Source organism: Lissotriton helveticus, chromosome 4_2 (genome assembly GCF_964261635.1).
Source record: "Lissotriton helveticus chromosome 4_2, aLisHel1.1, whole genome shotgun sequence".
NCBI classification, from domain to species: Eukaryota; Metazoa; Chordata; class Amphibia; order Caudata; family Salamandridae; genus Lissotriton; species Lissotriton helveticus.
The window spans coordinates 122,926,724-122,998,812 of record NC_136064.1 but is presented as its reverse complement, the minus strand read 5'-3'; positions in this window follow the sequence as shown (position 1 = coordinate 122,998,812).

The following is a 72,089-nucleotide window of genomic DNA, read 5'->3' as shown; positions in this document are numbered from 1 at the left end:
CAGTGTGTTTACCATTTCTTTGCTCTAAGCACCATCTATGTGGGATGAAAATGGCATCCATCAGATTGATAAAGGTCGTTGAACAGCAAAAAACGTTCTCTCTTTCATCTGCATGGGTGCAAGGGACCCTTTTCATTAAAAGAAGCCGTAATCTTATAAGCTTCATGTACGTGCCTTTTTTCCTGCTGGAGCAAAAAGGTTTGTTGTGTATTTCTACTGAACAACGGTGGTTGTTGTTCTTCAAGTACCACCAGTTGTCTCGGGCGGCCGGATTAACCGCAACTTAGAGGAACAGTATGGTAGTGCTTTCCAACTGCTCCCAGAGAAAGTCAAGGGATGAACAATATGAAGCGGATGTATGTCAGTACAACGCGATCTTTTAGATCGCGGTACATGACAACGCTGCCATTACAACGCAAGTCGTTACAACGACTTGCATCGTAGGGCGTGGATTGTGGAATATTATAATTTGATATTCCAACACCAGTCCACCTAACAGTAGGGAAGGTGTTGGAATATAAAATTACAATATTCCTTATACAACAGCGCCATCCAGCGCAAGTCGTAGTAACGACTTGAGTTGTAATGGCATCATTGTAAAGGCAACGCGGTGTTTTCACCGCGTTGTAAACGATGTTCCCCATATGAAGCACAGGCACAGTGGGAGACGGAGACTCAGCATGGGGAAACCTACTCCGCGGAGACGGAGTTTCTTCACGTACCCTACAGTTTCCCTCAGTAGTCCGTGGTCTTTCTGGTAACTGGACACCGCATGGGCATTTTCCCAATTGTGGTGAGGCTTGTGGTGCTTATCATTCTTGATATGGGGATGCCCCCGATCTTGCTGTAACATGTACATGGGTTGCTCTACAGTGAGATTATCTGGATTGGGCCACTTGTAGTGCCTGGGATCTGCCTTCACTTTAGCAGAATATGCTTAACGGCGGAACATTCATTTTTTGTCTACCATGGAACAATGCAATAGCTTGGTGACATTAATGTTTATTTAACCTGTGCAGTAAGCCCATACCGCTATACTATTTAGAAACACCTATGTTTTCTATTATCCTTATTTTTGGACATCTGGTATAGAGTGCCAACTATGGCATTATGGGATAGTAGTCTCTGTTAGTCCTCTCAGAAAATACAGTACTGTTGATACGCAAGTTTGGTGTTAAACGTTATTGGGAAAACGTATATCATTGCACTTGGACTAAATCGATGTTTTTTATTCATTTAAGTGGTTTCTGCATTACGTAATTCTGACTACATTTAGTAGTCACTGTTTAAGACATAAGCACATGATCATCTCACTCGGCAGACATGAAGTGAGCAGAATTCTATTGATTTAACTTGCCATTTCAAGTCGACAGTATGACCCATATGTACTTACCCTCAGAGAATTTTTTTAATTATTGGTTGACACCATGTGATATTTAGTAGTAATGGATGTATTGTATTAAGAGCTGCTTTATGATTTTATTGTTTTCATTTATTTTCAAGATCTGCACAATTGCACACTTTGCAAGTTATTCATATTTATTTGAACAGTTATTTAAATGTATAATCTGATTTTAAAGTGTCTGCAGCTCGTACAGTATTTTTACCATTTCTTTGCACTAAGCACCATATATGTGGAAAGAAAATGGCATCCATAAGATTGATAAAGGATGTTGAACAGCTAAAATCGTTCTCTCTTTCAACTGCATGGTCGCGAGGGAGCCTTTTCATTAAAACAAGCCGTAATCTGACAAGCTTTGTGTACATGGCTTTTTTACTTCCGGAGCCAAAAGGGTTTTTGTGTGTATATATATATATACCCCCACACGCCCCGGGACCGCCACCTCCCCGGGGCACTAAGATGCAAATGTGGGGGTCCCCACAGGGGCATTTGTATACTTGTCACATCAGGCCCCGCTCCCTCCCTGCACCACTGTGCAAACGCACCCTGTGGCCTGTTTTAAGTTTGGGGATTAAGTCCCCTTGAATCCTGAGGGTCCTTTGGGGCCAACTAGCCCACCTGCAATATGCGCCAGGGAGCAGTGTTGCAGAGAGGTGTTCAGAGCCCACGTCCATTTTACACCTCTCTGCAACTCAGCTCTGTGGTGTTTACTGGAGCTAGTTGGCCACCAGGAACCCTCAGGACTCAAGGGGACTTAATTCCCCAATTTAAAACGCACCAGGGGGTTTGTTTGCATAGTGGTGCAGGGAGGGGGCGTGGCCTGATGTGACCAGTGTGCAAATGCGCCCTGTGGTGTGTTTTAATTTGGGGAATTAAGTCCCCTTGATCCTGAGGGTCCCTGGGGGCCAAATAGCCCACAGAACCATGCAGTCCAGCCATTGCCCTGTAACTACTAATGCACTCCTCCAATCACCCAGTGAGCACTATGTACTTATCCAATCACTCCACCAAAACACAGGCGCTTATATTTTCACCATGCACTCTCCTTGCAGTACTCCAATCTTCCACTCAGTTCCCATGTACTCATGGAGTGACCCTGGCACTAACACATGCACTGTTACAATCCCCTGTGCGCTACCCATACCCCTCTAACCGCCTACATAGTATTGATTCACTCCTCCAATTACCCAGGTTGTACCAATGCACTCCAGAAACCTCTCTGTCACTACCCATGCACTACTTCAATCACCCATCCAGCATCATGTACTTAACAAATAACTCCACCAAAACCCAAGCACTTATAAAATCACCTTGCACTGTCCTTGCAGCACTCTAATCATTCAGTCACTGCCCATGTACTCATGCAATGACCCATCACTAACTCATGGCAAATGCAGAGGAGGTCATGCTCATTACAGGGGTACCCCAACGCATAGTGTTTGTATGTGTTTTCACTATATTCTAAGTGTCTTTTAGCATAGCACTGGCTCCGGTCCCAGTTAGTCTGAGTGAGTTACCACCAGTACCCATCACTAAAAAGTTGGGGGCACAGGAGGACCTTATGCTCCTCTGTTGGTTCTTTCTGCACATCTCTTGCTTCTTCCTGCACTTTTCTTCATCTTTCTGGACTGCTGTTGTCTTTTTCTGCATTTGTCTTGCTTCTTGCTGCGCTTTTCTTCCTCTTTCTTCACATGTCCTAACTTTATAGGCATAATTAGACATGAGTATTTAAAAAAACATTGATATTCACTGAAAAACCATAAATTTCAGGCACGTTATAATTAGAAATCAGCATTTAAAAATCTTAGAAATTCACTAAAAAAACAATAGGGTTCGGGGACGTTGTAGTTAGTTAGACATTTCACTCGTATAAAACCATAGAAATTCCCCCATTATAGTTAGTTCAGCTAACTATAACTCGCACCCTGGCAATGCACTGCTGATGACGTCACACATTACATATTTATTTATAATTCTTTTCAAGGACAACAGTGCTCATGGAGACAAGAGCAGTAAAACACCGGGAGTCTGCAGAAACAATGTTCCAAAAGTGACTAACTTCACACAAAGAGACCCCATTTGGGGAGAAAGCATGGAACACAGGTTTAAAGAACATCAAGTAATTATTCCTGCAATTAGAATGATTACAAAGGAAGGAAATATCAAGGAGCTGGGAAATAACACTGGAGAAATACGTGGAATGGGGAAGAGTCCTCAGAGAGTTACGCATTTTCACGTTACCTAATCATCCAGATACCAGACTGAAATGTTGGAAGATTGGCGGAGGAAGAATATAGGTTGTTCAAGAACAATGATGCTAATAATCATGAAATATTGAAGATTTACATGTGGAAATATCAGAAGTAGAATCACAGATATTATTACTAAATCATGAGGAAGAAGATTTGAAGAAATTAAGATCAGAGATCAGAGATGAAACTGAAGTGCAGGAACATAAACAGCGCAAGTTCAGGTGGGGCAAATGTGATTATGAGCAAGGAACCATTTTCACCTGTGCAAAGCGCTGTGACAACTTAAGAGAATAACTAGACTAAAATGACCAATTTAGGAATCCCCAAATACTACCCAGAGTGAGTCCGAATCTGACTTTAGTGAGAGCGAAACCAGACAAATCTTTCCACGTCAACTTTCTTTTTTAGACAAAATGAAGATTCTATACCAGGACCAACAAAACCCGAGGGGAAGAGGAAGATGTCAGAGAATAAGAAGAATAAGAGCAAGGGGGAGAGGGACACCAATCCGGACAGAAAATGACGGAAGACAAGACGAAGCCTCAGAAAGAACAAGAGTATACTAGCTTCGCAATCGTACTATGATAAGGAAGTGATAAAATGCAAGAAACAAACATCCGTTGATAGTGATCAGAAATTAATGGTTAACTTATGAAGGTATACTTTAACATTCAGTCCAGAAAGGCATCAAGACTCAGTAGCGACTTAGATAGACATGCATAAATATGTCCGCAAAATGAAATTAAAAAAAATTCTTCACCAAACTACTGACTATTCCTGAAATGAATGAAACTACGTCTGCAATGCCAACATCAGAGGGAGATCCACCACATACAATTGCCAAAATTAAAGCTCTGAGAACCGCATATGAATTGGCCAATAACATTCAGGAAATAACTAATTCAGATATTGAAGTCTTGGAAGAGATGGAGATCACTATGAACAAATGTTGTAAGACTACTTTCAAGAGTCAATCAAAATTATGTCCCATACTCCATCCAGGAAATAAAGTGGACACTTTCCATGATATGGTGGCAGAACTGGAAACCTTGGAAAACGTTAAACACACTCAACGAAAGGAGAATCTATCTTACAACGAATGTCTATCCCTGAGATCACTACAAAATAACAATCAAATTGAAATAAAGCCAGCAGACAAAGGCGGTCACACTGTCATCTTAAATAAACAGGATTATATCGATGACGCTCACCGCCAATTGAAGAACACAGAGAATTATAGTGTGCTAAACAGAATCCGACCAAGGATCTCGCCATTGAGCTAGGTCATAAAATCAAACAATTGGCATGATGATGGGTTAACAAATGATGAAGAAACAAAATTCCTAGTGGTAGAGAATCAGGTAGTACCAACAATCTATTTCCTACCAAAAGTACACAAGACTTTAAACAAACCTCCAGGCCGACCAATAATTTCTAGTTGCGGTGCCTTATATGAGAATGTTGCATCATATGGCACCCATTGATTTCTTATATCAAGGACACTGGGGACTTTTTGAGGATTTTAATGGGCACCACCTGGCAACCTGACTATTTATTAGCGACAATTGATGTAGTAAGTCCTAAAATGGGAGGAACTCATATATCTTGTCTGTTATATGCAGACGACTTAGTGATAATGGACATGGCAGAGCTGAGCTTGCAAGAAAAACTTGATATTTTTCACGAATATTGCCTAAAGAAACGCCTCACAGTCAACTTATAAAAGACCAAAATAAAGGTATTGGGAAAAAAGAAATTAGAAGAGGTTAGAGTGGAAGAAGTGGATAGATATAAATATTTGGGCATGTGGTTCGACACTAAGTTAAATTGGAAGTATCACATACAGGCACTCAAATCAAAGACGCTCTCTTTAGTATGGGGCCTTAACCGATTTAAGCAAAAATATGGAGGCCCCTCCCTGCAGCCAATTTTATCGGCTTTTAATGCATTGGTACGCCACAGTTCCAATATGGTGTAGAGGTCATATATATGGGAGGTAAATTGCATTGGAAATAAGAAGAGGGTAAATGCGTCAAACAGCTGCTAGCACTCCCCACAGCAAGAATAATACAGGCTGTATGAGTGAAATGCCACCTTACAGCCTGGAATTTCCGGGGTATGCAAGCAGTATTGAATTTTTGGCAGAGAATAAATGGGGAGAGGCCTGCCAAAATAGCAAAACTCAGCAAAAAAGAAATAGAGACTAGTGAACTAAATTGGGCATCCCAAGATAGAATCAGGCTAGATATCAAACTATCCTTAGAACCAGACCAATGGAGGTCAAGGCAGCAAATTCCCAAGTCGGCGTTGCGTGCTATTATTAACTCGAAGGACCGAGAGGAAGGTTTGGGTTATTTGAGGAGTAAATCGTCCTCCCGGTTCTTGATAAATGGGTGGACCAAAGACCAAATATTGAGGTTATGCCTAATCCAAAACTTAGAAATGTAATCTTGAAATTTAGCGTGGGCCTGAACCCATGGCACTCGGATCAGATGATAAAATCTGCTACGATGAATGAACAATGTGAATGAACAAGGTTAGTGTACATGTGGACTGCAAGTAAAATGCATTGGCCCACATATAGTGTTGGACTGCTTGAGGTTCTTAGAAGAACGGAAAACATTTTTTAAACCCCTTTTTACTGCCTATAACATTTTTAGTAGGGATCAAGCGCTTAGCTTGCTGATAAATATGAGATTTTCAAATGTGACAAGTGCAATGGGAAGATTTTTATTTGCTATACAGGAGTCATTGAAGGAACTGGTTATATAATATATAAGGGGTGGGGCAGAAATGTGATGTTATCCATGCTTGGGGATTCCCCAGGCCCCTTTTATTTACAGTGGATGTACAAATGTATACCTAATATATAAGTGACCCCTTCCCCTCGCTGATGATGAATTAGGCACTTCCTATGGTCTGCTAGAGTTTCTTTGTTCGATTTTATCAGTATTTTATTGTGGTTCATATTGTTTTAACGTTGTAGGGCTTGTACAAATCAGATTTTAATTAAATGTATTGTAGCTCTTTATTTTAATGGCTATATATGCCAAACAAAATAAATATATAATAAAACTAATTGATGGTGTCGCTTTATACAAAGACCATGACATAGGAATGAAAGCCACAATACATTTCCTCAAATAGAGACCAATAAGGGAGTACAAACACACTGCCATGCTAATGAAGCTGATCAAACTTTGTCTCAAAAATAATATTTTTTTTAATTTGTTTATTTAATCTTTTTTTTTGTCTCAACGCTGTGGTACTGCGATAGTAGTTTCCTTCTCTCCAAGGTATACCAATCTCATGATGGGTTGGTGGGAGAGGGACATAGCTTGGAGAGAGGAAAACAACCATTACACTTCCAAAATAGCACTTTGCTTAAGATTCATCGATGATCATTTTTTGTTATGGAGAGTAACTGAATCAGAATTTTTGGAGTATATGGAGATTCTGAACAACAATGAGGGGAGATTGAAATTCGCCCACAACATCAACCGTAAAGAGATTGACTTTTGGATACAAAGGTGTACATCAGTAAGAACAATATACACACAACAGTCTACAGGAAAAGGACTGCTACCAACAGTGTGCTACATGGTTCCAGCTCCCATCCTCAATCACTCAGAAAGAGCATCCCCTACGGGGAATTTATATGAATGAAAGTAAACTGTTCAGAACCAAGTAAGATGGAAAGTCCCCAACACCAACAATGACCAATAACCATGACAAAAAGTCTGGGCCACGTAGCCAACGGCGAGCCCCTGTGCACCACCAACGAACATCGCTTGCGCAAATAAACGCAGGGGTTTTGGCTGAAACAAAACAGGAACAAAGCGGAGGCGATAGACGAACGGCACAGAAAACTGCATGGGGAAAGCTACACAGACAATTGCCGTACAGGAATGTAGGACGTGCAGAATAGAACTCCTCAAACTCGGACCACTCCATGTGTGCCATACACAAGCAAAATCGAGGCAAGCGCATGTGGGGACAAAGAAGACACAACCGGCGAGAGCAAAGACAAAGTAAGGAAAGCAGGCCGACCGGAGAGGGGACAATTGAGAGTGCAATACTCAACACACAATGCCCTGAGCTGCCCCTGGTCAACCCACAACACCACCAACTTCAACCGGGTCAAGGAGTGTCTAGCAATGTTTTTAAACATAGGGGCGAAAACCAACTAGAGGCAGGCCATCCGCCTGAAACGGGGGCAACAAGAACTGCGCAGAGAATACCCACAGTGTAGGAAGAAGTGAAGAACTGCAGTCCTCCTCGAAACAAACCAACAACGTTAGGGGAGTAGAGGCGAAGAAGTCTTAAGAAGAATAAAGACCATCTAGCCAGGCTGCACAGGAAAACGGTACCTACTCCATCAGACCCCATTTAGGCGACATGAACACAGTAAGAACAAAGGCAGACAGAGAATCCAGACTACAAGCACAACTACAGAATAAGAGCAAGGGGGACCCACAAATATTGGACTCCCCAATCAAGCAGAAGCCGGACATAAACAGCACGTTAGACACTATCCTGAAGAAACTGTCAGAAGTACACGACCTAGCGAAGTCTACGAAACTCACCACTGAATCTATATAACTGGAATTAGCTGCAGTTAGGGCAGATCTGAACACAGTAAATACCAGACTCACAACGGCAGAATAACGCATCAGTGATACAAAGACTATAACCCAACTAACTAAAAAAGGGGTAAAAGAACACAAAAACGGACTCTTTACAAAGATTAACGGCTGAGATGGAAGACAAGAGCCGCAGAGGAAACATTCAGATACTGGGAATTCCTGAAGGGGCTGAGGAAGAGTCGGGATCATGTACCATCTTCCTGGATGATCTTATCCCGAAGATCACAAACCTAAAGTTCGACCGCCAATTCAAACTGGAAAAAGCATTCAGAGTTCCAGCTTCAAGACAACTCACAACGCAATTCACCAGACCCATTATCTGCAGGCCCCTGAGAGCTCAACATATGGAGGACATCTTCAACTATGCCAGAAAGAACCACCAAATGATTTGGAAAGGACACAAAATCATACTGACACAAGACTGCTCAAAGACAACCGTAGACACCAGGAAAGGATTGCTCGCCCAACGCCAACTGCACAAAAATAGAGATATCATATTCACCTTTGTCGCTCCCGCCAAATTTAAAATAACAGACATGGGCACAAGTCACTACTTCATGGATCCACAGGAGCTACACCAATACCTGACCTCCTACCCAAGAGATGGACTTCTCAACAACGAGGGAGAAAATAACTGAGAGCAACCTAACCCGCCTCAACACATACAGCCTAAACCTACCTCATCGGCACAATGCTACCTCAAAAATGACCAAAGTAACCGTGTCTACCTCAAAGAAGGAAAAGTGAACTGATGACGCCGACAATGAACAACCACTACCCATCCCAAAATCCCAGTTAATCAAACGCCCCACCAGAAGACTACCAAGGGGGGAGAGAAAGACAAGCAACTACTGCCCGATGCATTGATGGGACAAACCTCAAAGTGCAAAGTACAATGTGTTAACATAGACTCTTATGTAATTTTTACATCTGTGGCTGTCACGCTCAATACGAGAGGAGGGCAGTCACCCACAGATGTGTAACGTCTTAATCTGACAATCAATGGTTAAAATAATACATTGAAAATATCTACTGCAAGGACTCGCAGCAGACTTAGCTTCGGGAGGCGCATTGGTGATCCTGCCGTCACACCTTCCACGGGGGGAAGGGGGAGGCTAGGGACAGCGGAGGGAGAGGAATGGTAGGATATTTTTCTAAATTTATCTCTATATCATCTTTGCTTTACTTATTTGAACTAAAGTATCTCATGAACCAGGCAGTAGAACAGTGTGATGATTCCTTGAGGGTCGGGCACAAAAAACAGCCTATCTACCACCTAGACAATGGCTAGCAACAACTTCGTCATGCTCGCGGCAGACCTCAAAATAACCTTGCTAAATGTTAAGGGCCTGAACCACCCCATTAAGCGCCGGAAGATAGTTGACTACTTAGCCAAATCCAAGAGTGACATAATCCTGTTACAGGAAACAAAGCTCGACAAAGAGAGCTACAAACTAGTTAGGGCAAATTGGATAGCACAATTGGTGTGCTCCCCGGCGACCAAAAAAAGAGGAAGTGACGCTCATCTTCAAAAAATCCAAACTCTCGATTAACTCACACTCGCACGACAAAGAAGGTAGACTACTGCTAACCAGCATCTCAAGAGGGAATGACCAGCTGCACGTGACAAATCTGTATGGCCCCAACTCAGATGGTCTCCCTTACTGGAAAGAAATAGCAGAGACGCTAGCCAAAGTGCCAGAAAAGTAGCAGGATACATCAACATGCCATTAGACCCACTGTTAGACAGACAATCCCTATGCCAATACCACCCCACCAACTCCCATGGTGCCCTCCATAACATGTGCACGAAATTCAACCTCAAAAGCGCATGGAGACTGCTGCACCCAACCACGAGGGACTACACCTTCTATTCAAACCCACACAAATCACACACAAGAATAGACATCCTTAACTCAGGGGCTCATACGCACATGATAGAAGAGCCTTAATAGAAACGAGACTAGTTTCAGACCCAGTAGCAATCAGCCTCAAACTGGCTAGCACCCACTACGAGGTAAGGTCCCGTAGATGGAGATTCAGAAGTAGCCCCACACAAAAGAGATCATAGACGCCCTATCCGAGTGCATGACCAATATTGATAATGACGAGGTTAACTTAGACACATTGTGGGACGCTCTGAAAGCCACATTCAGGGGGAAACTAATTGACATATTGGCTAGACTACATAGGAAGGCAAATTTAAGGCTAGCAGAACTGGAGGCAGAAATCAAAAAATAGAACTTGAGTTCATAAGAGACAATCAAGATGACACAACCCTTCACAGATTAACGACCAGCAAAAACAAGTATAACAAAATCATTAGTGAAATGGCTGGCCTCTGTTTCAACAGATGTAAATGCAAGCCAAGGGAGAATCCCTGGAAACACTCAATTCTATTGTATAAGTATATACCGTCACACTCATACACACCCGAAGAATATGGGACGTACACAGTATCGATTTCCATACTAAAATGAACGTTCACAGACTTTTAATTTTTTTTAAATTAATACAATAAGAACACAAATTTATGCACAAATCAACAAAATTTCAGAAAAGATTTCCTGAAAAATGTGTTACATAAAATACAATGAAATTCAATGAAATTCAATACAATGCAATTTACAATTTCTAAAAGAAGGCAAAAAAGATACTACAATACATCAAAAAAACATATTCAATACATGAAAGAGAAGACTCAACTGATTACATTCATTATTTACATAATATCTAAACAGTAGAAACCCCCAACTAGTAGTGGCCTACACGTTATCTCGCCACTCCTTTTCAAATATCCAAAGGCCTCCTTACGTTCTTTTTCTGGGCTACTAACAGTATCATAGATGTATGGATATCTGTTGTTCCCTGGGCTTAACTTGGATTCGAATTACAGAACTGTGTCGACGCGTTTCGGTGTCATAACTCTGGATACTTGTACACCTTCTTCAGGACTTTCCAACTCTCTGGGGTCACCGGCTTCACAAATTATTTGGGACACCCTTTAAAATACATAGAAAAGAGTGTCATTGCACATAAATTGCAGGCTGGTCTTATTCCCACTCTACGCATTAGCTTCACTATTTCGTTTCATATTACAGCATCTTTGGTATCTCACATCTTTTTCAGAGAATGGCGCATTGTATTTAGCCACTATCTTGCAGTGTGTTATGTGCCAACAAGGTTAAAGGATTCCTTATCACCCTTTTCAATTTGACAGATATGCAAATTACAGAATACATCTTATCTTCATGATCTCAGTATGATTGTCCATTCAGGGCTGCCTTTTACACAGTATACTCAGTTTATGTTATTAGTGCCCTCCGTCTCATTATAGTGTAGAAAGCGTGGGGATTATATAGTGTCAGGGAGGGGACCATACTCTCTCACGCATGCATCTCACATCACCATTCAACTCTATGTTCACTTGCCTTGCTCTTTATATGCAAGGTAGGGTATGGTACATCCACCAACACGGGTCCTTAGAATATCCGCCTGGGTATGTTCCGGCCCTTATGTGTCTCTCTAATAAGGATAGAAAGCAAGAGTTTGTTCTATCTGTTCCCTCTTCATACACCAGAGATAGAGGCATCATACTTTAATATGTTACCTTCTTTAAATCTAGAGTTGTCCTTTTATTAAGGTCCTTATTCCTTTTGTGGGTTTTCTAATTTGGTAACTGGAACACCATAGAAGTCTCTTCCAACAATCTAGATAAAACAAGGATATCCCAAAGATATTGCTTTATTTCCTTTATTGTATCCTTTGACTGTTTAATATATAGCTTATGTTACTACCTGTCAGTACAATTCAGTTTGTGATTGGTTACACCTTACCTTACAAATGATAAAATTCTACTTGAGCGAGGCATACATTGCTTCCTCAGGAACTTGATATGTCCTAGGAATTTAAATGAAGATTATTTTAGAACTCATTATTAGATTCTATTCTTAAAAAATCTTGTTGGTACCGATTACTTATTTGTTCCTACCCTCCCCCTTAGGCTGGGTCGCATTTGTCCATTAGGTCATATATGATATTTTCGTGGCATGTTGTCTTTTTCTACCCCTACTGAGAGGTCCGATTCACCTTGGTACTAACACTAGTATTGTTGTCTACCACTGCTCCAATCGGGGGAGCCTATTAGTTTCTCCGCACGTCTGGTGGTAAGGGTCCTCCACTCCTCCATGTTACGAACAAGGTGCGTTATTAGATTGCACTGTATTATGCTTGGACCTCCATGTGTTAAGAGTTCAAGGTCCTTACGATAGTGCCGGTTACTTCACCTCCCACCGGACCTTTACTTCGATATTGTCCCAGGTGATAAGAAGATGTTACTCCACCCGCATTCTACATCCCCCTTGGTTATAGGTCCTACACTCCTACAAATTACAGACAAGGTGCATTATTAGGTTGGTCGCGCTGTGTTATACTTGTTATGCTTGGCCACGCTATACTATGCTTGTTATACTTAAACTTCCGCGTATTAACCGCTTGAGGTCCTTGTGGTAGAACCAGTTACTTTACCTACCACCGGACCTTTACTTCGATATTGTTCCAGGTGTTCAAGAGATGTTACTCCACCCGCATTCTACATCACCCTTGATCATGGCTTCTGACAGAGCCCCATCTATAACTGCCGAATTCCCTTCTTACCTTCTTTTCCTAGTAACAGCGCTTCTGCCTCGCTCCTTTCCTCTTGTGTTTCGTGTCCTACCCGCGCACCTTATATTCATGTGTTAACTACAAACAAGGGTCTACAGCTGGTCTTACTTCCTTGCGCTAAAACGCGCATGCGCACAAGTAATCTTTTTTGTTTGCATACGGGGCCGCCATTTTAACATGGTGTTACATTGACGTATTATACTATGGGGAGCCCGATAAAACTCACTTTTAACTCAATAGCCTACCTCTTACTGTTCTTATGTACGATTAATCTACAGCTTATTCTTCGATTATCTTTTCATTTTTTTAACTTAATTTGATTCGTTTTATCTATTTTCAAACTCATAAATTGTTCACGAGGGTCACTTTCCTCTGGCTATGTTTTACTTCAGATCCCCTTTCCCCTCTAGAGTTCGCTTGTCCTGCTCCTGTGTACAAAGGATACCCGTGTTTTATATGTACAAAAAGAGATTCATATTAGGTTCTATACTATCTAAGCATATTACAATTGTGTCATTCAATCAGATTTTCTTTGTATGGAAACATCAGGAAAGTGACCCTCGTGAACAATTTATGAGTTTTATCGGGCTCCCCATAGTATAATTACGTCAATGTAACACCATGTTAAAATGCCGGCCACGTATGCAAACAAAAAAGATTACTTGTGCGCATGCGCGTTTTAGCGCAAGGAAGTAAGACCTGCTGTAGACCCTTGTTAGTAGTTAATACACGCATGTAAGGTGCGCGGGTAGGACACGAAACACAAGAGGAAAGGAGCGAGGCAGAAGCCCTGTTACTAGAAAAAGAAGGTAAGAAGGGAATTCGGAAGTTATACGTGGGGCTCTGTCAGAAGCCATGATCAAGGGTGATGTAGAATGCGGGTGGAGTAACATCTCTTGAACACCTGGAACAATATCGAAGTAAAGGTCCGGTGGTAGGTAAAGTAACTGGTTCTACCACAAGGACCTCAAGCGGTTAATACGCGGAAGTTTAAGTATAACAAGCATGGTATAGCGTGGCCAAGCATAACAAGTATTACACAGCACGGCCAACCTAATAATGCACCTTGTCTGTAATTTCTAGGAGTGTAGGACCTATAACCAAGGGGGATGTAGAATGCAGGTGGAGTAACATCTTCTTATCACCTGGGACAATATCGAAGTAAAGGTCCGGTGGGAGGAGAAGTAACCGGCACTAATTGTAAGGACCTTGAGCTCTTAACACGCGGAAGTCCAAGCATAATACAGTGCAATCTATTAACGCACCTTGTTCGTAACAAGGAGGAGTGGAGGACCCTTACCACCAGACGTGCGGAGAAACTAATAGGCTCCCCCGGTTGGAGCAGTGGTAGACAACAATACTAGTGTTAGTACCAAGGCGAATCGGACCTCTCAGTAGGGGTAGAAAAAGACAACATGCCACGAAAATATCATATATGACCTAATCAACGAATGCGACCCAGCCTAAGGGGGAGGGTCAGAACAAATAAGTAATCAGTACCAACAAGATTTTTTAAGAATAGAATCTAATAATGAGTTATAAAATAATCTTAATTTAAATTCCTAGGACATATCAAGTTCCTGAGGAAGCAATGTATGCCTCGCTCAAGTAGAATTTTATCATTTGTAAGGTAAGGTGTAACCAATCACAAACTGAATTGTACTGACAGGGAGTAACATAAGCTATATATTAAACAGTCAAAGGATACGATAAAGGAAATAAAGCAATATCTTTGGGATATCCTTGTTTTATCTAGATTGTTGGAAGAGACTTCTATGATGTTCCAGTTACCGAATTAGAATACCCACAAAAGGAATAAGGACCTTAATAAAAGGACAACTCTAGATTTAAAGAAGGTAACATATTAAAGTATGATGCCTCTATCTCTGGTGTATGAAGAGGGAACAGATAGAACAAACTCTTGCTTTCTATCCTTATTAGAGAGACACATAAGGGCCGGAACATACCCAGGCGGATATTCTAAGGACCCGTGTTGGTGGATGTACCATACCCTACCTTGCATATAAAGAGCAAGGCAAGTGAACATAGAGTTGAATGGTGATGTGAGATGCATGCGTGAGAGAGTATGGTCCCCTCCCAGACACTATATAATCCCCACGCTTTCTACACTATAATGAGATGGAGGGCACTAATAACATAAACTGAGTATACTGTGTAAAAGGCAGCCCTGAATGGACAATCATACTGAGATCATGAAGATAAGATGTATTCTGTAATTTGCATATCTGTCAAATTGAAAAGGGTGATAAGGAATCCTTTAACCTTGTTGGCACATAACACACTGCAAGATAGTGGCTAAATACAATGCGCCATTCCCTGAAAAAGATGTGAGATACCAAAGATGCTGTAATATGAAATGAAATAGTGAAGCTAATGCGTAGAGTGGGAATAAGACCAGCCTACAATTTATGAGCAATGACACTCTTTTCTATGTATTTTAAAGGGTGTCCCAAATAATTTGTGAAGCCGGTGACCCCAGAGAGTTGGAAAGTCCTGAAGAAGGTGTTCAAGTATCTAGAGTTATGACACCGAAACGCGTCGACGCAGTTCTGTAATTAGAATCCAAGTTTAGCCCAGGGAACAACAGATATCCATACATCTATGATACTGTTAGTAGCCCAGAAAAAGAACGTAAGGAGGCCTTTGGATATTTGAAAAAGAGTGGCGAGATAACGTGTAGGCCACTACTAGTTGGGGGTTTCTATTGTTTAGATATTATGTAAATAATGAATGTAATCAGTTGAGTCTTCTCTTTCATGTATTGAATATGTTTTTTTGATGTATTGTAGTATCTTTTTTGCCTTCTTTTAGAAATTGTAAATTGCATTGTATTGAATTTCATTGAATTTCATTGTATTTTATGTAACACATTTTTCAGGAAATCTTTTCTGAAATTGTATTGATTTGTGCAGAAATTTGTGTTCTTATTGTATTAATTTTAAAAAAATTAAATGTCTGTAAACGTTCATTTTAGTGTGGAAATCGATACTGTGTACATCCCATATTCTTCGGGTGTGTATGAGTGTGAAGGTATATACTTATACAATAGAATTGAGTGTTTCCAGGGATTCTCCCTTGACTTGCATTGTCATAGTCCCCTGTTCCCTGGTGAAAGTGGGGTCTTCTCTCCCTTTAGAACTCAACAGATGTAAAGCCCTAAACGTGTGCTAAGCCAGTAGAACAGGGAAACTCCTGGCATCATACCTGAAATATAAAAACAATCAGAGTGCAATCACATTGATCACCACCACGGACAACAAAACATACACCAAACACAAAGACATCCTCAGAATCTTCAGACAATTTTACTCAGACCTTTATAAGAATGACAAGAAGCTAGACAAAGATGCATGCCAAAAATATCTAGAAAGACTAGGTTTACCGAGACTCGACAGTACGGACAGCACCAATCTGAGATTAGACATCAATGTTACAGAGATAGAAATGGCAGTCAGGTCCCTAAAAAAGAACAAAGCCCCCGGCCCAGACGGATACACGGCAGACTTTTGCAAATCCTTCCTCCGGCAACTCACTCCACTCATGTAAAGAGTCTTTAATCACGCTGCGGACACAGGGAAAATACCAGCATCCATGACAGGAGCTACCATAACAGTAATACCCCAAAAAAACAAGGATCACCAATTACCGAAGAACTATAGGCCAATCTCCCTTATCAATGTAGATTGCAAAATCTATGCAAAGTTTCTAGTGGTGAGACTGAATAAGATAATGCCCAAATTGATAAGCAACACGCAGGTGGGCTTCATGAAAGGCAGAATGGCCAGTGACAATACACGCCTCCTATGCCATGTTCTAGAACAAGCCTCGAAGAGCCCACTCCAAGTGGTCACCATTGCACTAGACGTGGAGAAAGCCTTCAATAAAGTTTCATGGGCGTTCCTAGAACAATGCATGCAAAATTATGACCTAGGCGAAGGATACATTAAGATGACAATAGCCCTGTATCAATAAACAACTGCATGCATCACAATAAACGGGGGCCAGTCAGAACCATTTACCCTTCAACAAGGAACAAGACAGGGATGCCCGCTGTCATCTGCGCTCTTCCTCTTAGCCCTAGAACCCCTAATCCAAGATATACAAATAAATGAGAAAGTAAAGAGGATGTGCATCGGGCAGGCTACTGTAAAAGTAGCAGCCTACGCAGACGATATACTAATAATGACACAGCAACCAAAGACATCGATAGAAGCTCTCATGTCCACAATCAATGAATATGCTGAGTTATCAGGGTACAAACTCAACAACGATAAGTCAGAATGCAAACCGCTAATCATACACTGCACTAAAGAGGTTCTGGGAACATCAGGAATCAAGTGGCAGACAGGCCACATCAAATGCCTGGGTATTTACTTTAGTACAGACTTGTTCTCCACCCTTAGACACAATGAGAAACTCATACTAAACAAAATCAGAAAGCAGCTGGAGGCATGGTCCCCCAAATTCATGACCTGGTGGGGGAGAATCGAAACAATAAAAATGATGATCAACCCCCTAGTAAACTACCTTACAAGCATGCTTCCAATCTTCCTATCAGACGAATTCCACCAAAAACTAGATAAAATGTGCACCATATTTCTTTGGTGTTAAAAAAGGCTAGGATAAACCTTGAAGAAACTAAGAAGACCCAAAAACCATGGAAGGGTAAATATCGCTGATTCCAAAATATTTCAACTGGCATTCCTAGCCAAGCAGGGCACACACTGGATAGAGCAATCGACAGAGTACCCACCGGTTTGGCTACAGCTAGAAAGACCAATACTAAAAAATCTGAAACCACTAGCCCTTCTCACTGCCAACACGTACCCCTTTGCAAGCAACTTAATAATGAAAAACACTTAGATAGCATTACTAAGGCTAGACAAAAAGATGGAGGTTAGCATTAAGGGCTCCAAAGCCTTTGGGCAAATAGCACAATAAAATACAAGGGAAAAAACTCTACTTCGATAACTGGATAGAGAAGGGCAACACACACCTATATCAGCTGGAAGCAGACTCCGTGCCACTGACTTTTGCCAAACTAAAAACCTTCCCACCAACTCGAAGACTCAGACCTCTACAGATTCCTAAAGATCAAAACAGCCATGACAAAATCCAGAATAGCAAATACAAAGCCATCAATATTCCAATATGTAAATAACATAAATAAACTATGGCATTAGGTCTCACGCCTATATAAAACCCTCACCACCCAAAAATCGAATATCAACGAAAAAAATGAAAAATACTGGAATGGTCACATACACCCACCACTGGACGACTGGGAGTGGAACACTCTATGGTCATCAGCCACACGGACTAAGATCACCCCAGCCCTGGCGCAAACCAAACTATGGCTCTTACATAAAACATTCTGTACCCTAGAACGTCTATATAAACTAGGATTTAGGGACAGCCCCACATGCTGGAACCGCAACACTGTCAAAGGTGACCTAGTAAACCTGATTTATCTGTGCCCGACTCTCAAGGGGTTTTGGGGGAAGGTAGTTGACTTCATATACAAGGTGTTCAAATGGAAACTAATAAGCGGCTTTGCCTCAATCACCACGGCCTTTATCCAAACTGACCTCCCCACAGAGGGAGAAAGAGAACTCCTGGACCTTCTCCTAATCGCCGGAGCCAAGCTAGTACTCACGAACTGGAGAAACACTTCTAAAGCTTCTTACAGCGGATGGCTCAGCTGGATCACCTAACTACCTAAGGGGAGCCGACTCCCTAGCTATAAAATACTCACCCTGGAAAACTACCTCCAGAAGCCTATGGGAATCACTGGACAAGTGCTTGACCACTTTTGAACCACCTTAAAACATGAACAATCTGAATGATCTAGTAAATGGGACAGAACTGTGTGGCCCTGCATGTAAAAAATCATTTGAGGTGAAAGAAAACATATTCTACAGATCCCCCCTAAAGATACCCGTGCGTACTCCCACAATCCCGATGATGCTAGATCTCAAGATGAGGCACACTGATCATCACGCAATACTTAGACCACTAATGTTTTGGGTACGGTTATGAACCACACCGGCACTCCTCCATTATAGAACAGAGTTAGAGGAGCTAAAAGATCTGGATATCTCTAACCGTATCACATGGTTCTCACACATAAGAGTATGGTTTGAGAGGGTAGGCCTGTCACATTTTTGGAATAGCCCTAATGTATTAACCACTAACTCAAGAAGGACATTAAAAGCTATTTTTTGGGTCTATATGAACGAACACAGAATTAATGGTATATCTAATGGCTCTCTAACCAGAGCATTTCTGTTGTTCAAAGTAGACCCTTACCATGAATCCTTCCCGAATGAAGTAAACCCTCCACTAGCTAAAACTCTATACCTCAAATGTAGGTATAGAATACTCTTGTTAAAAGGTTGTGCTGCAAGGTGGAACAAAAACAGCGATGACAAATGCACCATGTGTAATGGAGGTGGGAGGGAGGACATCACGCATGTTCTGTTCTTCTGTCCTGCCTATAAGACTCAAAGGATAAAGTGGATTAAACCTCTTTGTATGAATCTAGGAGTGCGGAGGTGTAGAGACGCAGAAAGAATTCTACTAACAGATACGCGTCAGGTTCTTGTATTTGGCATTAGTAGGTATCTGCTTGCAGTTTATTATATAAGGAAAAAAGCGGGAGAAAAAATATGATTTGTAATAAGATCACTGTTTACATCTGGCACCGATCATGTCTATTGGAAATGTTTACATAGTGTTTTTCTTAAAAAAACTTTTAAATTCTTAATTTTTTTTAACAACAAACACATTTTAGATTCTATATTGTGATAATTTGATTAACTAAGACATATGCGATACCTGTATCTAGTGTAGTATTATGTATATAATGGTTTTACAAATATTTTATGACTGTATTTATTGTATCCTTTATGAACTTTTATGATACTTTTTATCGAAATAAAGTTAATTGAATTGAATTGAATGAGCTAGTATTTAGCACAAATGTACTCCACTGCCACGATGCTAGCTGATGATGTCTGATCTATCCTGTAATCTCTCTCTCTCTTTACTTATTCACACCTTTCTCCTATAAAACTCCCAGCCTACCACTACTGTATAATCAGCAATAAGGGGCCATCCGAAACACTTACCATGTACCACTTATGGTGTACCACACATGATGTTTACCCATATCCTGTTCACTGAATGTATATGTATTAATACCATAAATACATTTTTTAAAAATTACAAAAACATGGGCTGTGATCCTGATAGTGAATAGCAACAAAAAAGATAAAAACAAACAAGCAGTCATGGAACCTGGGAATATCCCAAGATTAAACTTGATCTACAGCAGAGGGAGTTTCAAAATCAAACAGATTGTAACTAAGTACTGGAGTGTCCTTAAAAAAGGTCTGGAAATTGGTCACCTAGTTGGAGATCGCCCATTGATTTCATATCGGAAAGCGCCATCACTATCCGATACACTTGTAAATAGTCACTTTGTAATGAAAAAAGGAATCATGGTTGCAATTGAGTACTAAAAGGATTTGTGAAGTGCATGGTTTGCAAGGCCTGCAAAATAGGACAACATTTAAAATCTATCACAGATTCGAATGGGCAAAAGTTTGAGATCAAAGATACCATTACGTGTGATACCACCTACATTGTATACCTGATTGAGTGCTATTGTTGGAAAATATACATTGGCAGCACGATCTGCCCACTCAAGAAGAGGATACTAGAGCGCATACGAGCCACTGTAAATCAAGACATGTCATATGCAGTGGCAAAACATATGACCACTCACAGAGGAAAAACAAGGCTCGTTATGAAATACTCTTACTTGGCAACAATTCAGCCACAGGAGGGGGTTGGAAACAGAACACTCAAGCTAAGACTCCTCGAATCCAAACGAATTATCAAGCTAAAAAACAAGATCACTACAGGCCTCAATGGTGATGAGAAAATGTATATCCATTTATGGATAACAAAATGCAATCAACGTGGAGATGTGGATAACTCAGTTATATCTGAAGAGATATAGTCAAATGCAAACTGCAGAATCATGACGTTTTTTACATTGAAAATGTAATTGTATTGTTCAGTATCAGTAGCTTTCTTTTCCATGCGTTTTATGGTTATCATGTTTACTTTTGTTCATGACAGAGATATTTTATTCACCTAGCATATATTTGTAACATGTACTTAGCAGCTCTTCATTGGGACACTCAGTCCATATATTATGCATGGGTAAACTGCCATATTGCTCTATTTTTTGATAATTACGTGCAAGAGTTTGTTCATTGATTCACAAGGCAACTGGGTTTGTAATAGAAAAATTGTGATCTGAAGTTACTTAGCCCTGATTACCAACCATGAATACACAGCATGTAGTAACATCACATGCTCAGATATTTAATTGTGATGTGCTGTATAACAATGGATGACAGCAAGCAACAATTAGTTTTGTCTCCTTCCTTGTTCAATATCAAATAAATGGAACATGGCTGTAGGAAATGTGACTTGCATAGATCTGAGTGATAAAAGCAAAAATATTGATAATAATAAAAAAATTATGAAGGGTAACAAATAATGTATAAGATGGTCAAACATTGCCTCCAAATATTTGAATCCCATTACTTATACTCGCAAGAAGCCTGGAAAATGTGAACAATAAAGTTGTATTGTGATTGAGCACTACTAGTAACACAATGCCTCATTAAGGGCATTGGTGGATACATACTATATAAACAGAAACAGATAACAGTGAACAAGACCATGAAGATTGGAATGCGTAGGGGGAGGAGAGCTCTCCGAACTAATAAAAGAGCTGAAAATCATCGTGTGTGCCGTGATTTTGTTCCTTGTTGAGAGAGTTACAGCGAGGATTAGTCCAATTCTTGCCACAAGCACCAGCTATCCAGTGCTCCCCCCTTTAAGGACTAAATTATTGGAGTATATATACATATATTCACTGAAACAACCATAGGTTTCACACATGTTATATATATAAAAGAAAGAAATATAATAATTAATACATTTAAAAATTATCATTTAAAAAACCTTTGAAATTCACAGAAAAAAACATAGGTTTCACACACGTTATAGTTAGGAATTAACATTTAAATAACCTTAGAACTTCACACAAAAAAACATGAGTTTCAGAGATGTTATAGTTAACTGGACATTTCACTCATACAAAACCATGTAAATTCCCCCGTTATAGTTAGTTCAGCTAACTATAACTCGTGCGCCTGCAATGCACTGCTGATGACGTCACATATTACATCACTCATGACATCACTGATACTATCTCAAGTGACATCACTGATGACATCACTGATTACATCATCCAGTGAATGTGTGTCTTTCTGAAAAATAAATATTTTTTATATATGTATGTCTAAAGGTCGATGGAAGAATAAATGGGTAAATAAGTGTCTAAATCGATTCTTTTTGTAAAATTGATTGTATAACTGACTTATTAAGTGTATCTTAGTGAATACATGTATTAGCCAGTAATGTTCAAATATGTTAAATATCTGTATCAGTGTCTCACTTTGTGTATAAGTGGCTGCATGGGTTGGTGAGTAGTTGGTTTTTTGAGGATCAGTATGAGTTTCTGTATGAGTTGGTGGGGGTATTACTTAGCGCATAGATGCATGAATGACTGACTCACTGTTTGTATGTGTTTTAAAGACAGCATGAGTGCAGGACTGCATGGGTGACCCCAGGGGGTAATTAGCCCCCGGGATTTGGCCCCACGGGGGCTAATTACCAATAAAGCAGCTGTGGTTTTTTTTTTGCGAGATACGAGTACCCTACTCATAACCTGCATTTCTTTTGAAAAAAACCTATTTTTTTTGGGCCTTTGGGGTCCTATTGGGACCCGCTGAGCAGGTCTAGGGGGTCAGGGTGTTTCTACCCTGCTCCCTTTTGGTGGTTTTCACATTTCTTTTTCAATTTTCTTGTGCCTCGGTTCTACCGAGGCAAAAGATGGCTGCCAACACTTCCTGGTTTGGAGTGTTGACATCCAATTAGCATTAAGCTCATGCTCGAGAATGTACACGTACCATACGCGTACCGTACTTTGTCTATAGATATATCTATGATTTTACTTTTGATGATCTCAGGAACTACTGAACGATTTACACCATTTAACAAAAAGTGGAATCTGCTAACCAAACTCTACCTTTTTGCCAAATTTGGTGTAATTCCGTTCAGCAGTTTGGGCTGTAGCCGTGTCTAAACATCCCTATGGAAAATTGCATGGGGAAAACATGTTTTGGGACCCCCATATTTTCTCGGCGATACGCGTAGGGTACGTGTACCGCGTGAAAATTTAAAAAAAAACTGGAAGACCGCTTTATTGTTAATTAGCCCCCGGGGGGACAAAACCCAGGGGCAATGTATTTATGTATAAAGGGGGCCCGGAGGGACCCCCAGCCCTGGGGACCGCCACCCCCCTATGCCTATACCTATGCGTGGGGGCTGATGGCCCCCCTGCAGCCCCGGGGATTGCCACCCCCCCCAGGGCTAGTTTAAAAAAAAAATCCCGTGTTGGAGGGCTCAATTCCCCCCACATAACCCGGGGACCGCCACCAGAGGCTCTTTTATTTGAAATAGGGTGTCTGTGATGGACCCCCTAAACCCGGGGACCACCACCCCTGGTGCTTTTAAATGTTTGGAGGGGGGCCATCCGTCCCCCTCCTGGAGCCTTGTGGTGGCCCTGGGGACCGCCACCCCCCAGGGCCTGCTCCTGCAGTGTCCCGGGGTGCCTACTCCCGTGACACTGTAGTTTGCTATGGTAGGGCGGGAGCCCTCTGTTTCAAATAGGAAAGCAGATTACTTTTCATCAGGGGGAGCAGTATGTTAGCTGCTCTCCCTGACGAAAAGCAATGCCAACTCCCAAAGGACACCGGGAGCCGGCTGGGACCGTGGGGACATTGGGGCTCCCCCCATGGTCCCCAACATTTTATTTGATCCCCGGGGGACGGGGTCCTACGGGATAATAAGAATTAGTGATGGGGGCTATTTTTTTAATGGTAAAATTCCAGTACGCGTACCATGAACGTCCATACGCCGTATGCGGCGAGGTTCCTAAGTCATCCCGTGCGCGTACATAAGCAAGAAAAAAAAAAGAAAAAAATATGTTTTACAGATATCTATCAAGCTAATGTGTTTAGATGTTGGGTGGCTCTAAAAAGAGCCCTTGTGTTTATTGGAATATTTTCGTACCTACAAGTAAGTACCAATGCAGAGTCTAAAGTTCAAGAGGAAGACTCTGTTCCCCTCATCTGTAAAATGTACACCATGTCTCCTATAGATACCATGCATATTGAAACGCTGTGGTAAATGGACCCCATTCTATAGTCTCGGAGAAAAGCAGAAACAGATTTATTCACATGTTTCCTATATTTCTCTGACTGTGGACAAAATTGATCGGACACGTTCCATTTCTGCATTTGGCATATATTAGAATAGACAAAGGTAGTTTGGGGGGAAAGTGACATCAGTTCTGTAAAGGTGTCCTTCATAAACATTTTCAGACCTACCCCAGTCAAAGTGCCTTGGTCATTGTCACCACAGTGCACAATTATGAGGTCAGGGTGTTGGAGATGCAAAAAGGATTTCACCAATGGCATCAATTGGTGCCACGTTAACCTCTCTGTCCAATCCATTTAATGTCTACATTTGGTAAACCTAGGTCTTTGTGAATTCCTTTCTGTTCTGCGTACCTTTGGCTCCAGAAAATATAGCTGTGTCCCACAATCCACACTCTAAGCATCTTGAAGAGAGGTTTGGATGCACTCAGATGGTCTCTGTGCATGAAGTGGCAGTTTGAAAAGTAAGATTTTTCTAAAATGGTGGATAACATGCAGTATTGAAAAAAGGAAAGAAATGATTGGTTGTTTGAGAACACTGTACACTGAAAACTAGGGTGCATATTTCTGTTTTTTAAAAACCTGATTTGTATTGGCTAACAACTGATAGAAAAGAACGTTACATAGGATAAGCTGGTACATTGACAAGTCAAGCACACTTGATTTTTTGATTTGCAACAATGTATGATGAACTTTTGACCTGTGTGCTCAGTTAGGTGTTTCATGAAGTGTTTCTATGGTAACAGGTAGAAGTCAGAATGGGGGTAGGGTTGAAAGTGTTGTCAGTTGGAAAGGGTTCAAATGTTCAAGCAATAGAAATGTGTGTTTGCTTTTGAGTTAATATGAGAAGAATTATGATTTGTTAATTATATGTATATGTGTGTAGATTGAGTGTGTAGTTTGACAGGAAAAAATTGCTATTTGCCATAGGACTTCCCTACCCCCTAGGCCTGCTCTGGGGGTCCAACAAGGACCCTCAAGGCCTAAAAATATATATGTATTATTTTTAAAAAAAGTCATGTGATGCGCGTATGGTATGCGTACGACGTGAAAAAGAAAAAAAAACAAAGCCCGCTTTATTGTTAATAAGCCACCAGGGGGGCCAAATCCCGGGGGCAATATATTTTTTTATAATGGGGGCCCAGAGGGGCCCCCCAGCCCCAGGGACCGCCACCCCCCGGGGCTTTAACATTACGTATGCGGGGGGCTCACGGTCCCCACCCAGCCGAGGCTTTTAAATGATGGCCCACCTCATGGAGGATTGTTGTAGCCCTGGGGACTGCCACCCCCAAGGGCCAGCTCTTGAAATGTCCCGGGGTGCCTACCATAGCAAACTGCTTTCCTATTTGAAAGAGAGAGGAGGTTCATCAGGGGGAGCAGCATGTTAGCTGCTCTCCCTGTCGAAAAGCAATGCGCGTCCTTCGGGAGCGGGCTGCGACCTTGGGGTCATTTGGGCTCCCCCCATGGTCTCCAATGTTTTACTTGAGCCCCGGGGGATGTGGTCCCCGGGGATAATAAAAATTAGTGATAGGGGCTATTTTGTTTTTTACAGTAAAATTATAGTGCGCGTACCAAGCACGGACATACCACGTATGATGTGTGGTTCCTAAGTTGTCCCGTACGCATACCCAAGCAAGAAAAAAAACAATAAAAAATATATATTTTAGAGATATCTATCAAGCTTACGTGTTTAGATGTTGGTTAGGTCTAACAAGAGCTTTTCTCTTCATTGGTACTTATAAGTAAGTACCTATGCAGAGTCTAAACTTGTTGAAGAAGAGTGTTTTACAGTGTGCTGAACTTTTGACCTCTGTGGTCAGTTGACTTTTGCATGATGTGTTGGGGGTGGGGTTGAAAGTTATGTCAGTTGGAAAGGGTTCAAATGTTCAACCAATAGAAATGTGTGTTTGGTTTTGAATTAGTGTGTGAAGGAATTGAATTTGTTTTTAACATATATATATATGTGTAAATTGAGAGGGAAAGTGTGCTATTTTATGGTTTTGCTAAGAACACTGATGTAAAGACATTCTGTATACAAATATCTGTTGTGTGACTGGCAGTCTTCTTAATCTACAAATCAATTTGAAAGGTGAGTTCATAACTTGTAAGGGAATGTATGTGGTGCATTTTGTTTTTAGTAAGAGTAATGTGTTTATCATTTTAAAGTGTGTAGTCTCACATTCTGAGTTTGTCTGCATTTGGATAACCATTGTGATAAAACTATTTGGTAAGTTAATATGTTTGGTGCGTCATCTTTCTGCAGTAAAGTGTAGTACTAAAAAATGTATAATGTGTGCAGTCACTTTTTCAGTTCTAGAGTAGTTAATAGTGTTGCTTCTTTGGAATTAGGCTTGTGTTTCAAATCTACAATTTTCCAGTCAGTGTACATACTCTACTGCAAACTCTCTGGGGCAGATTTACAAGCCTCTTGCGCTTGTTTGTGCTGCCATTGTGTCACTTTTCTGATGCAATGTTGGCACAAATAATGCAGCAAATTGTTTATGAATTTCCAAAATGAGTCAGGGTTGTGCACTGAAATGTAGTAGTTATATATATTGAATGTGTGCAGTCACTTTACCGTTTCTAGATTAGTAAATGTGTTTTGGTAAAATGCAAGGTCTAATATTTCTGTGTCTAGAATCATACTGTGCGTCTGTGTGCATTTAGGAATTATTCTCAGTGAAGCATTTTTGTATGTTTTGTGTTTGCAGAGACATAAGTGCTTAAATATCTATCCTTTTTTGAAGTTTTGATAGAATTAGAAACTAGTTATTGTTTTTGTATTTGCAAAATGACTCATGATTGTACAGTAAAATGCAGTATTTATATTTCTGGAATGTGTGCAGTCTTATTAGCTCTTCAAGAGTAATTAATAGTGTTGCTTGTCTAGAATCATACTTGTGTCTTAAATCTACAATTTCCCAGTCAGCATATATACAGTGCTGCATACACTCTGGGGCAGATTTACAAGCCTATTGTACCTCTTTGTTGTTGTATTGTGTCACTTTTTTTGATGTGAGTTTGGCGCCAATAATGCAATACATTGCTTATGTATTTGCAAAATGAGTCAGGGTTGTACACTGAAATGTAGTAGTTATATACATGGAATGTGTGCAGTCACTTTACTTTTTCTAGACTAGTAAATGTGTTTTGATAAAATGCAAGGTCTAATGTGTTTTGCCTAGAATCAAATTTTGTGTTTGTTTGCATTTACAAATTATTCTGAGTGAAGTATTTTTGTGTGTTTTGTGTTTGCAGACACATAAGTGCTTATATGTATATTTGTTTGTCTTCCACAGATTTTAAATTTATAATATATACTTTTTTTCATTTTTTATTATTTTTAAGGTATGTATAAGTAACTATAAAAAATGGGGAATATGCTGTAGTACACACCTGAAGAAACAAGAAATGGATGGAGTACATATCTATGCAAAGATGGTTTGTATCTTTTAAAGATATGTGAAAAAGTGAATATACCTACTAAGTGTCCCTTGGGGCCTACTATCTTTGAACATATTTTAAAAAGTGCCACAGAGTTTTATTACAGAGATGTATAAAATGGAACATGGCTTCAGAACAACTCTCTGCAACGCACCAGTATGGTATTGAATAGAAAGATATGTTTGGCTAGTAGATACTAGGGAGTTTTGAGATTAAAAGAAACTAAATTGTTCAACATAAGATATGTCACAGAGAGTGTTTTGAAATACTCTTTTATGTTTAGAAGGACAGGATAAGTTACTGTGTGTAGCTTTTTTGTCTATGTAAATATGTCCTCATCATACACAATAGTTTGTGTTGAAGCAGTGTTCTATACATGTTGCTGTGAGTATTTGTGACTTATATAAGCAATGACTACTTTATAATTATGTTAAATGGTGAGTGCTGGATAGGTCTTTAACCACTTGGATGCTAAGCCCTTTTCCATCCTTCCCATGTAATTTCCATTGAAATGAATGGCAACTTCATGACGAGCTGAGCTCCTCATGAGCGTCGAAGGAGTTAAGGATTGATGTGTGTGAAAACACATGAAGTATTCAAAACTAGTGTGATAATGGTACCTAAATACAAACAGATACATAGTGTTATTCTGGACAAGCAACAGTATCCCTTGCATTTTACTAAAACACAGTTACTAGTTTGGAACGGGTAAGGTGAATAGACATATTCTATATTTTTTAGTACTGGATTTTATTATTACAGCCTGAGTCTTTTTCTATAGTCATGAGGAGTGACTGGTTACAAATGTTATGAAAACTTAAGAACAGGATATCTTTATAAGTAATTATATTTAAATAACCTTATAAAGTACTAAAACTGTACTGTCAGAATGTTATTAGACAATGGTATTTATATAATATTTTTTGAGGCCTAAATAGTTGGTAAATCTAGTTTTGTATTATATATTAAGAAGACTGATACAGTGAAATGTTTATGTTTTTGTGCAAGGACCTACAACATAGGAGATTAGTTATGGAAAGAGAGCAGAATAATACTGAAGACACATTGGAAATGATGAACAGTTTAATTAATGAACTAAACCTACCTCTAACAGGCAGCCACACTGAAGTACTAGAAATCAGTACTGCAGATATCAGCTGTGATTTCGAAGATGATAGCTTTGATGCTGATTTTGTAGAAGCACTGGATAATGTCGAATTTTTGGAAGACATAAATTCTGAAACTGCTAACCAGGAATATGATGTCAAAGAATTAGCAGATGAATTAGTTTTAGAAGTTCTGTTAAAATATGAGATGACAGACGAATATATTTATTGTTTAATAATAATAAAGCATTGAGCACTGTGTACCAATGCATTCATTGTACTAAAAGTCAAGCACTTATAGATTCACTCTTTACAATATTATATTGATTTAAAGTATGCAAAGTAGGTCTCAGGGCATGGACTGCTTGAAATCTCTTTGCACTATGCATGAAGTCTTATATCTACCTGCACACTTGTGTTTTATACCTTCAATTCCCCAGTCTGTATCCTTACACTTCCACTAAACACTCTGTCTCTGCTGTTGCAGTATTGTAGTAAGCCATTCAGCAGTATGTGCTTATCTATGCACTGTAGTAAAACTGAAGCTGTTTTAAATTAAGTCAGGCACTTTCCTTGCAGAACTGTAATTATCCACTCAGTACCTAAGTACTCATGCATTAAAGTAGGAGTTAGGGCATGGACTGCTTCAAACCCCTATACACTATGCATGCAGGCTTCTATGTACCTGCAAACTTGTGTTTCATACCTTCAATTCCCCAGTCTGTATCCTTATACTTGTACCAAACACTCTGACACTGGTGTTTCAGTACTGTATTGAGCTATTCAGCAGTATGTGCTTGTCTATGCACTGCTGTAAAACTAAAGCTGTAATAAATTCAGTCAGGCACTCTTCTTGCAGAACTGTAACTATCCAGTCAGTACCTAAGTACTCATGCAGCAAAGTAGGCCTTAGGGCATGGACTGCTTCAAACCCTATATACTATGCATGCAGTCTTCTATGCACCTGCAAACTTGTCTTTTATACCTTCAATTCCCCAGTCTGTATCCTTCCACTTCCACCAAACACTCTGTCACTGCTGTTTTATGTTTCTAGTGACTCATTCATCAGTGTGTAGTAAACCATTCACTTCATTAAAACACTAATGGGCAGATATACAATAACTGGCATATCCCTAGGGATATGCCAGTTATTGTGCACCGTTACACCACCACCATGAATGCACCATATTTACAATGCGGTGCACCATCGGGCAAAAACGGCACAGATATGTGATGCATCTGTGCCGTAAAGGCGGCGCATTGCTTGAGTTGCGTTGCAAGTGCAACGCATCTCCAGCAATGCTCTGGGGGCCCTATGCTCAGAATGCTGTGTCAATCCTTACGCCTGCTTCAAGGAGGTGCAGGGTTTTGACGCAGCATGAGCCCAAAAGTGACAAAGAGAAATCTTGTAGATTTCACTAGGCCACTTTTAGGAGGTGTTCCTGTGCCGGAACCCCCCCCCCAACCCCTGCGCAGGAATGCCTTCTTCTGGTACAGGGACTTACAATGTGCCGCACCTTCCAGATGCGTCACACTGTAAATACGACACACCACAACACATCTTTTGCACCACCGCTGCGTCACAAAAGTGATGCAACGGCGGTGTAAAAGAGGCACAAGGGGGTTGTAAATCTGCCCCTAACACTTACAAATTCACCCAGGCAGTTTCAACAGCAGTGCAAAGGGAAGAATAGACTTGTAACATATGTATGTACATATGTTACATTCAAGTGCTTCGGAAGTACTACAGTGTACTATAAGTAAACACCTCATAGATTTATCCTGTAGCACTTCCTTATAGTTCTGCACTTTCACATTCACCATACACTACTAATGTATTATTTCAGTCAATTATGCACTACACATACATACATCCAAACTTTCACTCACTAGCATGCAAGTTTAGCTCTTTTTTAACTAGAGTAGGTAGTTCTGAAAATAAGTGTTTTGTTTTGTAGTTTGTTTGTGTTTTTTTAACAGTTTTTTTTTTGTTATATAAAAAGGAACTGCAAACAAAAAAGTCTCCAACAGGAACAAATAAACAAAAAAAAACAACGCTGAGAGCAATTGTGCTGCTGTTTCTTCCTGCAAATTAAATCAATCAACTGCTCGCCGTAGCATAATATTTCTTTACAAAATTTGTATGGAATTAATAAATCGGTGAAATTCGGATGGATGTCCGGATGTGGACTTGCAGATCCTGTTGAAGTGCTTAGTTCAGCATGTGGAATGTCCTCCCTGACTCTGGTGCATGCAGCACGGGCATAATTTACAGGGTGCTGGTTCTTGACATGCCTCACCATGCTTGCAGTCCCGAAGGAATAATGTTTCTTCGGATTCCCTCTAGATAGCACAACAGAGCAGATTTTGCAGGTTACTTTTGCTGCATTTACTTTTTTTTTCACCTGCTGGAATTTTTTTTTTTTCCATATCAGTCCTTCTTTTCTTTTTGTGGGTGGATTTTCTGCCACAAATTCTTATTGGGCAGCCATAATAAAGTAATGAAGACACAGCTACTTCAGAAAAAGGTATTCCTTCAATGAAAGTCAAAGAATAAAGATTGAAATGTGTGGGGTCTTTCAACAGTTTGAATAGGAAGTTTTATGAACCAATCAAATCTCTTGTTTTGAAGTCACATGATGTACGCGTAGGGTGCGCTTACCGTGCGCGTACGGACGACGTACGCCGCGATTTGCGTGATTATTTTTAAAAGTAATATACGCCTATTAAAACTCAATTAATGCTATTTTCATGATTATCCCAGATAATGTCTTCCCTTAATATTTACATTAAATACATAAATATATCTTTTTAAACAATTAGAAACTTTTGCGGAGTACGTGTACGTGCGCCATACAAACGTACATGATGTCATGCGGAAGTGCTGATGCGACGCGAAACATCAAGACGTATTTATAATGTATGCGTGCGAACGCGCACAGTACGATTACAGTTGTGAAGGATGGTGCGAGGACCGAACGTGTACCATACATTTACAACAAAAAAATGCAAAAACAAAATATATAGAATTTAATTTTTATATATTGAACAAAATTGGAAATAAAATATGTTTTGGAATTTTCTTTTTTTATTATTTTAAATAAAAAATATGTAATGTAATTTAAAAAATAACATAAATAAAAATAATTATTACAAACATGTAGGAAATTAGTATAAAAAGAAATAAATCTAATAATTAATACATTTAAAAATTGGCATTTACAAAACCTATGAAATTCACAGAAAAAACCATATGTTTCAGCTATGTTATAGTTAGGAATCAGCATTTAAAAAACCTTAGAAATTCACAGAAAAAAATGTAGGTTTCAGCCACGTTATTTTTAGGAATTAGCATTTAAAAAACCTTAGAAAATCACAAAAAAACATAGGTTTCACACATATTATAGTTAGCTGGACATTTCGCTCATACAAAACCATTGACATTCCCCCGTTATAGTTAGTTCAGCTCGCTATAACTCGCGTGCCCGCAATACACTGCTGATGACGTCACATATTACATCCCTCATGGCATGGTCAGTGACATCACTCACCAGTAGGTTGTTATAGTTAGGACCTAGTTTCCATAGGAAATCCGCAACATTCTATGTGGAATAACTTTGGCGCCGGTTGACGAATCTTCATGAAATTCTCCAAGAAAATGGCCTGCTCCGCTCCTTCCTTGAAAGTTCCGGGGTGATTCGTGAATAAGGGACCGAGAGAAAAGGGGGTCCCAAAAGATGTTTTCCCCATGCAATTTTCCATAGGGTTTTTAAGTGAGGCTACAGCCCGAACTGCTAAACGGAATTACACCAAATTTGGCAAAATGGTAGAGTTTCGTTCGCAGATTACACCTTTTGTAAAAATCCATTCAGTAGTTCCTTAGAAAATCAAAAGTAAAATCATAGATATATATTCGAAGTTGTACCGTACGCATACCGACTGAGGACAGTATGTGTACCATTACGAGCATGAGCTGCATGCTACTTGGCTAAAAACAGTCTGTCAACACTCCAAACCAGGAAGTGTTGGCAGCCATCTTTTTTTTTTTTTTCCCTCATACGCCATTAGATCTTTCCAGTCCATTGCTTCTTCCCTCTGCTGTCCCCCTTCATACTGGCCCCAGCAAAGAAATTCTGATCTTAATGGGTTGCACTTTACACAGAGCCCCTCAAATTGGTCTGTTCCACAATTCTATCTGCTTGCCCCAGGAACTGACCTGAGTGGTGAAGTATATCCATGTAGAGGCATAATCATTGGACATAAGACTACCCCCAGATTGATCTAAAGATTATCCAACCACCTTTTACATTGTCGCCAAGAAGCAACCTTCTTACTGTTCTCTTTTCTTGTGGCCACATCTAATTTCATTACATATTTGATGGCGTTTAACCAATCTAAGAATGTCGGGGGGTGCTTTTAATCCAACATTTGTAAATTTCTCCTTGGGCCAGTAAAATAAGATAAAAACACAGCTTATTGAAATCTAGTGATAAACATTCATACCCATTGAGGAGACCAAAGAAAAATAGAGAGGTGCTCACCTGTATATCGACCCCAAGTATTCCTTCCATACCTTTTAACACAGATTCCCCAAACTTCTTAATTGTTGGGCAACTTAGGAACATATGTTCATCATTAGCTTTTTCTTCTCGACACTTTAGACAGCATGGAGTAGGACCCTTTGCAAATTTAGCTAATTTCAGAGGTGACCAATAAACTCTGTGAAGAGAGAAGAGATGATTTCTACTTAAATTTGCAGCTTGCACTATAGCATATAGTAATTTAAAAGATACTTGCCATAATGTTTCCATATCGACGTCTGGCAAGTAATCTCCCCACAGTCGAGCTGGCAGTGTAAAGTCGCCATCTATCAAATCAATCAAACACCAGTAGAGATTCACTGCTTCCTTTCTGTTTTGCTGTCTGGTTCTCAGTTTAGTCTCTAAAGTATTTGCAAAGCCAATCGGTATTCCAATCTTTTGAGCCCAGCTTTTTATTTGTAAGTACTTGAATTTGGATATTTGATTGTCTGTGATATGCTTCATCTCTTCCCAGGATATCAAAGAACCTTCCGAAATTAGTCCATTCAGGAGAGCCAGGTGTATCCCATATTGGCACACTATAGTAGCTCATTTTTAACAGTTTTCTAATTTTACTCCAGGTCATTGTAGATCTTCTAAAACTTTCAACCGCACTTTCTTGAAAAAGTGTGGGTCTCTAAATTTATACAGGTATGCATAATCTGCTTCCCTTAAGTCCTGGAGCAATTCCTTAAACATCTTACCCATATCTGACTCATCAGGTTCATTCTTAAGCATTTTCCCTGCCTTCATTTGGAAATCCACGCATAATTTAGTAAGTCAGGTGCACATAAGCCTCCCTTGTTCTTCCTCCTTCAAAATTTCTTCTAAGAAATTCAGATGCCCTTGGATGCCCAAATAAATGAATTCATTTTTGACTGAATTTTCCTCAAACGTTCTTCCTTAAAAGCAAGGGGTATGTTTTGAAACAGTAAGATAAACTTTGGCAACATCATAATTTTCACCAAATTGACCCTTCCTATTAGTTTTAAAGGTAGATATGTCCAGCTTTTTAAAGATTCAGAGATTTCCTTATCGATTTTACTTAGATTTGTGATAGGTATATCATTATTATCCTGTGTGACTTTTACTCCAAGATATCTCATGTCTCTTTTCAGCTTTAATTGAGAGGAGGGGAGACTCACATTCCAAGCCATACACGCAGTTTTTGATTGATTCATTTCATATCCTGAGATGTGACCAAATTGCTGAGCTAATCTACATATAATTGGTATAGTACTTTCTAGATCAGACATCATCGGTATAAAATGACACTTTTTGCTCCCAACTACCAGATCTAAAAGGCAATATGTCATACTGTGACCTAATACTTTCTGCAAAGGATTCAATGTACAAATTAAAAAGCATAGGGGAGAGGGGACAACCCTGCCTTGTGCCTCTTTGCACTTGCATAGGAGAAGAGAGATTCCCATGTATTAGTATTTTAATTGTTGGTGCTTTATAGATTGCGAGATAAGTCTAATAAAGTTTCCCCCAGATTACATTTCTCCAATAACTTACTCAAAAAGGCCCAAATCATGCGGTTGAACTTTTTTGTGGCATCCAATATAATGATAGCTAATGGCAGCTTGTGCAGGGTTGCAAGATCAATAGAGCCGACCAGATTATAAATTAAGTCTTGCAACCCTCTCCCTCTCACAAAACCCTTTTGGTCCTGATGTATCAGACCATTCATGATACCATTTAGTCTCTCTGCCAAAACCTTGACAAAGATTTTATAATCAAGGTAAAGCAGAGAGATCGGTCTGTATGATTCGCATGGTTTTGGGGATAACATAGATTTTAATATCAAAACTACTGTTGCCTTACCCGAGGAGGGGGGCATAGCCCCTTCCTCCTTGAAGATATGAGAAAACAGTTTATCCATAATGGGTATCAAAGGTATTGCTAAGGCTTTATTTATCTCTGCTGGTAGGCCATCTGGCCCCGAAGCGTTGCCTTTCTTACCTGAGTCTGTAGCTTTCCTAATCTCGTACTGAGATATAGGTTTGTTAAAATTATCAGAGAATTCGTCAGTAATCCCTTTTACCTGATAGTGCTGTAGCCATGCTTCAATTGTGGCTGCCTGTGGGTTCAATTCTTCCCTATACACTTATTCAAAGTGTTTTTGAAAAACCTCTTCTGTAGCTTCGGGGGTTTGACATATTGTCCCAGTTGATTTACATACCACATCCTTTATATTGCTCCTGCCTAGATCCTGTTTAGTTTTCCAGGCAAGAAGTTTACCGGAACCTTCCCCGTATTCAAAGTGAGCCATCTTGCTCACCTCCCACCTCTTTTGAAGTCTGGCATCTAAGATCTCTTCTAAGAGATGCTAGCCTTTCAGTAATATTTTTTTCCTTATCATCTGATGCGGTGGGATGTTGTTATAACTCTTGAATTTCATTTTCTATATCCATAATTTCATTTTTGTTTTTCTTCTGCCTTGCAATCTGGATAGAGGTTATACTTCCCCTTAAATACACTTTGTATGAATCCCACACCATCTCTATAGAAGTGCTATCCAAATTAGTCGACAAATATGCCTCAGTTTCTTCTACTATTCTACCTATAAACACCTCCTCCATCAGAATCGATCGATCTAGAGTCCATCTCATTTTAATTGGGGCATTTGGGAATTTCAAAGTTAACGTTACCGCTACATGATCTGATAGGTGTCCTCCCAAAAGAATCCAGAAACGCCTTAGCAGGCCCCGGAGGTCAATATAATAAGGAGCCCCCTAAAAGTGAATTGCGGAGATAATTGCAGGCAAAAGTCAAGCGCCTCAGAACCCCCCAACAAGAAGGAGGTTTCACTCTGCAGAGACCAGCAGTCCCTGTATAGGATGACCAAACCCCCTCCTCTACCAACTTGGCGATCCAGGTGATGAATTTTGTAGCCTTTTGCAGGAGCCAACGCGACAATCGTATTAGAGTATGTATCCAGCTAGGTGTCCGTGATGAATAGGAGATCTACCTGATTATCGGTAATCAAATCAGTTATATCATTGAAATGCTTCCTCATCGATCTTACATTCATGAGACAGGCATTAATGACTCCCTGAGAGCATGGGGCGGTAGACTCAGCATTCGTGAGAAGAATCGGTGTAGGAAGGTATTCGCAGTCGATGCAACCGATGCTGCTGATCGTCCCTAACCGGTTGGTTGTCCAAGATGGACAAATGGGAGTACTGTATGACTTGAGCACAGCGCTCGGGTACTGGATAATCCTTCTATTGCTTTTATAGTGGGAAAAACCATCAGAATGGTTCACCCTGAGCCCTGTCTTAGCGCTGACTGGTGCAGACGGGTGCCATCGGCACGCCCGCTGCGCTCGCCCGCTGCGCGTTCTCCCTATGCACATTTATAAAGGGTATGGCCAATGCTGGTATGCTGTGTGAGAGCAACTGGTCCGCTGACCACGAGAGACGTGTGTCACATCCAAAATGGCTGCTGCCTGAGTGCAACTGTGCCGGGATACGCAGCAGTGGGGTGGAATAAGCCCACACGAGGAGCCGTGCACAAGTACCCCAACACAACACAAATTCCCCAGGTAACAGGAACAATTTCAAAGTGATGCCTGATTTTTAAAATTTCATGCCCCCCTAATTCCCATTAAGTACATAAAAACGCTAAAGCATTTACCATTCGGAGTATATTAAAAAATAACCTTTCACAAGCAGCGACCGGTCGCAATGGGCTCCGTTAAATACCACATTAGCCCAATGCCGGTATGCTGCGTGAGAGCAACTGGACCGCTGACCACGAGAGATGCGTGTCACATCCAAAATGGCCACTGCCCGAGTGCAACTGTGCCGGGATACGCAGCATTGGGGTGGAATAAGCCCACACGAGGAGCCGTGTAAAAGTACCCCAACACAACACAAATTCCCCAGGTAACAGGAACAATTTCAAAGTGATGCAGCTTTTTTTTTATTTCATGCCCCCCTAATTCCCATTAAGTACATAAAAACGCTAAAGCATTTAACTTTTGGAGTATATTAAAAAATAACCTTTCACAAGCCATTAAGCCATTATAAGCGTTTCGCTGTGCCCGCCCAGAAATCAGTGTCGGGGAGAGCCATGGGAGGGCTTTTTATTTTTTTTGATTTGCACACAGAGGGAGTGTGGACCAATTTAAACTGGCCATCAAATAATATGTAGGCTCTTGGGTTTTCTAGAAATGGGCTGAGTGTTATACTGATGAACCTGTATAATGCTGCTGCATTTAAGAGGAAATAATCCATAATACAGGAATTAGATAATAGGCTAAGTGCTGAGACAGCCCGTAGGAAGGGGGCGGTGGCCCCGTCTGTAGTATTAGTTGGTGATTTTAATTGCCATGTATGTCCTAACCTATTACCCCCCAACGAAGAGTGGTCTTGCTGCCCGGTGGAGGAAGGCCCGCACTTCGAGCACACATGTGAGGGGACTGAAATAGGCAAGGTACTGAAAAGTCATACCCTAGAACATACTATTGACCTGGTTACCATTGGAAGGGATGGTGTTGTTACCCCAACCTACAAAGGTACAGGATGCAGTTCATACATTGACTACATTGTGGTGTCTAGTTTCTTTAAGGACTGGATAACAGGGGCTGAGATTGAATAAAATGCATTTAGTGATCACAACCCTCTAGCTCTCGAGATAATGAATTTTCCCCCTAGGAACGATAGGAGAGGGAGATGGCAGATAGTATCGAGAAGGTAACGGACCAGGGAAGACGTTTGAGATGGTCCAAAGTTGATGGGGAGGCTTTCTATAAGTCATTAATGGAAATTCGGAAGAAAGCTTTCGGGGAGTGTTTAGACCCTTCTATGGAGGGGCCGTTCGTGGTAAGGGCATTTGAGGCAGTGGCCCACCTGATAGACGGTCTACTAAAATCCACCACCCCTGTGAAGGCAAACACAGCCCTAAGATGGTCTGACAAAGACTGCTCCGGTGCACAGAGGGATTTCAAAATTAGTCTGAAAAGCCTCCCCCGCGACAAGTCTAGAATTGCGCAGTATAGGAGTGCATATAAAAAGGCGATCAAACTTAGGAAGATCTCCCTCCAATTTCATGCCTGGGAAGATTTAAGGGACGCAGCAGAGAGAAGAGACATGACCGCATTCTGGAAAATAATTTAAAAAAAACGTGTTTCCAGGACAATAATACCACAGAAATTGGTACAAGTATTCTGCCTGAACAATGGTATGACCATTTTAAAGGCCTGTACAATCATCCAGAGGAAAACATTTATAACACTGGTGGGTAGCCAGTGGGTTTCCTCTGTAGAATTCTCCCTGGGGGAAATGACAGTGGCCATCCAGGGTCTATCATGAAACAAAGCCCCGTGTCCAGATGACATCCCACCTGATCTCGTTTAAATTAATGTTGAGTTATGGGCCCCTATCCTCACAAGGGTGATAAACGTGGCTGTCGTAACTGGCCTCCCAGGTTCATGGTCGTCGGCAACAATAGTTCCAATTTTTAAAAAGGGGAATAGGGACAACCCTCAGTGTTACTGACCTATCTCACGTGACGTGACAGCTAAAGTCCGGGGCAGAGTGGTCCTGATGCACCTTACAAACTGGGCTGAGGAACACTGAATTATCACCGATGTCCAGTATGGATTTAGATCAGGGAGATCGACGACAGATCAGTGTCTGAATCTCTACTTGCTAGTGGCTAAGTACACTATAGCCAGCAGTGAAGCGGTATATCTAGGGTTTATGGATCTCACCGCAGCCTTTGATCATGTAAATAGAGAGAAGCTCTGGACCCTAATGGCCAGTCTAGGAGTGGATCAGGGCCTGGTAACTATTTTGAGAGCTTTGCACTGTAACGCCACCGCCTATGTGCGTTTTAACCTGGAAGGGGGTACCACAGAATCTTTTTCCTGTAACAGTGGGGTCAGACAGGGATGTATTCTGGCCCCCTTTCTGCTCTCTCTCTATATAAACAACTTAGATCAGGCGCTAGGCAAATTAATGGTTGATTCCCCAAGAGTAGGAACTCGACCCGTCCCAGTGCTGTTGTATGCGGACGATGCGGTACTGCTAGCCCGTACTGCCAGGGGATTTCAGTGTTTGATAGACGGGTTTGTTAGTTTCATGGACACCCTAGATCTATCGGCCAACTTGACTAAGTCTTTTGTCATGTTGGCTGGTACCAAATCCTCCAAGAAGTTTTCCTACAAAATAGGTACACATAAATTAGGACAGGTACAAACCTTCACCTATCTTGGCCTGTTATTTGATGGGTTTTTAAATTTCAAAACATTAACTGAAGAGTGATGCACAACGTTAGTGGCCTCGACTGGTGCTAATATGAACTATGTGCGTAGGCTGGGGAGATGGTCACCAGAGCAAATTATAAACCTCAATATGCAGTTCAAAAGTGACTTATGGGTCTGAAGTCTGGGGCTTTGCAAACACACAGCAACTGCAGCTAGAGGAGAATACATATTTGAGGAAGGTGCTTAAAACCCCCAAAAGTACCTCAGCCCTGATTGTCCATGAGGAACTGGGCAGGCCCTATATTGAGGATCTGGTAAAGGTCAGACCCCTTATGGCCTGGCTAAAGATTTGGACAAATACGGAGGCAGACCTGAGTAGACAAATTATCAGAGATTGTCTGGATAGGGATAAAGGAATAAGAATCCCATGGCTAAAGTATGTGAAGACTTCTTTTGAAGGAATTGGCTGTGAGGATCTTTTTACAAATCCAACAGAAATTATCCCTCAAGACAAACTCAGAGTTAAGAGAATATTTTTGGAGCACGTAACCTCACGTAGAGCAGTAGTAGAAGGAGGCAAATCTATAGTCCGCACACACAGTTTGGTCAAAACAGGGGAGGGTATGGAACCCTATCTCGCTCTCATGTCTAACGCATAGGATAGATTTTTTATCACTCGTTTTAGGCTCAACCTTGTATACCATTTACTGGCCGATCCGCCAGGTTTTACTTTAACTGTTGAGCAGAAGGGTGCATGCGGCTGCGACAATCGGTCTCCGCAGGATACCCTTCATTTTGTAATATTATGTCCATTTTACGCATCACCTAGACGCAGATTCTAGTTGGTATTTTAAAACAGGCCAAGGATAGACACGCCAAGGTTGCCCTATTATTCTTGCAAAGGGCCAATGATCCTCTAACGCTGTCTTGTATTATGAATTATGAATTTCATTAAGGTTGAATTAAGGTTGAGGAACACAAGACGGTTGGGCTTATTGAATTTCCTGTAAATCTTTTTTAAATCTAATTTTGTAATGGGCATGTGATGTTCATGAAGTGTATTTTTATTGTCCCTTTTTTAAATGTATAAATATGTACTTTTATGGTATTTTTTAAATAGCAAATAAAGGATTATATTGATTGACATGACCAGACTGTAAATCAGTGTCTTTCAATAAACTAGTTAAAGCAGCAAATTGGAACATGGAGTGTAGCCTATGCAAATCAGAAATGTTATCAACATTATTTATACAAATATATGGACAACATATAATTTTAATGAAGCAACGTTGTACAGCTGATGGAAGAAAATTGGACACAATCCAAAACGTAGCGCTTTTGCAGAAATATCGTAGCGCTTGGCTGCTTAGTGACATTGGAATTCTTTCTGTGTACACTTATAAGCGTAGCGCTTATTGCATACTCGCAGCGCGTTAAGATTGGTGCCTGGGTCTTTGCTGCTCTGCTCGTGCTTTGACATTGTATGTGTGCCGAATCTCTGTTGGGTGTTCGTGCTGGCATATTGTAGGAGCGCTTTAATTTTATTTTTAATTAGAGGTCCGCTTTGGTTGCTGTAAGGATCCCTGCCTGCATGCTGAGACGCATTCGCCCCGTGTTTTCGTTTGTTTTTGCCGCCATCTTGTGACGGTGCCTCCCGGCCCGTAGCTCCACCCCGCTCCCGCCTCCCAGCTTACCCTCCCTCGCCCCTCCCCCTCCACTATCCACATATGACAGATGCTTTTGCGCGCAGCGGTCACGCGCAGCGGTCGCGCCCAAGTTGCGCCGAAGGTGCGCCAAAGGTAAGCCCGTCTACGCCCGTCCGCGCCTGGACCGCGCCCAGCGCCTGTCCCCCTGGTCCTCGTCGCCCCCACCCCACCAGAGTCACATATGATGCCGCAACTCTCCACGCCCTCAATCCAGGACGCTCTGCACACTGCTGCATAGTCACCCCAGGACGTACCCACGGCCCATTCGCCTGCCTCTCCTGCAAGTTCAACTGCTTCAGGACCCTCACCAAACCCACTACCTCCACACACATCTCCGTCTCTAATCACCTGAAGTGCATCCTGCTGAACACCCGCTCGGTACACAGACACGCAACTGAACTCTGGGACCTACTCGACACTGCGTCACCGGACATCGCCTTCCTTACAGAAACATGGATGAACACCTCATCAGCTCCCGACATCGCCATAGCCTTACCGGACGCCTATAAGATTATCCGAAAAGACCGCACCAAACAAACAGGAGGAGGCATCGCCATCATCCATAGGAACACCATCAAAATCACGACCAGCTCCGACGATCTTCTTGCAACCGCCGAACACCTTCACTTCCAGATCCACCCCAACTGTAGGACCACACTTAGGGGCACCCTCATCTACAGGCCTCCAGGTACCCGCACTCAATTCAGCGATGACGTCAGCCCACATGCCCTCGCCTCCGAGAACTACATTCTTTAAGGAGACCTCAACTACCACCTTGAAAACAAACAGGACAGCAACACCTCCACCCTCCTGGACAACCTGGCCAATCTCGGACTCAAACAACTTGTTGACACCCCCACCCATATAGCCGGACACACGCTTGACCCTATCTTCACCTCCAGCAAGCACATCTCCTTCGATCGCACCACAGCCCGACACTGGACGGACCACAGCTGTGTTCACTTCAGCTACAAAACCACCCTGAACCACAACCGCCCACATCCTATTCCTCGGAGAAACTGGAATAAAATCACCTCCGACCAACTCCTCACATCACTCAACCAAAACCCTCCCACCCTCTCATTGGACCCAAACCAAGCGGCCACCAATCTCAAACAATGGATCACCCACAGTGCTGACGAATTAGCACCCCTGAAAAAGCACCAGATCAAATCAGCCAGCAAAAAGGCCCCCTGGTTCAATGATGACCTTAAAATATCCAAGAAACTATGCCGCACCCTGGAGACAACATGGAGAAAATGCCCAACCACCGACAACATGGCCACCCAAAAAGGCAGCCACCCGCAAACACCTCCAACTGATACGATCCGCCAAGAAATCAGCATTCAAGGATCGTCTCGACAACAACACTCACAACAGCAAAGAACTTTTCAACATCGTCAAAGAATTCACCAACCCCACCGCAGCGTCTAACGACATCACTCCCTCCCAAGACCTCTGTGATGCGTTATCCTCCTTCTTCTACAATAAAATTGCTGACATCCACAACAGCTTCAAAAATACTCCCAGCGATCAACCCTCCCCACCCCCCGCACATCCCACTCTGTCATCTAACAACCTTAGCGCTTGGAACCCAATCACCACTGAAGACACCATCCGCCTAATGAACTCAATCCACTCTGGCTCGCCAACTGACCCCTGCCCCCACCACATCTTCAACAAAGCTGACTCCATCATCGCACCCCATCTCCGTGATGTCATCAACTGCTCGTTCAACTCTGCCACCTTCCCAGAAAGCTGGAAACACGCCGAACTCAGCGCCCTTTTGAAGAAACCCACAGCAGACCCCTCTGAACTCAAAAACTACCGACCCATATCCCTCCTCCCATTCCCGGCCAAAGTAATTGAGAAAGCCGTCAACAGCCAGCTCGCCGCCTTCCTTGAATCCAACAACTCCCTTGATCCTTCTCAATCCGGCTTTCGAGCCAAACACAGCACCGAAACCGCCCTCATTGCAGCGACCGACGACATCCGAGCTCTCCTGGACAACGGAGAAACAGTGGCCCTCATTCTACTCGACCTTTCCGCCGCCTTCGACACTGTCTGTCACAGCACCCTCATACAACGCCTCAACAACATCGGCATACAAGGAAAAGTCTTGGACTGGATCACCTCATTCCTAGCTGGGAGAACCCAGAGAGTCTGACTTCCCCCATTCAACTCAGAGGCCACTGAAGTCATCTGTGGAGTACCTCAAGGATCATCTCTCAGCCCCACCCTCTTCAACGTTTACATGAGCCCACTCGCATCCATCGCGTGCCAACACAACCTCAACATCATCTCTTACGCCGACGACACCCAATTAATACTTTCCCTCACCAAAGAGCCTAACACCGCCAAAACCAATCTTCACGAAGGCATGAAAGAAGTAGCCGAATGGATGAAACATAGCCGCCTAAAACTCAACTCAGACAAAACGGAGGTGCTCATCCTAGGATCTTCCCCATCAGCCTGGGACGACTCTTGGTGGCCTTCTGCGCTGGGCACAGCACCCACACCCACAGACCATGCACGTAACCTTGGCTTCATCCTAGACTCCTCTCTCTCGATGTCCAGACAAGTCAACGCAGTTTCATCCTCCTGCTTCAACGTACTTCGCATTCTCAAAAAGATCTTCCGCTGGATCCCCCTCGAGACAAGAAAGACTGTCACCCACGCACTGGTCACGAGTCGACTGGATTATGGTAACACACTATACTCCGGAATCACAGCAAAATTACAGAAAAAACTCCAACGCATCCAAAACGCTTCAGCAAGACTCATATTGGACATCCCTCGCCAAGATCACATCACCGGACACCTAAAAGACCTCCACTGGCTTCCCGTCAACAAAAGAATTACATTCCGTCTTCTTACCCATGCACACAAGGCCCTCTACAATCTAGGACCCGAATGCCTCAACACTCGACTGTCCTTCTACAAACCCTCCCGCCAGCTTAGATCGTCCAATCAAGCCCTCGCCGCAGTCCCGCGCATCCGAAAATCCACCATGGGTGGCAGATCCTTCTCCTTCCTGGCTGCAAAGACCTGGAACTCACTCCCCACTCACCTCCGCCTTACTCAAAACCACATCTCCTTCAGAAAAGAACTTAAAACATGGCTATTCGACAAATAATGAACCCCTGCCCCCAGCGCCTTGAGACCCTCTGGGTGAGTAGTGCGCTATATAAATGCCCGAACTTGAACTTGAACTAGCCAGTCAACTATCAATATCAGGAAGGACTTTTGTAGCAGTAGCAATAATTTTCCATGATGGTCCTTCCACAACATCTGAACAATACACTGCCTATCTAAAATGTAAAACAGGCTGAGCAGTTGGTTTTTAAACAATGTTTGCCTAGCAAATAACTAAATTCCTACCTAAAATTTTTGAAGGCAAAGTTTTAGGAACATAATTCGGTCTGTAAGGAATTTATTAATTTGATTTAATGCGATTACTATTTGAAAATTTCAAGGATTTCAATCATACCATTTGGCCTCGAGGAAAGTTGTATCTTTCAATTACGGACTTTTTCTTGCACATTGTCTCAGTGTATATTTTTAAGCAACAACATTTAGAGTGTTCGTAAATTTAATTTAGAAAATGTTCTTAGGAGTAACCATTTCACATATGTGTGATTTGTATTATATGGTATGTCATTGAGGATGTAGTCTTGTTTTTTTTTTTAAACAATCTTATTGATTGTTTTATTTTTGCCCAAATGTGATGAGTACGATTGAAATCACCGTTTCTAGTGAAATTCAATATATTCTGAGAGCAGCAAAAAAGGCAAAGAAAATAATTTGTAAAATGTTAAAATCATGCTGTGTTGTACAAAATATATTATTATATATTATAACTGTATTCTTTCTTCTCTTTCACAGATCCTAATTCTAAAATATGACATTTTCAGCAATTTAGATTATAAAAAAACAACTGAAAAAAATAAAAAACAACTGAAAAAAATGTGTAGCATTTTTTATTTCTATTACTGTGAAGGTACGTTTAACTAAGTATTCAAATGCGCAATGGCCTGTATTTGCACACTGGTGAATAAAGGGGGGGTGGACGTAATACATATGTGTAAAAAGATGTTCTGTGGGCATTTTAAGTTACCAGATACAGTTAAAATGAATACTGAGTGTCACTGGGAGCCAAATAACTCAACAGATATGTGCAGAAAGTGTCAGAGAGTTGCATTGCAGAGAGGTATAACATAGGCCACAGCTTCAGATCACCTCTCTGCAACACACCTGTATGGTATTCAATAGAGAGATATGGTGGGCTAGTAGGGCCCAGGGACTTTCAGGATTAAAAGAGACACAATTCCTTAACTTAAAACACATCACAGAGTGTGTTTGCACATGTCATATCAGGCCCCATCCATTCCCTTCACTAATCTATAAACGTGTCCTATCAGCTTGCCAAAACATAAGTACTTATAAATGTATCTTGGTCTCTGTTTGCAGGACTGAAATTACTCTACCTATTACTCATATAATTAAATATTCGCCCAGCGTTTAACCCAAGTACAAATTAATTTCTTTATATACTATGAAAGCAGATCTGCAAGAAGCTACAAAGTATTAATACAGTCTTAAAAACACCCAGTTTATACATATGTAGTTTTGGAATCTCACTGTCATAGGATATAGATTGACCTGAAAAAAAAAGAATTGATTGGTTCATAATATTTCCCATTGTACCTATTGAAGAAGCACAATAATTTCAATCATTCTTCTTTGAGCATCTTTGGAGAGATAACTCTGTGATTACATCCTGTCACTCTCATACAATTTTACAAACAATGAACTAGCTATATGTTCTTATTGTAACAGTCTGCTAATACCTAAGCACTTATGGGGCACATTTAGAAGCATCCTGTGCCAACAATATGTCACTTTTTGTAACATAGTTATAGCACAAAACACTCTTTCATGTTTATAAAGAGAGGAAAAGATACTCTGTTTACCTTTTCTTCTCCATGTAAATAGGACCTCATCATGAAAACCACTTTGCGATGAAAGGGCGTTCTATAGGTGTTGCTGGACGTGTTTGCACAGAACACTCATAGAACAAGACACATCTCCAGATGTATCATAAATCATAAATCTGGACATGTGTGTGAATGCTGCACCATCCTCCAATTGGTGTAGCGAGGCACTACAAGGAGAATTATTTTCATTTCTCCTCATTTTTTCTCTTTGCATGTATGCTAAAATGCACAGCATACATTGAAGGAGAAAAATGCCTTCACAGATTGTTTTTGTGCAGGAAGTTGTGTCTTTTTGCACAAAAACAAACTCCACATGATACAGACATCCTTGCACCATGGTGTAAGGGTGCCTGTGTCACCACATGGTTGCAGTTTAAGCAGCAGTGCAGAGGGAAGCACAGACTTGCAACATATTTATGTACATATGTTGCATCCCTGTGCTTCAGAAGTACCACAGCACACTGTAGCTAAAGAGCTTACAGTGTCATGCTGCAGCACTTCCTTATAGTTCTGCACTTATACATTCACCATGCACCACAAATGCATTCTTTCAGTCAATTATGCACTACACATACATTCATCTAAAGTTTCACATACTAGAATACAAATTTAGCTCTTTTTTTAATCAGAATAGTTATTTCTGAAAATAACTTTTTTGTTTGTTTTTTGTAGTTTTATATATTTTTTTTGTTTTCTGTACATATTTTTCTTATTTTTTTAAAAGGAGAAAAAGTCAACAGGATGAACAAAACCATTAACTTTGAGAAAAAAAAAACTAGCATCGATGTTTATCGATTGCCCTGCAAACTAAGTCTACTGATTGCTCCACATAGCAGATCAACCGATTGCACTTCACACAGTGCATTTTTACTTTCCCAAACTGAGGACATATGTCTGGTTGTGGTGTTGAAGGTGATGCCCCAGAGGTACTTGAAATTGAAATTGATGTTGGTGGAGGTGCATTTTGGCGGAGTCTTCTGCATTCTTCATGAGCATAATTCACTGGATGCAGGGATTGTAGGTGCTTCCGCATACTAGTAGTGCCACAGGAGTATTTTTATTAAGATCTCCTGTGGATAGCACAGCCTGGCAAATCTTTCATGTGTGTGGCGCTTTGGCCAGGGCGACTGACACTGGAAACTGGGGATCATGGCTCGATCCCCAGTGCCGGTGGCTAATTAGCCCAGCACCATGTGACTCTGGGCAGTAGCTTGCTTGATCTTCCCGACGGCGCCCAGCGCCTGGAGACCCTTACAGGTGATTGTTCGCGCTTAACAAATGTGGGTTGTTATTATTATTATTACCTTGGTGGCATTAACTTTTTTTGTCCCTTCGGAAAAGTGAAACATTTCCATACGATGGATGAGTACTTTTCAGGACGGAGAGGTTCTGGTAGAAATCCCTCTGCAACTGAATGATCAGAATCAGATGACTCTTGCAGTGGTGTAGCTATTTTTTTCTGCAGTAAGGAAATTCAGTTCTCCAATGAAGAAAAATGAGGTTCTTCTCAACACAGGTCTACTCCCAAGGAAGGTCGAAGAAGAGTGATTGAAATGGGTGGGGTTCTTCAATAGTTAGAATTGGTAGTGTTATGAACAAATCAAATCTCTTTTTTTCTGGTCACATGGGATACGCAGAGGACGCGCACACGCAGCACGCACCCAGCACGACTTCGCGAACTTGCATTTAAAAGTAATATAAGTTTATTAAAACTAAAAGAATAGTTTTTTTGCCTTAAAATTTATATTAAATACATATATATCTTTTTACACATTAAAACATTTTGCAGGAGTCGCGCACCCACTGCGGCAAACACGTATATGACGTCACGCAGAAACACGCGAGTGTCGCGTAGCATAATACGTATATGTCGCCTATGCCCTTGAAGTCAAGTACAGGATGCATAGTGATCACGCAGGGAAATATGCACCAATCACATACCCTATGCGGATCCTACACAACAATCCTAAAATGGTGGCTAGGTTCCGCGCAGTAGTCGAGTAAGGTGCGCTTTGGGTGCGTGACTCCCCTCAAAAAAAAGGGAAATAAAACAAGAACATATTATAACTATATATTACAAAATATATAAAAAATGAAACATATAGAATTTCAATATTTTTAAAAAAAATATTTCATTAGTCAGTCAGTCAACTACACTTTATTCGATTTGTTAAAAATCATAAAAGGAATAAAACATTTACATACAAAAGGTTTAACTGCTTCAGCGCTACCGTGTTTACCTGCTGTGCGCTGAAAAAGTAGTAAATGGCTTGTTTGTGACAAAGCCAGCTCGTCATGAGCGCAGGGCAGGTAACGCCCATGACGAGCTGGCTTTGTCATTAGCGTTGAAGTGGTTAAAATTCATTTTCTGGGTTCATTACTATTTTCAAATACCTTAAAATGCGTATACAGTATAATTCATCAAAAAACAGTCTGTGCAATAATGCACTTAGATAAAAGTGCTTCATAATACATTCACAGTCGCACTGTGGCTTAATTCTGGATGCCGCCACCAGAAAATTAGCCACACCGAATATAATGTGGGTACTACTCAAGGACTGGAGATAGGCTAGAGCTGGCCTCACTTTTATGAAGCCAGCATCCCTTAAAATAGGCAACAGATATGTTTTCCTTATGTCCGAGAAGTGCCCACAAAACATAATAAAGTGCATGGTGTCTTGCGGTGAGTAATTATCACAGTTACATGGTGTACCCCCCTCTGGTTTGGCCCATAATTGATAATTACCCAAATAAAAGTGGATCAGGTTAAATCTGAACTTGGGGGCACATTATGATGGAGGATATTCCGCATCCTCCGGGCCGGCAGAAGCCACCGCCGGCCCGGCGGATGCGGAAAATCCTCTGCGGACCCACCAAACACCCACCGCCACATTAGGATGGCTGGTGGGTCCTGGTTTCAGTCCACTGCTTTTCCGCCGCGGTTGGCTAACAACCGCGGCGGAAAAGCTCTAATATGGTGGCTGTGTCTCTCAGACACCGCCAGACATATTAGGATGGCGTAAAAGAGATGCATTTCCACGGCGGGTTCGGGGTGGATTGGGGGACAGACAAAAGAGTTCACAAAAAACCTGTTTTCCGCCCTCTGGATCGAGTCATGATGTGCGTAACCCCATAAGGAAGAACCATAGATAGCAATTGAAATACATTTAGAGTTATACATTTTTAAGAGAGCCTCCATAGGCCTAGCCCCCAGCCTTTTTGCGAACCCCAAAAGGGCAGAAGTTGATCTAGCCACGGACAAACTTTTTGCCTTAATTTGGGGGCCCCACGAACCATTCTCATCAAACAGGACCCCCAGGTAGGGAAAGGTAGCTACCCTGGAGACCACATCACCTTTACACAAATTTTTTTTAGATTTATCCTTGTTTTTATGGTGACCAACCACCATCGTGTGTGACTTTTTCGCATTTATTTTCAAGTCCAGCTGATCCATAAATATCCCAAAAGCGTCCAGCAATCGCTGGAGGGCCATGCCCGTGCAAGCTATTAGGACTGCGTCCTCCGCGTATAGGAGAGCCGGTATCCTTGCTTCTCCTACATGCGGGACGTCCCCGTTCACTGCCTCCAAATGACTTGCAAGGCCATTTATACAAATTGCAAATAGGAGAGCTGCCAAAATACAACCCTGGCGCACTCCACGTTCTTATTTGAAGCGGCTCGTGCACCTTCCCTCTTTAGTGACTCTAACTGTGGCAAATAGCTCCTGGTGGAGGGATGCCATAACATTTACCAACGCCACATCAATCCCAATCTCCAATACCATGGCCCATAGTTTGGCCCTGTTTACCAGGTCGAAGGATGAGGAGAGGTCCATAAAGGCCAGGAATAACGACCCCTCCTTGGCTACCGTGTATTTCACGATCAGCAAATGTAAATTAGAACATTGCTCCAAAGTGCCTCTCTTTGCTCTGAACCCATACTGGATATTTGATAGCCCCCACTTCTCTCAATTCTGTCCCTTAACTTCACCAAAAAGACTTTGCCTAGTATCTTGATCCCCGAGTCTAGGAGGGAGATAGGTCTATAACACCCTGGGCCTTCTCGCTGGATTTTTTTTAAAAAGGGCACGATGATTGAAGTAGCCCATGAAGAGGGGAAGTGCTTGCCGTTAGCAGCAGAGAAAACATTTGTTAATATCCTAGCCCAAAACTTTGGTTGGTGTCTGTAGAGATCGGCCGGGACGCTGTCCAGCCCTGGAGCCTTGTTCTTTGAGGTCTCCAGAATAGCTCTCTCTACTTCCGTCTGATCAAAAAGTAGGGGGCAGACTCGGTTGCTACAAAAGGAGAGCCTTAGTGACCCGAATCCAAATCTCCATACACCTCTCTAAAGCGACACAGCCATTTTTCGTCAGGTATGACACAGTCCATGACCGTGTTATCTACCTCTTAGAAGAAGGGCTAGTTAATTATGGCCCAGAATTGACTACTGTCACGTAAAACGTCAGTAGAAAGTAGGTTATCCCAGGCAGCCTTCTTTATGTCATTTTTCCGACCCTTAATAGTTAATTTGAACTCCTTCCTAAGGGAGGCAATGACAGCCTTATCTCTTGGGGACTGTTTTAGGGCTTGTATAAGCACTCTGTGGGACTTCGAGCAGTTTGAGTCAAACCATCTATGCTGATTTTTGCCTCCGTTCCCTGTTTTAGTCGTTAGGTCTTTAGAGATTTGTGCACATACAGATTCAAAAGCTCCATGATTTCATGGGTAGCGGCTTTTGAATCCTGACAAACCATCATATTACCCCTAATTATAGGAAGTAATTCTTCCATAAAATTCTCTGGGACCACATTTGACCATTTCAACCTTGATCCACAGGGCGTAATGCTGGCCTTGGTTTGTCAACGCAGGACTTATGAACCATAAAATCGCCCCATGACACCTCAAGCAGCACGGGATTGTGGTCACTGTATGGGGAAACGATTGCTCTATAAGAAGCAACCCTATGTAAAATGCCTGGGGACAGGAACATATAATCTATTATTGAGCCTGGATCAGAGCCCTTATAGGTCATTGTTCTGGCCCCCTCCTCAAACTTAGTTGACTCAAATAAATTAAAATTCGCCAACAACAGTTCCAGGGCCCCACCGGACTTGGTGGTCTCGAAATGGGGGACCTCCGAGCCAGGTGGGGCCTCATGCTCTTTAGTGCAGCACAAATTGCTACAGGAATGAATATTAAAATCACCCAATAAGATAAGCTTAGGGTTAGTGAAATTATTTTGACTGACAGTGGATAAAAAGTATTCCAAGGTGGCAATGTGGTCATGAGCATTGTCCCTTGTCCAAGAATTATAAAAATTAATAAAAATCGTTTTGCGGGTAGGAGATACCACCCATTCCACAATTAAAAGATTCGGGGAAGCAACTTTGACCAATTTAAAGACGCCCTTAACTTTTAAAGAAAAAAAAAAATAAGGCCTCCCTTTGCTCTGCCAGCGGAACTGGGGATAGCCGGGATGCAAAAGCTAGTGTAGCCGTCCATCCAGTAACTGGGAGAGATGTCCCAGGATTCCTGGAATGCTATAATGTCATGACTGCCAACAAAGTTAACCCATGCACCATCTGACCTTTTAGCTCTAGTTCCAGCTACGTTCCACCTAATGATTTTGCAAGCAGCTACCCCGTTTGTGGTGGGCACCCTAGCTAAGGGGGGGGGGGTGACATCGGGACTGGTAGTCAATCGATTTCCTCAATATCTGACAGAGGGGCAAAACGGTTACTCAGGACCGGCCCGCCACCCTCCTCAGGTCTATGCGCTAATTGGAAATAGGGTACAGCCTGAACTGCTGACTCCCTCCTTAAACATTCTGCGCGTGTATGCCCGCCTGATCTTTCCCCACTTAGAGCTGGCCTCATCCCTCGCCTCATCATAGGTAAGTGGTGGTCACCATGGTACTTAAATGGGGGTGGGTAGAAAAAGCCCAAAGGAACCGGTCTCATTTGGGATGTTTCCAATATTTACGAGCCATCCCAAAACAATCTCTCGGCCAGGTCACGACCATCGAAATGTATTATCACACAACCCCCCTGAATGATCTTCACGTGCTTTCCAATCCAGCCACCCGCCTAGTCATGATGATCCTGTTGGAGATGTTTGCCCCACCACTACTAGGGTCAGCACACCAGGATCCAGCCTTTACTATTAAATCTGTGGTGGATTCACACTCCCCCTCTTTAAGTGGGGGGATGCCAGTGAAAATTGCTACTAAAGGGGCAGCTTCTGGAGGTAAATCTATTTTTACTTGGCAACCTACCGCCCCTTTGTTAAAGACTAAGCCAGAGGATTCATCCGGCCTGCTCGTCCTACCAAAATTGGGACGGTTTACCTCCGAACTAATAGGGGCTGTGTGTGAGGCCCCCAGCCTGACATTTGCAACCTCCGCCCCGCTACTTGGTAAGACAGTAACAAATGACCTAGCGTCTCTTTGAATGCCATTCTCTGGAATAGCTGTACCTACTCCTTGATGTTCTGGGGAAACAGTGCGTTCATTAACAAGTCTATCGATAAGGGCGCATTTCTTTAGTAGACCCACAAGGCAAGTGTTCATGGTGTCCACACTATCTTTTGCAATTCCCAATAGCAATAGGGCCTCAAGCTGTTCGCCCAACAAATCATTAGCCCTCGGAGTTGCAGCTGCAATGTCCTTAGCATTTTCCGTTTTTTCCTGTTCTTTTTTGGAGCATGACCAGTCAACTGGGACTTCGTTAGCGGGGGTGACCTCGGATAAATGCTGGAGGAGGACCAGTAGTAGATTGCGCCACAGGTGTAGTTTTTATAATAGTCACCACTGGCTCTAGTGGAATATGATCCGTAGGGACAATATCCTGGATATCCTGGGAGTTAGAGGTGGTTATAAAGAGGGGGGTACCATTCCCAACTCTTGCTCGGGGGTCTCGATTTCCTTGGTAAGGGCCCCATGGCTGATGAGAGGTAGGATATAATGGACTCTGAGTGTCTAGGCACCTTAGCCTTCTTCCCCCCCTCCTCTACATTAGTTGATCTCTTGCCCTTACCCATGATTCAGTCGATGTCAGAGGGTTGGCCCAGCCCTGCCTCCTCCTGCTCGGATGGCCACAGATGGCCCCGCCCTTGTCCCGGGCTTCTCCCGCAGTGCTCACATGCGCAACTCGCGGTGCGAGAGGTGTCCCGGCTTCTTTAAGCACCTCCGGGCGCGCTGCTGGCGTGGAGAATGTGCGCCGCCCCCGGGGCTGCTGGGATATGTAGTTCCCTACTCGGAACTACGGCCGTTGCCCTAACGGCACTGCGAGTCTTGCAGCGAGTCCAGCCGTTCCCCTCACTGCGTTTGTTGAAGGTGAGGAGCCGATGCCCCCACAGCCCGCAGTCTGGTCTGTTCTGAGCCCCCACGGAGCTCACAGTGCTCTGGCTTCTTCAAGCACCTCCGGGCGCGCTGCTGACGTGGAGAATGTGCGCCGCCCCCGGGGCTGCTGGGATATGTAGTTCCCTACTCAGAACTACGGCCGTTGCCCTCACGGTGCAGCGAGTCCAGCCGTTCCCCTCACGGCGTTTGTAGAAGGTGAGGAGCCGATGCCCCCACAGCCCGCAGTCTGGTGTGTTCTGAGCCCCAAAATATGTAATGTCATTTTTTTCAAACTAAAAATAGTTAAAAATAAAAGAAGTAAATCAGTATCAAAAAATAAATATAACAATTAATACATTTAAAAATTGTCATTGAAAAAAACCCATAGGTTTCAGTGGTGTTATAGTTATCCGATCATTTCACTCTTACAAAACCATTGAAACTACTCTGTTATACTTAATTGTACTAACTATAACTCAAGCGCCTGTAATCCATCATATATATATATATATATATACTGAAAACAACACAGGTTTCAAGGACGGTATAGTTAGTTGGACATGTTACTCATACAAAACCAGGGAAATGTGGTCGTTATAGTTAGTTGAGCTAACTATGCTAAATTACAGAGGCTTTTTTTTTATTCCATTTTCTAACTATAACATCCTTCTCACCTTTGTTTTTTTAAGTACATTTCTAAGATTTTTTCAATTCTGTTTCCTAAGTATAATATCCCTGTAACCTTTGATTTTTAACATATTGCCTGAGGTTTTCTAACATGGCTAAGAGTTGCCCATAGTTATCTGAAAGATCATTTTGTTATTTTAATAATCTAGTCTGACTATACTATGTTCATGTTTAAGAAAGACAAGGGAACCCAAAAGGTATGCCATAGGGATATTGGGCAGTATCATGTTACGAAAAACAGTGGTCCCTACTTATGGACACAATGGTATACTGAGCTAATAATCAAAACACCTGATAAGTGTCATGTCTTTTGTCCAGCCGGACAAGGAATTTATTTAACAATTTTCTTAATAAAACTGAATGAACACAATTAATAACAAGTGGGCACAGCCGTGACCCACAACATTCAGACAAAATAACGAACAAAATGGTAAAAGGAACAAAGCAAAAAATATGTCTGTGTACTTGTAATCAGTGTTACAGACAGAGATTATTATAGCCACACCATTGCATTTCACAATATTTTAAATGACATATGGCATATGGGGTTTTTTTGGTCGACGACGTTTCAACGCCTAAGTTAAATGCCGGGCATCATCATCAGGACAAAAATATAGTCATTGTTGTCTTTAAATATTACAATGCCTTTTAGACACATTTCTATACATATATACATTACATGGGAAAATAAGGAGGAAAAAGGGAGAGAAGAATTACATGTAATTAGGCATGTTGTAAAGCAAACTTGTCACCTCATCTCTACCATTAAAACAAAATGTATTTCTATGCCGGTAATGGTGAAAAACGGCAGATTGTGGAACGCAGAGTCCAGGATCACGGAAGACAACGAGGTGCTTACTTCTTCGTCTTTACCGTATATAGGGAGTATATTTGAGTGCCAGTAATAACAGAATAACGGCGCATTGTGGAGTAAAACGTGAAGGCAGACTGATTGGGCGCAGTGATGGAGACCAGTGTTCCGAATTTCGATGTGATACAGTGACCAAAGTGAGACCGGACGGAAATGGGCAGTTGATGGTCGGCAGTGATAATCTATGTGCTTTGAACCATAATTAAAGTTGGAGGCTGAACCGGGTTCGTGGGGCAATCACGAAGTGATGGGCATAATGTTATTAATGCAGGTGAACAATGATCCGGAGCATGCGACTGGGAAATATAGAAAGGCTGAAACATAGGCGCATCACAACAGGCATATCGGCGGTTCTTGCAGCAGATACCATAAGCAATGAAGGAATCTGGAAGAATAATCGTTGAGCATTAATAAAAGGTCGAGTGCGACCAGGGGGGTGAGCGACATGGCGTGCTGCTGGTAGAATAGTTACCGGTACTGCCGTGTCCAGCGTGGAAAATCGTCTGGATCAGGAGCGTGATAGCTCGATCTGGGAAGGAAGTTAAGTGGAGTCAGTGACCCAACGGGGCAGGTTGGGACTGGAGTGAAAAAGAAACGGCATGTGCGGGTTACTTACATGCATAGATCGGCGGCGCTGTGGCGGATGGTGGGGTTCTGGTATAGAAGACCTCGCGTTAGGCAAGTGTATAAAAGACCAAGCGGCCAATAGAAAGCGATGGCGGACTGTGGAGGTGGGAACCGGTTAGGCTGTGAACAGTGAGAAAGGACTGGGGAAGTGAAAACCTCTAGTCATGGGGTGCAGACGCGGCGGATATCTTAGAGTGGTGAATATTGTGAATAGAGTGAACATAGTTACATTTAAACAAACGCATTGCTGTACATTGAATAAAAATTAGAGGGATATTTCATGTAAGTTTTGTTTACAGTAGGGAGGTCCAATCTTCGAGACTATTCAGGCCGTTCCTGATGCTGTTGGTTTTTACAATCCAATGGAGTTCCTCCTTGTTGAGCAAAAGGGACATGTCTGCTCCCCTAGGAGGGGGTTTGATGATTGTGATCACAGTCCATAACAAGTCTTTGTCACTGTGACCCTTTTCGGAAAAATGTTCAACGAGCGGTGCATTAGCTGTCTTGCACCTTATCCTGCTTCTATGTTGGCCAATTCGTAGTTTCACTTTCTGGCTCGTTCGACCTATGTAAATGAGCATGCACGGACATAAAATAGCATATACAAGATTTGTGGAGCTGCAGTTAGAAAAGTATTTGCGGTCAAATTTTATGTTTCCATACTCAAAAGTTTTGCCTTCAATGCTTGAATCGCAGCATACACAATTGCCACATTTAGAATGGCCCAAGAGTGGTGGCAGGCCCCATGCATCATTTATTGTGGTTTTAAGGGGTTCCTGTGGTAAGGATGCTCTCACGAGATGGTCTTTTATATTCGTGGACCTTTTGAAAGCAAACATAGAGCGAGTGGTCCAGAGTCAGTTGACCCGCATTGAGAACCGGAGAGTGTTTCAACACACTTTTTCTGACTGCATTGGAAACAGGGGAAAAGGTGGTCACACAGATTAACCTATTTTGTTCTTTCTTTTGTTTGGGTTCCAAAAGGGCTTCTCTTGGGCAATACCAAGCCCTTTTGAGGGAGCGACGTACCAATTTACGGGGATAGCCACCGTTTCTGAGTTTCTTACTGAGTGTTTTTGCTTCGGTGAAGTAATCTTCTTTAAAATAACAGTTACGCCTGATGAGTAAAAACTGGGAAAAGGGAAGTGAGTCTCGTAAAGCCCTGGGGTGGTGGCTACTGTATTCTAGCAGAGTGTTTCGCTATGTGGGCTTACGGTGTAAGCAGGTAGTAAGACGGCCATCCGTGTGTCTTATCTCCAGGTCTAGAAATGCGATGTATTCAGTACTGGTGGACAGGGTGTATTTTAATCCCCCGCTATAGTTGTTCAGCCAATGTTGGAACAACAAGAGATTGTAAGAGGACTCAATCCATAACATTAAGATGTCATCTATATAGCGTTTCCACAAGGCAATGCCGTTGTGGAAAGGGTTAGATGCGTGTAAGATGTTATTGGTCTCTAAATGGTCCATATACAGAATGGCCAGGTTAGGGGCAAAAATTGCTCCCATGGAGGTACCCCTGACCTGGCCATAGAACTGCCCCTCGAAAAGGAAAAAGTTTTTCGTAAGGCAGCTTTCAAGTAACTGTAAGATGAACAAGGATGGGACACTGTGAGGTCATATCCTTGAATCAAGTACCTTTTCGATCACACGTAAAGAGTCATACTGTGGGATGTTGGTGTATAATGACTCCTCATCCAGCGTGCACATGAAATATTACGCCAACTGAGCAAAACCAAGCACTATTGCAAACTCCCTCGAAATCCCACAACAGAGATTCAGGAAATGATTAGTAAGGTTACCAAAGAAGGACTCGACTCAGGTTTTTTGTCTAAAAAAGAATTTGATTTCCTCAATATCAAGTCTCCCCGCATTCCTGTCATCTATTGCCTACCCAAAATCCACAAGAACCCCCTATCCCCTCCACAACGCCCCATAGTTTCTGGTTGCGGTTCTGTCTTAGAGCCACTGGGCCATTATATTGACTGCTTCATTAAACTCTTTGTACCCAATACCCTCTGCTATATCAAGGATAGCATGAATATGATTAATCTGATAGAAGAACATCCCTTTGACCCCACATCCAGCACCATGTGCACGCTGGATGTGGAGTCATTATACACCAACATCCCACAGTATGACTCTTTACGTGTGATCGAAAAGGTACTTGATTCAAGGATATGGCCTCACAGTGTCCCATCCTTGTTCATCTTACAGTTACTTGAAATCTGCCTTACGAAAAACTTTTTCCTTTTCGAGGGACAGTTCTATGGCCAGGTCAGGGGTACCTCCATTGCCTTGTGGAAACGCTATATAGATGACATCTTTATGTTATGGATTGAGTCCTCTTACAATCTCTTGTTGTTCCAACATTGGCTGAACAACAATAGCGGAGGATTAAAATACACCCTGTCCACCAGTACTGAATCCATCGCATTTCTAGACCTGGAGATAAGACACACGGATGGCCGTCTTACTACCTCATTACACCGTAAGCCCACATAGCGAAACACTCTGCTAGAATACAGTAGCCACCACCCAGGGCTTTACGAGACTCACTTCCCTTTTCCCAGTTTTTACGCATCAGGCGTAACTGTTATTTTACAGAAGATTACTTCACAGAAGCAAAAACACTCAGTAAGAAACTCAGAAACCGTGGCCATCCCCGTAAATTGGTACGTCGCTCCCTCAAAAGGTCTTGGTATTGCCCAAGAGAAGCCCTTTTGGAACCCAAACAAAAGAAAGAACAAAATAGGTTAATCTGTGTGACCACCTTTTCCCCTGTTTCCAATGCAGTCAGAATAAGTGTGTTGAAACACTGTCCGGTTCTCAATGCGGGTCAACTGACTCTGGACCGCTCTGTTTGCTTTCAAAAAGGTCCAAGAATATAAAAGACCATCTCGTGAGAGCATCCTTGCCACAGGAACCCCTTAAAACCACAATAAATGATGCATGGGGCCTGCCACCACTCTTGGGCCATTCTAAATGTGGAAATTGTATATGCTGCGATTCAACCATTGAAGGCAAAACTTTTGAGTATGGAAACATAAAATTTGACCGCAAATACTTTTCTAACTGCAACACCGCAAATCTTGTATATGCTATTTTATGTCCGTGCATGCTCATTTACATAGGTCAAACGAGCCAGAAAGTGAAACTATGAATTGGCCAACATAGAAGCTGGATAAGGTGCAAGACAGCTAATGCACCGCTAGTTGAACATTTTTCCGAAAAGGGTCACAGTGACAAAGACTTGTTATGGACTGTGATCACAATCATCAAACCCCCTCCTAGGGGAGCAGACATGTCCCTTTTGCTCAACAAGGAGGAACTCCATTGGATTGTAAAAACCAACAGCATCAGGAACGGCCTGAATAGTCTCGAAGATTGGACCTCCCGACTGTAAACAAAACTTACATGAAATAGCCCTCTAATTTTTATTCTATGTACAGCAATGCGTTTGTTTAACTGGATCTATGTTCACTCTATTCACAATATTCACCACTCTAAGATGTCCGCCGCGTCTGCACCCCATGACTAGAGGTTTTCACTTCCCCAGTCCTTTCTCACTGTTCACAGCCTAACCGGCTCCCACCTCCGCAGTCTGCCATCACTTTCTATTGCCCGGTTGGTCTTTTATACACTTGCCTAACGCGAGGTCTCCTACACCAGAACCCCACCATCCGCCACAGCGCCGCCGATCTATGCATGTAAGTAGCCCGCACATGCCGTTTATTTTTCACTCCAGTCCCACCCTGCCCCATTGGGTCACTGACTCCACTTAACTTCCTTCCCAGATCGAGCTATCACGCTCCTGATCCAGACGATTTTCCACGCCGGACACGGCAGTACCAGTAACTATTCTACCAGCAGCACGCCATGTCGCTCACCCCCCTGGTCGCACTCGACCTTTTATTAATGCTGAACGATTATTCTTCCAGATTCCTTCATTGCTTATGGTATCTGCTGCAAGATCCGCCGATCTGCCTGTTGTGATGCGCGTATGTTTCAGCCTTTCTATATTTCCCAGTCGCATTCTCCAGATCATTGTTCACCTGCATTAATAACGTTATGCCCTTCACTTCGTGATTGCCCCACGAACCTGGTTAAGCCTCCAACTTTAATTATGGTTCAAAGCACATAGATTTTCACTGCCGACCATCAACTGCCCATTTCCGTCCGGTCTCACTTTGGTCACTGTATCATATCGAAATTCGGAACACTGGTCTCCATCACTGCGCCCAATCAGTCTGCCTTCACGTTTTGCTCCACAATGCGCTGTTATTCTGTTATTACTGCCACTCAAATACACCCCCTATATACGGTAAAGACGAAGAAGTAAGCACCTGGTTGTCTTCCGTTATCCTGGACTCTGCGTTCCACAATGCGCCATTTTTCACCATCACGGCACATAAATACATTTTGTTTTAATGGTAGAGATGAGGTGACAAGTTTACTATAGAACATGCCGAATAACATGTAATTTTTCTCTCCCTTTTTCCTCCTTATTTTCCCATGTAATGTATATATGTATAGAAATGTGTCTAAAAGGCATTGCAATATTTAAAGACAACAATGACTATATTTTTGTCCTGATGATGATGCCCGGCATTTAACTTAGGCATCGAAACGTCGTCGACCAAAAAACCCCCATATGCATTATTTAATTTAAAATATTGTGAAATGCAATGGTGTGGCTATAATAATCTCTGTCTGTAACACTGATTACAAGTACACAGACATATTTTTTGCTTTGTTCCTTTTACCATTTTGTTCGTTGTTTTGTCTGAATGTTGTGGGTCACGGCTGTGCCCACTTGTTATTAATTGTGTTCATTCAGTTTTATTAAGAAAATTGTTAAATAAATTCCTTGTCCGGCTGGACAAAAGACATAACACTTATCAGGTGTTTTGATTATTAGCTCAGTATACCATTGTGTCCATAAGTAGGGACCACTGTTTTTTGTAATATACTATGTCCATGACACTGTTTGAGATTTCTTTTTTTTTTCACTTTAGAGTATAACATTGAACCATGATGAGCATTTCATGTTTGAGGCTGATCTATGAAGCTTTGCTAGTGAAAAATAGAATTGAGCTAGAAGCAACGGGTGTTTTACTTTGTAATTTTCATTAGCATATGTAAATATAGTTTCATAATAAAATGAAAGTAATGTAAATACTGTTTAAAGTAAGTATTAAAGTAGCATCATATTTTGAATTTAAAAAAAAGTTTTATTGTTTTGTGAATAATATCTTTCCTAAATATTCTGCTTCAATTGCACCGCCGACATTTATGATGCCTTTGTTAACTGCATGGTTCTAAAGACGTTTTAAGAGACATATATTTGATAGTGTAGGCAATGTTTGCCTTTAGGGGTTTGCTAGTGGGCTGCTTTAACTAGTATTTTTCTATTTAGGTTTCATCAAACATATGTTTTAAATATACTTTCTTTGTTCATGGCGCCGTTTGAAGTCTCGGCAATAACCACAAAGAACGCATGGTTTTCAACATAGTGTAAAACACCAATCTTAGCTGAAGCCTGATTTCTTTAAAAAAATTCCCTTGTCTCTTCTCTTAAGGCCTCCACAACCTCCTCTTCTAGTGGAATTTTACGGTCCAACCTCCAAACATTACCTAATGTCTCTTCTCCTACTGTAAGCCAAAGAAAAATAGCTGAATGATCGGATAAATGCACCCCATTATGTTCTTTCTCCAAAACTGTGTCCTTCACTCTTTGATCTAACAGTATATACTCTATACGTGACTTCTGTTTATATTCTTTATTATTGAATGTATAACCTAACTGCGAACCAAACTTATGCCTCCATACATCATATAAACCCCACTGTTTCATGAGCAATCTGACTCTATTTGTCATATTAGGATTCACTACGACTCAACTGTCCTCAGACCTGTCTAATTTATGATCCAAAATAATATTAAGATCCCCTGCCATTACAATCTGACCAGAAGAACTCAAAATCACCTTGGCGGATTCATCGAATGGGCCTACATTATCCTGGTTTGGACCATAAGAGCCTACTAAAACAAAAACCTGTCCCAATATCCTTAAGTTAACTATAAGCCACCTCCCTGTAGCACTTTAAACCTCGCCTTCTATTGTAATATTCAAACCTTAATCAATAATGCAACTCCTTTAGTAACTGCTGTTTGTTTTGTACAAACTGCATGAGTAAACAATCTCTAAGCTGCAAAAATCTTCTTACTCTCTTCCTCCGTCAAATGAGTCTCCTGTAAAATAATATTTTATGCCTTGGAATTTTTCAAATATTCCATTATCAGATCTCTCCTCTGCTTCATACGAAGGCCATTTATCTTCGATGAGAGAACTTTCAGCTGATTTATTCTAACCCCACTCATCTTTAAAAAGAAACCCACACCAACCACAACAGTAGCAACAAAACAAATGAGGCAATTTTCTGCATTTTCTACCCACCATACCCTCCCCCTCCCCAGAAGACCCTAAACCCCTCCCCCTTCCCTAGAAAACCCTAACCAACTGCCCTTTGCTAAGCCCTAAGAGTGACCCCTTCGTGTGCAGTTCTATACGTAAATAATTCTAGTGGGGAACTAATAAATCTCCAAAAATCAATAGTAACATCGATACTAACTCAATAATGACTCACATTCCATTATTCCAAATCTAAGTGAAAACATCCTTCATCCTTCATACTGTTGTTGTACTAGAAATATATCTGTTCCCATGAGACACAGGGTCAAGACTGATTTGCATATGGCTGTGTCTGAACTGGGGTGGCAGAGTGGACTAAAGAACGATGATGGATTCAACCCAGATCTGTGACTGGGGTGTGTGTTTGCAATGTTCAGCACTCCGTCTATCATCTCCTGGTGTTTGCCTAGAAATGTATCTATCTCATCTACAAAACGAAAGGAGTACATCTTGTTATTCAACATTACTTTCAATAACGCTGGGAATTTCAGTTGCACTGAAGCACCCAACTTCCTTAATGGCTCAATCCTTTTACCTAACTCCCATTCCCTATTGGAAGTAGCAGTTAACAAATGCGATGTGACCTCAATCTGTACCACCTCCAAAACCTTCTTTTTCAGGGCCTTAGCTAAAATATTTTCCTTCACTGCATATGTGAGAAATTTCACCAAAAATCTCCTTGGTCTAGTCCTATTCGAATTCAAACTAAAGGGGTCCCTGTGAATTCTCTAAATGTCCCTAGCGATCTCCTCCTTTGACTCCTCCTATTGTAACTCGTGCTTCAACAAATGCACCACAAAACTTTTAACTTCTCCTCCTTGTTTACCATCTGGGAGTTTCAGGATTTTTTTAATTATTTCTTCTTTGGTAGTTTTCTAATCTTTCTAACTCTTTCCTCCTGCACCCTTTCCCTGACATTGGACTCTTCAATCTCAGTTCTTTTAACCATCATCTACTCCCTGAGGTCTCTTACTTCCACTTCTAAAACCGTGGTCTGACTATTTAAATCGTCTATTTTCCTCTCTAGCCCTTCACATACGGTCCTTATGCCCTGCTAATTTGATTCTGAAATTTTAAATCTTTTTTGTATCTCAATATTGAGGTTTGTAAGCATCAAGATTATAGAAGAATCACCAGACCCTACCTGTTCCCCCTGTTTCAACCCTGCCAACATCTCGTTGTGTGAGTCCTTTGGCGTTTCCACTCCTCCCCCATCTACTAACATGACTTTATAATGTATACACCCGATTTACACCAAACTATGATGAGCCTAATAGACCTAACTAGTGAGTTTGGTAGCATATCGGGTTATAAGATCAATAGGGAAATGCTGTATCGAGTTGCATCAGGCAAGTAGGTCGTCTAACTGCTCAGAACCACCGTAGTTTGCCAAAGCAAGTGAAGGTATATTTATACCTTGATGGTGTTTAGGAATGCCATGTTTGACATAAAGTCTGGCATATGAACGTCATGAATGAACACCTAAGGAATAGTTGTTCATTGTAAAACTAACTGAGTTCTTGGAGAAATCAATATTCAAGCAAGGGAAAGTTCCCAACGGCTTAAGCTGGTTTCCCAAGAAATCGTTGTGACGTTTGGTGAACGGATGGAAATACCCATGCCTGTATTTGGGTAGCATGGGCTATGCCTAAATAAGGGCTTGATTTCTATGCCTACATAAGGGCAACGTGAATTGTACCTAAATAAGGGCATAAATCAGGAAAATCCATTCGGAATCTAAAACAATATACAACAGGGTAGTGCCTGGGTGAACAGATGAGTACATGGGTACTGCTTGTGTGATCCAATGAGTACATAAGTAGTGATTAGGTGATTGGATAAATGTATGGGTAGTGCCTGGGCAATTAGATGAGTGCATGAGTAGATCCTAGGTGATTGGATGAATTTATGGGTATATCCTGGGTGATTGCATGAGTGTATTGGAAGTGGTTGTGTGATTGATTGAGTGCATGGGTAGTACCTGTGTGATTGGATGAGTGCATGGGCATTGCCTGGGTGATTGATTGACTGCATGAATAGTGCCTTGGTGATTGGGAGAGTGAATGTGTAGTACCTGTGTGATTTGATGAGTGAATAAGTAGTGCCTGGGTGATTACATGAATGAATGGATAGTTCATATGTGATTGGATGAGCACATGAATTGTGCATGCATAATTGGTTGAGTACTTGTGTAGTGCATGGTTGACTGCATTTGTGCATAATTAGTGTTTGCTGATTGGATAAGCACAATGGAACTGCCAGTTGATGGATAAGTGCATGACTAGTGTCAAGGTGATTGGAAGAATGAATGGGCAGAGCCTAGATGATTTCTTGAATGCACAGGTAGTGACTGGGTGATTGGATGAGTGCATGGGCAGTACCTGTATGATTGGATAAGTTCATAGGCAGTGCCTAATTGATTGGATAAGTGCATGGGTACTCCTGGATGACTGGGTGGGTGCATCAGTAGTGTCTAGATGTTTGCATGAGAGCATGAACAGTACCTGGGTGATTGGATGAGTGTGTGGGTAGTGCCTAGGGAAGTACATGAGTGCATAGGTAGTGCATGGGTGATTGGTTTGTTGTATAGCATTTTAGGACCCTAGTGTAATTTTCTCGATTCATGACCTTATATAGGTATAAATCACCTTATCCTTATATAGGCATATAAATCATAACCATATTTAGACTCAACCCATGCAGTCCAAATAGGGCATGGCTACTTCCACTAGTTCTGAAAATCCACAACGATTTCTTGGCAAACTCGCCTTCAGCAGTCAGGGACTTCCCCTTGCTTCAATATTGATTTGTCTAAGAAATCATGGAGTTTTCAAAGAACTGGAAGTCTTTGATGACGTTATTATGTCCAACCTTACGTCAAACTCGGCACCTTCAAGGTATAAATATGCCCACACTTGCCCTAGCAAACACACAATGGTTTGGAGCAGTTCGACTATCTACTTGCCCGACACAGCTCTCTGCAGCAAGTGCCGAAGGAAGCCGACCCTCCAGCAGACGCACTGAGAGAGACGCTGTCTTTTCTCTTGCCGAGAAATACAGCTCCAGTGTTTCCAAGCTCCCCTTGCAGGATGTTCGGAAATTGAGTCCTGAGAGAGAGAGATACCAGACCTCCTTCATTCTAAAACCAAGGTACGGAGCTGATTGGACCCTAAGAGAATTCTTGGATAGATTCTTGGCAAAGAATACTAAACCTATGCTACACCATACTTACTTCTTCCCTCGTCCTAGACTTAGGTTAGGTACATTGGCGTAGGCGTATTTTAGAAGCACCAGTTGAGTACTTTTAGTCATTGTCATTTATGTACGTATTTTATGGCTTAGAAACCATACCATGCTTTTACAGTATTATTTCATAATACTCTTCTTGCTGTACGCATTATACTTTGCAGACAGTTTTACAACTGTAGCAGTTCATTTCTTCTGCATGAGAAAGAAGAATGTTCAAAAAATACTTTTATTGAAAAAGCACGTCTCTCTATTTCTCTGCACCTCTGGAGAAACAAAGCATGCACGATTGACTGAGTGAAATATCTATCTATTGTTTCCACGACTCTGAAAATACGTTTTATCTTGGGAAACAAAGTTGTCATGTTTATGCAGTTGTCAGAAAATAATCCCTTCTTGTTTATTCGAGAAAGTTTCTAGTGATCTCTGAGCTAGCTGGCACTCACAATTAAGTTTAATATTTTCTATAGAGACCTAGTCGACATAGGTTCTACGTCAATTCTATAGGATATATTATTCCAATGCGCAGAGCCTAATGGGAATATAGGAACTACACTACATGGCGTCCAATGTTTGGTAAGGAACTAATTTAACACTATATACTAGAGTAACTCAGTCGTGCTTTTCACAGAGACTCCTTTTTCCCGTAAAGTACTCCAATAGACTAGACATCTGGAGTGGGGGAAATGATAAAATATCCGCCTTAACAGAGTAGGACGAAAATCCTATGTATTAGTTTTTGGTTTTAGTTCAACGTTGAAGGATACAGTGTTCCAAAATATTGCGCACCTTATCTTTGTTTCCTTGAAACTTGCTCTGCAGACTTTCAGTCAACAAAATGTCGGATAGCGATACCGAAAATGGTACACCTACAAGAATCAACAACGCAACTGGTCCAAGTTTAGACATTACAGGTCTCCAACAGAATGACTTAAACTTAAGGAAAACAATTGCTTTAAAGGAAGGAAGGATTCCCTTCCTTGGGAAGAGCACGACGGGCAGTGAAAACATCAGGTATGCACGGGAGGTTTATAAACTGATGGGGCGAATCCATAAGAAGGGAATCCTTACTGGAGGGGTAATCGGGTATTTGTCTGAAAGATGAGGGAGCTCAGACAGTTTGCGCATATTAGATAGATTTTTACATATAATTTACAAATTTCACTCATTCAACACTGCTTGTAAAGGGTGGGCACCTGCTTGGTTAATGTTGCTTTGGAAAATAACACGTATTTAAAATGAGCCACACACTGTGTTTGGATCATTTTTCATAATTGAAATCGAGTATATTCTTTGAAATCATGTTTTTCGGTAGGGATATAGTTGAGTTGATCACTAATGATTTGGAGAGGTGGTCTTTAATACGAATTATCTCTGATAGATGCATATTTTATATACCACAGATACCCCTGACGAAGGTCAAGCAGACCGAAATGCATTGGGTGATGTTACTGGTACTTTGTGAAGGACACCACATTTCAAGTGTTTTTGAATAGGCCTGGATGGGCAATTCTCAAATACGCAACATACATAAGGAAATTAATTTCGTGCTTTTTACGTGATTGATGAACTTGGATTAAAACATGGAATACAGTGGATTACTTTCTGAATACCTCGGGATTAAGTGTATTAAATGAAATACCACATGTGTATCTGGCTGTGCAACTCAGTGCTGACCCACAAACCGTGGCCCACCTTTTCTTTGTTTTATGGCTTAGAAACCATACCATGCTTTTACCGTATTATTTCATAATACTCTTCTTACTGTACGCATTATACCTTACAGCCAGTCTGACGATTGTAGCAGTTAATTTCTTCTGCATTATAAAGAAGACTGTTCAATAAATACATTTATTAAAAACGCCCATCTCTCTATTTCTCTGCAACTCTGGTGAAATGAAGCATGCACGATTGACTGAGGGAAATATCTATCTATTGTTTCCACATCTTTGAAGATACGTTTTATCTTGGGAAACAAAGTTGTTATGTTTATGTGGTTGTCAGAAACTAATCCATTCTTGTTTATTCGAGAGCGCTTCTAGTGACCTCTGAGCTAGCTGGCACTCACAATTAAGTTTAATATATCCGATAGAGACCCAGTCGACATAAGTCCTTCGGCAATTCTATAGGATATATCATTCCAATGCACAGAGCCTATTGGGAATAAGGGAACTACACTACATGTTGAGTGCATGAGTTGTGCCTGGGTAGCTGGATGAGTGAATGAGTAGTGTCTATGTAATTGCATTAGAGCTTGAGCAGTGCCTAGGTGAATGTATGAGTAAGTGGGCAGTACCTTGATGATTGGATGAGTGCATTTTAAGTGGCTTGTTGAATTAATGAGTGCATGGATGCTGTGGTGTGACTGGTAGAGTGGAAGAGTGGATGAGTAGTGTCTGGGTAATTGCATGGGAGCATGAGCAGTGCTTGGGTAATTGGCTGAATGCATGATTAGTGCCAAGGGTCAGTGGATGAGTGCATAGGAAGTGCATGGGTGAATAGTAGAGTGCATGAGTAGTACCTGGGTGACTGGATAAGTGAATGAGTAGTATCTGAGTGATTGCGTTAAAGCATGAGAAGCCTCTAGGTGATATATGAGTGCATGAGTAGTGCCTCAGTGATTTCATGACTGCATGGGCAGTGCCTTAGTGATTGGATGACTGCATATGTAGTGCCGGAGTAAATGGTTGATACTGCCTGGGTGATTGGATGATTGCAGAGGTAGTATCTTGGTGATTGGATGAGTGCAGAGGTAGTACCTTGGTGATTGGATGAGTGCAGAGGTAGTACCTTGGTGATTGGATGAGTGCAAGGGTACACAACAGCTTCAGCACTCAACCGACACACGCCACGACCGAACCACCGCCCCCCACCACCACCCTCCGCGCCTGGACTCCGATCAGCACCGAAGACACCGTCCGCACGATGAACTCCATCCACTCCGGATCTCCGACCGACCCCTGCCCTCACCACGTCTTCAACAAGGCCGACGTTGTCATCGCACCCCACCTGCGGGACATCATCCCCACCTCCTTCGACACCGCCACCTTCCCGGAGAGCTGGTAGCACGCCGAACTCAGCGCTCTACTAAAGAGACCAACAGCGGACCCCACCGAACTCAAGAATTACCGCCCCATCTCGCTCCTCCCGTTTCCAGCCAAAGTCATCGAGAAGACCATCAACAAACAGCTGGCCGCCTTCCTCGAGACGAATGGATCCCTCAACCCCTCACAGTCTGGCTTCCGAGCCAACCACAGCACCGAGACCGCCCTCATCGCTGCCACCGATGACATCCGAGCCCTGATGGAAAACGGAGAAACAGCGGCCCTCATCCTCCTAGACCTCTCTGCGGCATTTGACACTGTCTGCCACCGCACCCTTGTGCAGCGCCTCAGCAACGTCGGAATCCAGGAGAAGGCACTGGAATGGATCATCTCCTTCCTCGACGGAAGAACACAGAGAGTCCGCCTACCACCGTACAAGTCAGAGGCTACCGAAGTCATCTGCGGCGTCCCTCAAGGATCCTCGCTGAGCCCCACCCTCTTCAACGTCTACATGAGCCCCCTCGCGGCCATCGCACACCAACACAACCTCAACATCATCTCCTACGCTGACGACACCCAACTGATCCTCTCCCTGACCAACGACCCCGCCGCCGCCAGAGCCAACCTTCACGAAGGGATGAAAGACGTAGCCAAGTGGATGACAACCAGCCGCCTGAAACTGAACTCGGACAAGACGGAAGTCCTCATCCTGGGCTCCTCGCCCTCCGCCTGGGATGACTCCTGGTGGCCCCCCGCCCTGGGCATCGCTCCCAAACCAACAGACCACGCACGCAACCTGGGCTTCATCCTGGACTCCTCCCTCTCCATGACCAGACAAGTCAACGCCGTCTCCTCGTCGTGCTTCAACATCCTGCGCATGCTACGGAAGATCTTCCGGTGGATCCCCACCGAGACCAGGAAGACGGTCACCCAGGCCCTCGTCACCAGCCGACTGGACTACGGCAACGCCCTCTATGCCAGAACCACCGCCAAGCTCCAGAAGAGACTCCAGCGGATCCAGAACACCTCAGCCAGACTCATCCTCGACATCCCACGACACAGCCACATCTCCGGACATCTGAGAGACCTGCATTGACTCCCCATCAACAAGAGAATCACCTTCCGTCTCCTCACCCACGCACACAAAGCCCTACACGATCAAGGCCCGAGCTACCTCAACAACCGCATCAACTTCTACGCTCCCAAACGCCATCTCCGATCAACCAGTCACGCCCTCGCCGCCGCCCCCCGCATCCGAAGAACGACAACAGGAGGAAGGTCCTTCTCCTACTTGGCCGAAAAGACCTGGAACTCCCTCCCGACCGACCAGCGCCTGACCCAAGACCACCTATCCTTCAGGAAGAAGCTCAAGACCTGGCTGTTCGAGCAGTAGCAGCACCCCCCCCCCCCAAGCGCCTTGAGACCCTCCGGGTGTGTAGTGCGCTCTATAAATGTCTATGATTGATTGATTGATTGATTCCAGGTGACTGGATGAGTACACAAGTTGTGTCTAGGTTATTGAATGAATGCATGGGTAGTGCCTGGGTGATTGGATGAGTGCATGTATAGTGCCTGGTGATTGAATGAATGCATGAGTAGTGCCTAGGTGAATGTATGAGTACATGGTCAGTACCTGGATGATTGGATGAGTGCATTTTAAGTGGCTTGTTGAATTAATGAGTGCATGGATGCTGCGGTGTGACTGGAAGAGTGGACCTCGGTGATTGGATGAGTACAAGGGTACTTCCAGGTGACTGGATGAGTACACGAGTTGTGTCTAGGTTATTGAATGAATGCATGGGTAGTGTCTGGGTGATTGCATGGGAGCATGAACAGTGCTTTAATCAATCAATAATTACATTTGTAAAGTGCGCTACACACCCGTGAGGGTCTCAAGGCGCTGGGGGGCTGCTACTGATCGAAAATCCGGGTCTTGAGAAGTCTTCTGAAGGCCAGTAGGTCCTGGATCTGTCGTAGGCCAGTAGGGAGAGTTTTCCAAGTGTTGGCGGCGAGGTAGGAGAAGGATCTGCCACCGGCGGTGGTTTTCCGGGTGCGTGGAACTGTAGCGAGGGCGAGGTCGGCAGAGTAGAGGCTGCGGGTGGGGTGTAGAAGCTGAGTCGGTCGTTGAGGTATACTGGTCCGGCATTGTGTAGGGCTTTGTGTGCGTGGATGAGGAGTTTGAAGGTGATCCTCTTGTTGATGGGGAGCCAGTGCAGGCCTCTCAGGTGGGGTGTGATGTGGCTGCATCGGGGAACGTTGAGGATCAACAGTGCAGAGGCGTTCTGGATGAGTTGCAGCCGTTTCAGGAGCTTGGTTGTTGTCCCTGCGTAGAGGGCGTTCCCGTAGTCCAGTCTGCTGGTGACGAGAGCCTGGGTGCTTGGGTGATTGGCTGAATGCATGATTAGTACCAAGCGTCAGTGCATAGGTAGTGCATGGGTGAATAGTAGAGTGCATGAGTAGTACCTGGGTGACTGGGTGAGTAAAAGAGTAGTATCTGAGCGATTGCATTAAAGCATGAGCAGTGCCTAGGTGATATATGAGTGCAGGAGTAGTGCCTCAGTGATTTCATCACTGCATATGTAGTGCCTGAGTAAATGGTTGATACTGCCTGGGTGATTGGATGATTGCAGAGTGCAAGGGTACTTCCAGGTGACTGGATAGGCACACAAGGTGTGCCTAGGTTATTGAATGAATGCATGCGTAGTGCCTGGGTGATTGCATCAGTGCATGGATAGTGGCTGGGTGACTGGATGAGTGCAGTGGTAGTGCCTGGGTGATTGGATGAGTGCATTGGTAATGCCTGGGTGATTGGATGAGTGCATGCATAGTGCCTGGTGATTGAATGAACACATGAGTAGTGGCTAGGTGAGTGGATGAGTGCATGGGTAATGCCTGGTTGATTGGATGAGTGCATGGATAGTGCCTAGATAACTGAATGAATGCCTGGGTAGAGCCTGGGTGATTTTATAGATGAATGGGTAGTGGCTGCTTGTTTTGATGTGTTCACAAGTAGTCCTTTGGTGGATGGATGAGTGCATAGTTAGAACCTGTGTGACTGGTTGAGTTAATGAGTAGTATCTTGGTGATTACATAATACCATGATCAGAGCCTTCGTGATTGCATGAGTGTATGAGTGGTGCCTTGTTGATTCTATGACTGCATGACTAGTGCCTGAGTGATTGGATGACTGCATGTGAAGGTCTTGGGTGATTGGATCAGCATGTGTATTACATTAGTGTGTAGTGCCTGGTTGATTGAATGAATGCATGGGTAGTGTTTGCGTGATTGGATAAATGCATGAGTAGTGCCTGGGTGATTGGATGAGTACATGTGTAATGCCTCTGTAATTGGATGAGTGAATGAGTAGTACATAGATGATTGAATGAATGTATTGTC